Source organism: Oncorhynchus nerka, linkage group LG4, assembly GCF_034236695.1.
Source record: "Oncorhynchus nerka isolate Pitt River linkage group LG4, Oner_Uvic_2.0, whole genome shotgun sequence".
In the NCBI taxonomy this organism is placed as follows: domain Eukaryota; kingdom Metazoa; phylum Chordata; class Actinopteri; order Salmoniformes; family Salmonidae; genus Oncorhynchus; species Oncorhynchus nerka.
In genome coordinates this window covers 45,636,144-45,708,232 of record NC_088399.1, presented here as the reverse complement: position 1 = coordinate 45,708,232, position 72,089 = coordinate 45,636,144, and the positions used below count along the sequence as shown (strand labels likewise).

The 72,089-nt window shown below is 42.5% G+C and overlaps 1 protein-coding gene and 1 long non-coding RNA gene across 2 annotated transcripts; both read left to right on the top strand.

Annotated features, from left to right (window-relative positions):
* Positions 1-7,681: 7,681 nt before the first annotated feature.
* LOC135571415 (uncharacterized) lies at positions 7,682-9,109 on the top strand. Its single transcript, XR_010463780.1, has 2 exons — positions 7,682-8,241; positions 8,536-9,109. It is a non-coding gene; the product is annotated as an uncharacterized LOC135571415 (long non-coding RNA).
* Positions 9,110-31,249: 22,140 nt separating this feature from the next.
* On the top strand, positions 31,250-61,185 carry LOC135571516 (potassium/sodium hyperpolarization-activated cyclic nucleotide-gated channel 1-like). Its single transcript, XM_065018114.1, has 4 exons — positions 31,250-31,720; positions 54,303-54,726; positions 55,930-56,430; positions 61,171-61,185. The coding sequence occupies exons 1-4, from the start codon at positions 31,356-31,358 to the stop codon at positions 61,183-61,185; spliced, it is 1,305 nt and encodes a 434-aa protein (XP_064874186.1). The 5' UTR covers positions 31,250-31,355.
* The last annotated feature ends 10,904 nt before the right edge of the window (positions 61,186-72,089 follow it).

Genomic DNA, 72,089 nt, shown 5'->3' with positions numbered 1-72,089 from the left:
TTGCAAGTTCAAACCCCCGAGCTGTTGTTCTGCCCCTGAACAGGCATTTAACCCACTGTTCCTAGGCCATCATTGAAAATAAGAATTTGTTCTTAACTGACTTGCCTAGTTAAATAAAGGTTAAATAAAAAAATACAAATTTAAAACATTCAGGCCCCTTGACTTTTTCCATATTGTGTAATGTTACAGCCTTATTCTAAAATGTATTCAATAAATGTTTTTCATCATCATTCTACACACAAAGCAAATTTATAAAAAATGTAAAACAGATATACCTTATTTATATAAGCATTCAGACCCTTTGCTATGAAACTCGAAATTGAGCTCAGGTACATCCTGTTCCATTGATAATCCTTGAGATGTTCCTACAACCTGATTGGAGTCCACCTGTGGTAAATTCAATTGATTGGACATGATATGGAAAGGTACACTCTTGTCTATATAGGCACCCACAGTTGACAATGCATGTCAGAGCAAAAACCAAGCCACGAGGTTGAAGGAAATGTCTGTAGACTCCTGAGACAGGATTGCATTGAGGCACAGAACTGGGGAAGGGTAGCAAACACTTTCTGCAGCATTGAAGGTCACAGTGGCATCCATCATTCTTAAAACTTCTTAGAGATAGGGCGCAGCATTTCTACTTTTTGATAAATAGTGTGCACAATTTCAACTTCCTGCTACTCATGCCAGGAATATATTATATGCATATGATTAGTAGGTGTGGATAGAAAACACTATGAAGTTTCTAAAACTGGTTCAATCATGTCTGTGACTATAACAGAACTTATGTAGCAGGCAAAACCCCAAGGAAAAACTGTTCAGAATAAAAAAACGTTCTCCCTCTGACAGTTCCCTCAGTTGTCTTTGCCAAGGGAAATTAGATAGAGGCCATTTTACAGTTCCTACGACTTCCAAAGGATGTCACCAGTCTTTGGAATTGGGTTGAAGTTAATCATTGGTGAAACGAAGAAGAGGCACTTCCTGGAACAACGTTACACTTTTGATAGTTACGCAAGAGGGAAAAAGGAGCATGTTTTGTTTACTTTCTCTATTTTTTTATTTTTTTTATTTCACCTTTATTTAACCAGGTAGGCCAGTTGAGAACAAGTTCTCATTTACAATTGCGACCTGGCCAAGATAAAGCAAAGCAGTTCGACACATACAACGCACAGAGTTACACATGGAGTAAAACAAACATACAGTCAATAATACAGTATAACCAAGTCTATATACGATGTGAGCAAATGAGGTGAGATAAGGGAGGTAAAGGCAAAAAAAGGCCATGGTGGCAAAGTAAATACAATATAGCAAGTAAAACACTGGAATGGTAGATTTGCAATGGAAGAATGTGCAAAGTAGAAATAGAAATAATGGGGTGCAAAGGAGCAAAATGAATAAATCTATCGAATACAGTTTGCCCCGTCTACAATTTGATCGATTATCAACGTTTAAAAATACCTAAAGTTGTATTACAAAAGTAGTTTGAAATATCTTGGCAAAGTTTATAGGCAAATTTTGAAATGTTTTGGAGTGACGTTGTGTTTTGGAAAGCAGTTTTTTTCCGGATCAAACCTGCTTTATAAATGGACATTTTGGGTATACATGGACGGAATTAATCGAAAAAAAAGGACCAATTGTGATGTTTATGGGACATATTGGAGTGCCAACAAAGAGGCTCGTCAAAGGTAATGCATATTTTATATTTTATTTCAGCGTTTTGTGTAGCGCCGGCTACGCTAATTCTTTTGTTTACAACTCGTTCAGGTGGTTCAGGGGGGGTGCATGCTATCAGATAATAGCTTCTCATGCTTTCGCCGAAAAGCATTTTAAAAATCTGACATGTTGGCTGGATTCACAACGAGTGTAGCTTTAATTGAATACCCTGCATGTGTGATTTAATGAAAGTTCGAGTTTTATCGCATTTTATTTGAATTTGGCGCTATGCATTTCCCAAGGCTATTGGCCACTTGAGACGCTAGCGTCTCATTATCCTTATGGCTGCGATCCCCGTACAGGGACCAACATCAGGGGAAATTTCAGTGACAAATAAAAATACAATTTCGTAACATTAAGAACACATTCTTATTTACAATGACGGCCTACCCGGGCCAAACCCGGATGACGCTGGGCCAATTGTGCACTGCCCGATGGGACTCCCAATCACGGCCGGATGTGATACAGCCTGGAATCAAACTTGTGACATCTCTTGCACTGCAATGCAGTGCCTTAGACTGCTGCACCAGTCGGGAGCTAATGGCAGAGAATTAATGAGTTACTATGCTGGTATAAAGACATTACTGAGGTAATTTTATTCGCACTGCAATCTGTCCAACCTTGTTCCAAACAGTGGGTGCAGAGAGATAGAGGTGAAGCCATGGAGGAAAAGGGGTTTCTCTGCTTAGCCACTAATTAACGCATTTAAGATATTTTGTGGCCAGCAGTGAGCTCTAAATTAAATGCCTCAAAAAACCTGCTGCATTGGACGAAAAAAAAAAAGACATTGCCGCCCCACATAATTACAGGACAGTGCATATTTAGTTTCTAATGAGGTGAAAACCACCCCCTTTAAACGTAAAATTAGTCTACCAGAAACATGTGAAAGCTAGCTCTTGGGGCTTGTTGGGGCCTAAGTTTAAGGAAGCATTGAGGTAGGGGACAATAAGGGATTGTCTGGGTCCTCCTGAGTGCTTTATGTGCTGTAAACAAGTAAGTGGTGAATAGCTCCCCTTCTGAGACTCCTGGTGGTCCCATCTTCCCAGCACAACAAAACCTGGCCCTGAGATAGAGGTCCAAAGGGGTCCGGTAAGGAGTAGGAGGGTTGGTGAATGGACCCGCAGCAGCGAGCTGCTCTGAATATGCCTTATGGTTTTTAAGTGATTACACTGGGCTGTGCCTCCCCTCAAGTTATCTTTACACAGGCTTTGTCTCCTCTGATTGGACCTGATGAGAGACTAATTGGTATCTTTTTTACACAACTGCGTACTTAAGCCAATGGCAAGCTGTGGAACGTGGTACTTAAACCAATGGCAAGCTGGGGAAGACAGCATGAGCAGAGTTAATGAGAGGCTTTGCACAAATAAAGGCTTCAAAATGGGTCTGTTTTCACACAAGGGAGAAAAGGGAAAGTTGAGGATATTCTTTGTTTTCTCTCCACATATTTCATTACATTATGTGTAGGCATCTGAAAAGAAGAGGGGGGACGGAGGGACACACGGTGGTCATAGAAGTTTGAGGTACTTGTCTTCATAAAGGAATCTATTCTATATTGTTTGGGGGCCCTTGGTTTAGTGTGTCTATAAATAATGAGAGAGGACTGCTCCTCATAATGAATGTGCTTTAGTCTACACAGACAATGACAGGCAGCTCTTCACTGAGGCACACTGGACTGTGTTGAACCACTTTGTGGTAAATGTTTTAGTCCCACTGGCCTAGAGAATAATAACATAAATCATGTCGGCCTTATGGGCCCACACACTACCTGGTTAAGTGGAAGGGCATACAGTATGTTCAGGCTAACAGACCTTGTCCAACAAATGTATTACAAATGTATGAGGATAGCATGGGACAAGTGGAGCCAAAGATTGACTAATTTAAAAAGTTTCGATACATAGTCAAAATACACTATCTGTTATATACTTACTTGCTAAACATTAAGCACATAATTAAATAACCATGAGCTAAAACAAATGGTTATTCCAGATATTCCCTTTTGGGGATATGAGGCAATTTTCAGCAAAAAGAAGCCAGTTTGAGTTTATATAGCCAGTTGTTCTAACCAGTAACTTGTTCTAGCTGCTGTTTAGTTGGTAAATAATTTGGCAACCTCATTGAGCAAAGCCTTGGACTCACTAAGACGTTAAAGCCTCTCTCTCTTTTTGTCTCTCTCTATATCCCCATGTGGTTTAGGTATCTGCTCCACAACACGCCGACAAACTCGGAGACCTAAAACTCTGACTCTGCACAGACTCAATCGCCATCTAACTTATTAGTATAGATACTACTTATGCACTAGTGATCAATCTAGCTTTCTCTGATATACTGAGAATACTGATAAACTGAGAGTATACTGGTTTTTAGATCTACTTATATCCAGCAATGAGTTATGCTCAAAGTACCCTTTTCCAATTCCTGATCCCTTGGTGTAATCCTTGGTGTAATTGGCAGACCAAATATTTGTGAGGACTAATTAGTAATGGTATTCAGAGTCTAAATGATCCAATAGCTTCATACATGTCTCTATTGTTTAACATCTAAAGGAGCTATTTGCATCTCTATTGTCATGAAAATGCTGCATTTCCTCCATAGAGAGAAAAGTAACTTTCTAATGAAATGAACCCGGATAAAGGAAGGACCTCAATTACCAACTCAATTTTCACCCCCATGAGGGTCCAGCCAATGACATCGATAAACTAAGACCATCTGGTCATTCAGGAAAATATAATCATGAAGAGATACAAGAAGAGTCCTAGTTAATTACAGGTTAGGTTGAATTAGGCAGCAGTGTGTTAACGTGTTAAGGTACTCAAGCTCTGTAGATATCTTATCAAATCAAATTTTATTTGTCACATACACATGGTTAGCAGATGTTAATGCGAGTGTAGCGAAATGCTTGTGCTTCTAGTTCCGGCAATGCAGTAATAACCAACAAGTAATCTAACTAACAATTCCAAAACTACTGTCTTATACACACAAGTGTAGGGGGATAAAGAATATGTACATAAAGATATATGAATGAGTGATGGTACAGAGCGGCATAGGCAAGATGATTTTACAGTAGATGGTATTGAGTACAGTATATACATATGAGATGAGTATGTAAACAAAGTGGCATAGCTAAAGTGGCTAGTGATACATGTATTACATAAAGATGCAGTAGATGATATAGAGTACAGTATATACGTATACATATGAGATGAATAATGTAGGGTATGTAAACATTATATTAGGTAGCATTGTTTAAAGTGGCTAGTGATATATTTTACATCATTTCCCATCAATTCCCATTATTAAAGTGGCTGGAGTTGAGTCAGTGTGTTGGCAGCAGCCACTCAATGTTAGTGGTGGCTGTTTAACAGTCTGATGGCCTTGTGATAGAAGCTGTTTTTCAGTCTCTCGGTCCCAGCTTTGATGCACCTGTACTGACCTCACCTTCTGGATGATAGCGGGGTGAACAGGCAGTGGCTCGGGTGGTTGTTGTCCTTGATGATCTTTATGGCCTTCCTGTAACATCGGGTGGTGTAGGTGTCCTGGAGGGCAGGTAGTTTGCCCCCGGTGATGCGTTGTGCAGACCTCACTACCCTCTGGAGAGTCTTACGGTTGTGGGCGGAGCAGTTGCCGTACCAGGCGGTGATACAGCCCGCCAGGATGCTCTCGATTGTGCATCTGTAGAAGTTTGTGAGTGCTTTTGGTGACAAGACAAATTTCTTCAGCCTCCTGAGGTTGAAGAGGCGCTGCTGCGCCTTCTTCACGATGCTGTCTGTGTGGGTGGACCAATTCAGTTTGTCTGTGATGTGTATGCAGAGGAACTTAAAACTTACTACCCTCTCCACTACTGTTCCATCGGATAGGGGGGTGGATAAGGGGGGTGTTCCCTCTGCTGTTTCCTGAAGTCCACAATCATCTCCTTAGTTTTGTTGACGTTGAGTGTGAGGTTATTTTCCTGACACCACACTCCGAGGGCCCTCACCTCCTCCCTGTAGGCCGTCTCGTCGTTGTTGGTAATCAAGCCTACCACTGTTGTGTCGTCCGCAAACATGATGATTGAGTTGGAGGCATGCGTGGCCACGCAGTCGTGGGTGAACAGGGAGTACAGGAGAGGGCTCAGAACGCCCCCTTGTGGGGCCCCAGTGTTGAGGATCAGCGGGGTGGAGATGTTGTTGCCTACCCTCACCACCTGGGGGCGGCCCGTCAGGAAGTCCAGTACCCAGTTGCACAGGGCGGGGTCGAGACCCAGGGTCTCGAGCTTGGAGGGTACTATGGTGTTAAATACCGAGCTGTAGTCGATGAACAGCATTCTCACATAGGTATTCCTCTTGTCCAGATGGGTTAGGGCAGTGTGGTTGAGATTGCATCGTCTGTGGACCTATTTGGGCGGTAAGCAAATTGGATTGGGTCTAGGGTGTCAGGGAGGGTGGAGGTGATATGGTCCTTGACTAGTCTCTTATGTGATTATTTCAACAGTATGGTCATAATATTGTTGTATATCACAGTCTCAGAGAAAAAGAACATGGGGGGAGTTATGTCAAGAAACCCAATGATGAAGCAAATTATTGTGTGCAATAGTAGAAAAGTATCTAGAATCATTTTGAGAGAATGTGTTCATAGAAATGTACTGTTTAGCAGCAAGTCATTTGTAAAAAGAGTCAATTGTTCCCAAAGTCCTAATAGCTTATAGCTAGAACACACAGCCCACTGGGAGAATTCTCAAAATGTTGCTAATAACCTATTGCTAGAGCACACAGCATTCCCTAAAATTCCTAATTACCTATTGCTGGAATACACAGCATTCCCAAAACTGTTCTATTATCTAGCCTACAGACTTAAGAGTTAGGAACACACAGCATTCCCAGATTAATGACACATTGACCTGCTCTCGCTAGAGGGGGCTGTGCAGCAGAGCATCCCTCAATATCCAGACCTCCAAGAGCATGGAAAGTGAATGGCAGGGGGATTGTGTCACCCACTTACCTCCCTAGCCTAATTTATAGTGGGGCATATGTTTAAAATGGTGAGCGAGCGCTGCACCTTTTCAAATGGAGAATGTATGCACGCATGACAAAGTTGCTTTGGATAAAAGTATCTGCTTACTGGTATATATTATATATATACAGTATATACTTGGTGCAGCGGTGTAAGGCACTGCATCTCAGTGCAAGAGGCATCACTACAGTCCCTGGTTTGAATCCAGGCTGTATCACATCCGGCCGTGGTTGAGGGTTCTATAGGGCGGCACACAACTGGCCCAGCGTCTTCCAGGTTTGGCCATCATTATAAATAAGAATTTGTTCTTAACTGACTTGCCTAGTTAAATAAAGGATAAATAGAAAAATGTAAAAAATGTAAATACTGTTTATTGTGTCATGTAGATAATAATTATCAGATCACATGCAGCTAATCACCTGTAAATGTAGATATTAACTTTGCTACTGATATTATTATATTGAGCCTTCTGGAACTTACCTGTAACTTTTTGGATCGCTTTACAGAAGAAACAGCATCAGTAGGAGCCCGAGTATGGATCATCACTTCCATCTAGTGGATTTAATCAGAAACACTCTCCAGCCAAGACCGGGATCAAGCATGACATCTACTGGTCTTTAAACATTCTTGAAAATGCAAGTGTCTTACACCACCCTTCAAAAGACTAGAATCTTGGTAATCAAACTAAGTTTTCCAATTTAAAATAGCTATTACAGAGAACAAATCCCATGTTTTTGTTTGAGAAGAGCAATCAAGAAAATCAGAAGAGCAATCAGAAACATTTTCCGCCATGACAGTTTTTAGACATTCACATCTGATATCTTGCTCTTATTTCTCTTCCTGAGTATCCCATTGATCAAATGAAGTGCCGTTTTCTTTGATAAAATCCATTTTTATAGCCTAAATCTAAACATTTTGTAAACTATTTGTGCCGTGAATTCCTTCTCTATCAATTTTTTTACGGAGCATTCGGCGTGATTCGCCCCTGTACACAATCGTTGATATAGTCATGGTGGGTTTCAGTGCATTCCTCTGGATGTTTGCAACACAGTCAAATATCATTGTTTTTTTTGCGGGGAGAATTGACCGAAGTGAGCTGATTTGAAGACAACGATAAATGACTACCTTACGCACCAATAATTTTAGCGAAGCTTCATTGATTGACTATATTTCTGCTCAATGACCACTGATCTTCTTGAAATCTAGCTGGGTAGATAGCCAATGAGCTGAGGTAAACGCCAGTATGTAATGGTTTGGGGTTGGACCACAATTCCTTGGTTGTAATCGCACGCGCAAGGAACTCCATGTTCGCCTTGACGATCAGAGGGGTTGCTGTAAAGGCTTTTTACACGCAGCTGTATTTCGGAAAGTTGTAGTTTCAACGATTTCATTGAAGATATCCTGGCGAATACATAATGTAAAGTGAAGTCAAACTCTACAGTGAAAGTGAGACAGATTTTTTTGTTTGAGGAATCTTGGAGTGTTATGATTCAAACGAACTGAGGAGCTGTTTCTGCAAGGACAGGACGTACTTCTGGACGGGTAAGTGCTAATGCCGTTTTATGAAATATAAAAACATATATATATTATATATATTTAAAAATATATAAAACATTTTTTGCAATGAATTGTGTAGTTTGTTTTTGTGTGTGTGTGTGTGTGTTGGTTTGTTTGGGTGTGTGTGTGTATATATATATACAACAATGGCCGGAGTTGAATGGAACACCTTAGTGACTGTTCCCTCTGCTCTATACAATCAATACATATCTGTTTATTTTATGTGATGATAAAAGGCTCATACAATACAAATATTTGTTTAAATGTTTTCTTTCACAGTGATAGCGACTCCGACTGGGAGGCCCCGGTGCCAAGCTGCCCGCTCTACCTGTGCCCCCAATGGTGTTCATATGCCACAGTTCATTACTGCAGGCATGACTGTGCCTCAGGGCCAAAAGGGCACAGCATGGAGGCGTCGTTGTGTTCTGTGTCGCATGAAATGCACCACTTGTTCAGTTTGCCTCTGCTTTACATCAGAAAGAGACTGCTATGGGACAGGGCACAGGCAGCAAAATACTGTGACGAGGATTTCCAAGGGGTGTACTGATTTTTTTTTTCTATATTTATTTTCTAATATTTTTTAAAACATTTTTTGTGTGTGTGTTAGAATTGCTTTTTGATGTGTTGTATACAGTTATTTGCACTGCTGTATATAGTTATAGGTCATTTCACCAATTCGGCCACTTGGGTACATTTGGGCAACTTGTGTGGGACACAGTTATCAGTCTGAAACTTTGCACACCTACAGTTGCCCTCTTGTGCTGTCCATCAAAATCTCCAGCATCCTATCTGACTGTGTGGCTATTCTAGTACATGTGAAAGATGATACTACAATAAAAAAACAGAAAACGTATGCTCTTTCTTTCTCTTTTCTTCCACCAGATCTACTGTGTTATGTTCTCCTACATTCAATTAACATTTCCACAAACTTCAGAATGTTTCCATTCAAATGATACCAAGAATATGCATATCCTTGCCTCTGGGGCTGAGCTACAGGCAGTTAGATTATGGTATGTCTTCAGGTGGAAATTGAGAACAAAGGGATGCAGCCATAAGAGGTTATTAAGTGATACAACAGCAGAAAGATGTGGTATCTGGCTTATTCTATACATTAGTAGCATCATATGAGGAGTCTATGCTCTGCCTAGAAGTCTGTGGTCTGGTCTGTGCATATAACATACATCAGACACACAATCTCCATCTCCACAAATTAAGTGTACTTAGGTAAATAGGTGAAGACAGGGAACTTCTATGTGCAGCATTACCAAATATGTTTTATTTGGTATTTTATTAAGATCCCCATTAGCTGTTGCAAAAGCAGCAGCTACTCTTCCGGGGTTCCACACAAAACATGAAACATGACATAATACAGAACATTAATAGACAAGAACAGCTCAAGGACAGAACTACATACATTTTGGGGGGGGTGACAGCAATGCTCTCAAAACAACAAGTATTATATTTTAGAGCTGTCAAACTAACCAAATGTTCATTACATTCAAAAGGAACAACATAGGCTCCATAATATGGTGTCTTGACAAAAAAGGTGTAGATTTACCCTCTTGACATAGCCCTGAAAATATAGCACATATTTCATACCACAGCGGAATTGATGAAATAACATACATTTACACCCAATTTTGTCAGAACAAGATATTCTGTTTGAGATAATATGTATGTGGAGTTTTTTTCAGAATGTTTAGGGTTAACGGCTAGTTATTGTTGGCAGCTCTAGAGGGGTTCGCTCTCTGAACGAATCATTCATGTTTAATCCCTCAAGACTAACTATAATCTCAGTGTAAAATAAAAAAATGCAGAAAAAGGCAAAAAAAAAAAAAAAAAAAGCTAGTTTGTGTAAGATTATAGCTACAATTTAGGATTACATATCCCTAGCCAATCCCTCAAATGGCAGGGCTTATGTTTTGTTATATTTTGAATCCCAGAATGTGGCTTTAACCCTTGTCCTAGCTAACCCATATGTTAGAAGAATTCTGATTATTTTTTAACCTCTGTCTACTCAGGCTGAAGAATTGTGAGCGGGGTTACGGTAGTTAGAGTTGATTTATGATGATCTTCAGATCATTAAACGGCCTTCTTCTACTAATGGACACACACACACACCTCCTACTTACTTTGTATCTGTTCCACCAGTGATGTATGTAATATTACATGCCTAGATCCTATGTAGGATCTTAGAAGTGCTGGGGAGACTCACCTAATGTGACAGAGTTTAGAATAAATAGTGTTACATTTACATATATTCCAGGGTTTACTGGAAAAGATAACTATTTGTAATGTATTGCATATATGGGATCCTTATAATTCACTGTGGAATGGTATGGTATAACAAGTCTGAATCTTCATCCCAAAGTGCACTATGTAGGGAATGGGCAATGATTTGGGACACAAACTGAGTCGGCTGGCCTCTACCTGGTAGGCCTAATCATATCAACGCACTGTCCAGCTTTCTGAAATTAAAATGTAATAAAAATAGACAAATGAATCTACCGGCTTTGAACTTGTCTTTCATTTACTTTCCTCTTTCTTTTCCGGTTCCTGTCCTCTTCCTTCCTGCATGGTTTGTAGTCCCCTCTGTTGCCCTTGACAACATTCCATGGCTTGTAGTCCTTTAGTTTGTAGACCTCTCTAGAGCCCATGTCCACCAGTACGTCCTGGTTATCCCTCCAGCTCTCAGGTGATTGGTTGTCTCTCCAGCTCTCTAGCCCAACCATGGGGACCTCCCTCCCAGGCGACTGGTTGTCCCTCCACATATCTGGGACCCCCACAGGAGGCTGCTCTCCCCCAGGAGATGTGTCTCCCAAACACCTTGCTTTATAGCTCAGCAATGTTGTTACGTAAGAAGAAGATGGCGCCGACGGAGATGGCAGCATCACTCTTAGAAAACTTTTTTGCAATATTGTTTTTTATGTACTATTTTTATTACATTATTAGCTCAGGCAATGTTTTGTGTCCTTACATACAACCGGGAAGAACTATTGGAAATTAGAGCGGCGGTAACTCACCAGAACTACCAGCATTACGACCAGGAATACGTCTTCCCTGGAGCAGATCCTTTGTTCACTCTCCCCAGAGCAATTGAACTTATTCCAGAGGTCGACCTAAAATATCGTTGGCGGAGGAGAGGCACTTGAGGTGGCTTGCTTGTTCGGCTTAAGAGGCGCGCACACCACCCACCACTTCCGAGTATATTATTCGCTAATGTTCAGTCTTTGGATTACAAAGTTGATGAGCTTAGAGCAAGGATTTTTTTCCAGAGAGACATCGGGGCCTGTAACATACTTCGTTTCACGGAAACATGGCTCTCTTGGGATACTCTGTCGGAGTCAGTAAAGCCAGTAGGATCCTCAGTACATTGCGCAGACAGGAATACATCTCTCTCCGGGAAGCAGAAGGACGGATGGGGGCTTTTCATGATTATCGACTCATGATGTAATTCTAGGAACATACAGGAACTCAAGTCATTTTGTTCACCCGACCTAGAATACCTCACAATTAAATGCCGACCATATTATGGGGTGGCAGGTAGCCTAGTGCAAACTGGAAACCACAGATCCTGAGGGTGCATTTATTGTAGCTGGGGATTTTAACAAAGCAAATCTGAGGACTTCAACATATTGACTGTCCTACTAGCTGGAGTCAGAGCCTTCTTAGGTCTCTCCTCCGCCCTCTCCTCTACCCTTTACGGGGTCTGAGCTGCTGAATCCTCCCACCATTTGCTCTGACAAATTGAAAAAAGTAGTTACTGGTGACTTGTTTACATGCTGCTGTGCAGTTTGTTGCTAACCTTACTTTGCTAGCTGCCAACTTGACGGTTTGTACTTTTTAATTACCATTTCATATTTTATTTTTTTCCCTCTCTCAACTTTTTCACCCCGGATGCTTTATCTGGACGTGGTTCATCAGTATCTAATTGCAGTCGCTGTACTGATAATATACAGGAGAATGATTGCCTTATGGCGAGGATAGCTGTGCTGCAAGCCCAGCTTCAGATGCAATCTTTGGGCAAGGGTAATTTAAGTATAGGAAAGGATGAAACAGCGTCTGTGCCACCAATAAATACAGATAGTAGTATAAATCCCCTCGCACAGTCCCCGCATCCGGACAATTTTCTCATTCCTTCTGGAAGGAAATGCTGTAGGAATGCTCAACCGGTGTCACTCATTCAGCCGACAAACTTTCAACCGGTTCTCCCTATTAAGCAACGGGTCGGAGTCAGAGGCAGAGCCTTCTCTTGTCTCTCCTCCTCCCATTACTGGGTCTGAGATGCTGAAGCCTCCCACCATTAGCTCTGACAAATTGAATACCCTAGTCATTGGCCCAGTATTACACTTAAAACGAATCATCCAGCAGTCATACACTGTTTACCAGGGGGTAGGGCTACCGACGTTAAGGCTAATCTGAAGATGGTGCTGACTAAAGCTAAAACTGGTGTAGGGAGTATAGGGATATTGTTATCCACGTCAGCACCAACGATGTTGGGATGACACAGTCAGAGGTCACCAAGCACAACATAGCTTCAGTGTATAAATCAGCTAGAAAGATGTGTCGGCATCGAGTAATTGTCTCTGCGGATGATTATTTTCAAAATTCTTTAAGTTCAGATGTTGTAGGTCATTGCTAGACAACCATTTTCAGGTCTTGCTATAGATTTTCAAGTAGATTTAAGTCAAAACTTTAATTTGACCACTCAGAGATATTCACTGTCTTCTTGGTAAGCAACTCCAGTGTAGATGTGGCCTTCTGTTTTAGGTCATTGTCCTACTAAAAGGTGAATTCATCTCCCAGTGTGTAACGGTTTTCTTCCGTTGAAGGAGAGGAGGACCAAAATGCAGCGTGGTTAGTGTTCAACATATTTAATATTGATGATAAACGAGAACACTACAAAATACAAAACAACAAAATGTGAAAACCGAAACAGTCCTATCTGGTGCAATGACACAAAGACAGAAGACAACCACCCACAAAGTACCCACAGAATATGGCTGCCTAAATATGGTTCCCAATCAGAGACAACGATAGACAGCTGCCTCTAATTGAGAACCAATCTAGGCAACCATAGATATACACAACTACCTAGAAAGGACACAGCTCCATTAACAACATAACCCCTAGACCAGACAAAACACATAAATCCCCCATGTCACACCCTGACCTAACCAAAATAATAAAGAAAACCAAGATAACTAAGGCCAGGGCGTGACACAGTGTCTTATGGAAAGCAGACAACCAGGTTTTCCTCTAGGATATTGCATGTGCTTAGCTCCATTCTGTTTTCTTTTCATCCTGAAGAATTCCCCAGTCCTTAACTTATTACAATCATACCCATAACATGATGCAGCCACCACTATGCTTGAAAATATGGAGAGTGGTACTCAGTAATTTGTTGTATTGGATTTGCCCCAAACAAAATGCTTTGTATTCAGGACTAAAATTAATTGCTTTACCACATTTTTCTGCAGTGTTACTTTAGTGCCTTTTCGCAAACTGGATGCATGTTTTGGAATACTTTTATTCTGTACAAGCTTCCTTCTTTTGACTGTCAATTAGGCTAGCATTGTTGAGTAACTGCAATGTTGTTGATCAGCCTCAGTTCTCCTATCAGAGCCATTACACTCTGTAACTGTTTTAAAGTCACCATTGGCCTCATGGTTAAATCTCAGCAGTTTCCTTCCTCTCCGTGTAGCTGAGTTAGGAAGGACGCCTGTATCTCTGCAATGACTGGGTGTATTGATACACCATCCAAAGTGTAATTAATAACATCATCATGGCCAAAAGGGATATTCCATGTCTGCTTCTTTTACCCATTTGCAAGGCATTGGAAAACCTCCATGGTCTTTGTGGTGGAATCTGTGTTTGAAATTCATTACTTGATTGAGGGACCTTACAGATAATTGTATGTGACTTATGAAAACTTCCTTCACTTATTTAGGTTTGCCCTAACAAAGACATTTCAGCTTTCATTCATATTAATTTGTACAAATTTGGAAAAATATCCTTTCACTTAGACATTATGGCATAAAATGTATATTTAATCTATTGTAAACTCAGTCTGTAACAACATTTTGAAAAAGTCAAGAGATGTGAATACATTCTGAAGGCACTGTAAGCTAAATTGTTAGCTTGGCTTTTATGATGTTTAAGGCTTATGCAGACAGAATCCCTGTTTATACCTGGCGCTAACATGCATCCTGTGTCTTGTCCACATTTTGATTGTGTCCCAATTTTCAGAAATGCATCTACACATGGTATTACGCAATGTATTAAGGCTACGTTGTCAGAAGGTGGGTGTAGCTGGTGCATGAAGTCAGGCGCAGGAAAGCAGAGTGAGTGAGAAACGTACTTTACTCAAAATAAAGGCACAAGGTAACAATACACTTGACCAACAATAAACGGTAAACAATTACACATGGGTGAAAACAGCACCCGTCGAAAACCAGCCATAATGTACCGAATGAACATAGAAACAATCATGCACAAAACATGGGGGAAACAGAGGGTTAAATACATGAACATGTGGGGAATGAAACCCGGTGTTTAGAAAGCAAAGACAAAACAAATGGAAAATGAAAAGTGGATCCGCGATGGCTACCGGTGACGTCGACCGCCGAACGTCGCCTGAATAAGGAGAGGGAACGACTTCGGCCGAAGTCATGACACATAACAGGCAGCCCAATTCTGATATTTCTTTCAGTAATTGGTGTTTTGATCAATCCAGACCAATTAGTCGAGAAAAAAAACTTGCCCATGTAAACACAGCCTTACACATCCATTGTGTACAAATTGTGAACAGACATCAAATCCAAGAAGGCAGCATGTCAAGTCGTTCGTCTGTGACTAGTAGTTTACCTATTCATTTATGAAATGCTTACTTACAGGCTCTAACCAATGGTGCCAAAAAAAAGGTATGTGTGTGTGTAGGTAAGTAAAGAAATAAAACAACAGTAGAAAGAAATTTGAAAAAAGAGTAGCAAGGCTCTATACAGACACCTGTTAGTCAGGCTTATTGAGGTAGTATGTACATGTAGGTATCGTTAAAGTGACTGTGCATATATGATGAACAGAGAGTAGCAGAAGCGTAAAAAGAGGGGTTGGCGGGTGGTGGGACACAATGCAGATAGCCCGGTTAGCCAATGTGCGGGAGCACTGGTTGGTCGGGCCATTTGAGGTAGTATGTACATGAATGTATAGTTAAAGTGACTATGCACATAAGATAAACAGAGAGTAGCAGCAGCGTAAAAGAGGGGTTGGGGGGGCACACAATGCAAATAGTTCGGGTAACCATTGGTTACCTGTTCAGGAGTCTTATAGCTTGGGGGTAAAAACTGTTGAGAAGCCTTTTTCTTCTAGACTTGGCACTCCGGTACCGCTTGCCATGCGGTAGTAGAGAGAACAGTCTATGACTGGGGTGGCTGGGATCTTTGACCATTTTTAGGGCCTTCCTCTGACATCGCCTGGTGTAGAGGTCCTGGATGGCAGGCAGCAAGAAGGTTACAACTGTTCAGAATGAGACTGATATGAGGTAACGATTAATAAGTGACAGTTATCAATCTATAACTTATATATCTTCTAGAGATAAATTCAGGAGATGGTAACTCGTTAAACAACTTATTCTGTGGTGCCCCAAATTCCTATTGAGTTAATTGTCACATGATTAATTTAATCAGGTAACAATAAACATATTTAGTGGATTAAATAAATAACAGTCATCAGATTAATGAAATTCAAGTCACAAGACACCAGTACCAAAAGTCTGTCTCACTGTGTTTGTTACTAATAAAAATAAACATGGCCTTTTTTAACCAGTCTTAATAGGGGTTTATTGAACTTTAACTACTAAAGACTGTTGACACCTTGAGGAAGCCACAGGAAAAGAAAACTGGTTGATATCCCTTTAAATGGAGTGAAGACAGGCTATGGAACATGGAGCTTTCAAAATAGAAGCCACTTCCTGGTTTGATTTTCCTCAGGTTTTCGCATGCAATATCAGTTCTGTTATACTCACAGACAATATATTTACAGTTTTGGAAAGTTTAGAGTGTTTTCTATCTTAAGCTGTCAATTATATGCATATTCTAGCATCTGGTCCTGAGAAATAGGCGGTTTACTTTGGGAACGTTATTTTTCCAAAAATAAAAATAGTGCCCTCTAGTTTCAAGAGGTTAAACAACGTCTTACGTGGTGCCCCAAATTCCTATTGAGTAAATTGTAACATGATTAATTTAATTGGGTAACAATTAAACATAGTTAGTGGATGAAATAAATAACAGTGATCAGATTAATTAAAGTTAAGTCACAACATTTGTTAGAGATGTTCACATGGCATGTAGCATCCCACATGCTAAAAATGATTATACAAAAAAGAGGATATGAATTAGTAATGACTATTTACTCAGATTTGAGCTCAAGTCCATTCTAACCAGACAGAACAAAGCTCATCGCTGAGTGTAGGCTTAGGATTTATTTACTGTATATCTGATGATCAGTCTGCAACACAATAAGCACGCAAGCACACAACACACACAAGCGAGACAGACTGTAACGCTTGTCTTTGTCCTCCTGTGACGGGGAGTAAGAAATGTCAAACCAATGCGCAGCGTGGTAGGTGTCCATATTGTATTTAATATGAATACTGAACACTTGAACAAAAACAAAAAAAAAGACAAAAACGAACAGTCCTGAACAGTGAAGCAAAACACAGAACAGAAAATAATCACCCACAACTCAAGGGTGTTGTAAGTATGGTTCTCAATCAGGGACAACGATTGACAGCTGCCTCTGATTGAGAACCATACCAGGCCAAACACAGAAATCCCAAATCATAGAAAAAAGAACATAGACTACATAGACTGTTATTAGCAGATGTTATTGCAGGTGTAGCAAAATGCTTGTGTTTCTCGCTCCGACAGTGCAGCAATATCTAACAAGTAATATTTAACCATTTCACAACATATACCCAATACACACAAATCTAAGTAAAGGAATGGAATTAAGAATGTATAAATATATGGACAAGTAATATCAGAGCGGCATAGACTAAGATACATTAGAATTGAATAGAATACATTATATACATATGAGATGAGTAATGCAAAATATGTCAACATTATTAGTTATTTAAGTGAGTTATTTTATTTATTAAAGTGTCCAGTCATGATGAGCTTGTGTTTCATTTTTTTATATAATTGAAAAACTATTATTTTCCTTCCCACGGAAGTAAAAACAATCCAGCAACAGTAATTGCTGGAATATGAACATACAATAAATCCTGTGCCTTCGTTTCAGACCAGACCACCTGTGCTTGGCTTGTGATGACAAAACACCTTAATTACAACAAGATTGGGGATGAAGGAAGTAGGGAGGTTGGTAATATTGTAACTGGATTGGTGACTTTAGTCGCTAGCCTAGATACCTTCTACCCCAGGGCCAGCGTGGAACTGAGACAATGGCAGGCATGGAACCAACCAGGGATTGTTCAATCACTGGTCTGGAACCAGGGATAGCTCTAGAATGTTGTATAGAATCTAGAATCACAGCCATCAATCATCGGTCTGGAACCAGGCAACGTTATGGAATCTGGATTCTCAGCCATAATCACTGGTCTCCACACTTGAGACCTCCTATGTTGTGGGATATGGAACAGATTGGCTCCTCTACCTGAATACCTGAATAGCAACTAGCCGTATGTTGAATGACTTGCAGAATGAGAAAACGGGGGCCATTTTGTAGCTAAGGTCTATTTGTGGCATGGACGATAGCTGGCATTGTGAGTAATGTAATGTTTCATGTCTAGATTAAGTATTGACTGTAAAACATAGCACTCTGAATGTAACTGAAGAGATACTGTAATCCCTATGGACTGGTGAGAAGCCCAGGGGAGAGAACAAGGAAGACATTCTTACCTCACAGGAAGATGGATATTTGGGGAACCATTCTGTCGGCCTATATTCAATACTGTATCAATTCATATTCCTATCATAATTCTTTATTTAATTATTTTCACTGAGCACAACCAAGCCAGGGCACTACCCCCAAAATGTTCTTGTTAACATTCTCGGTTATGCTTAAACATTTGAAAACATCTAATGGGCTGTTCACTGTTTGTTACAAACAGTAACTCCGCACTGCTAAAGCTAACTCTCTCTCCTCTGCTCTCATCCTTCTAGACCTATCGGCTGCCTTCGATACTGTGAACCATCAGATCCTCCTCTCCACCCTCTCCGAGTTGGGCATCTCCGGCGCGGCCCACGCTTGGATTGCGTCCTACCTGACAGGTCGCTCCTACCAGGTGGCGTGGCGAGAATCTGTCTCCTCACCACGCGCTCTCACCACTGGCGTCCCCCAGGGCTCTGTTCTAGGCCCTCTCCTATTCTCGCTATACCCCCCCCTTAAAAGATTTAGATGCACTATTGTAAAGTGGCTGTTCCACTGGATGTCTTAAGGTGAACGCACCAATTTGTAAGTCGCTCTGGATAAGAGCGTCTGCTAAATGACTTAAATGTAAATGATGTAATGTTACAGAACAGATCAGTCTCCATTGAAGATTATACTGCCTTTATATATCCTCATTATTTAATTAGCCCACAATCACTTGCAAGCAGCCAGACACTGGCAGGCAGCAGCAGACAATTTACATAGCTTGGCACGAATGTGCCTTCTTAAAACCTGAAATGACATTTGACTTCAAAGCTTCAGATACCCGCTTGCTGCAGTCCTATCTAAATGGTAAAGCAGGGATGGACTGGTCATAGGGTAATTCTGGCAAATGCCAGATGGGCTGGGCCGGGCCATCTTTAGGCCAGTAGGCCTATCTAAAATGTGATAGTTTTTCTGTGCGAACGGATCATTATTTGGCTAATAATGGGGTCTTTGTGTAAAAAAAAAGAAGGTCTGTGTGGCTTCTTAACCTGTGCCTGGGCCTTGTGTGTGTGTGTGTCTGGGCTTGAGGAAACAAACCTGCCAGTGTGATAGAAGTGCTTGGGCTGATTTATGGTCCCAGTCTGGACCTTGGGTCAATTTAAAAGCCCTGTCAGTCTGTCACATGTGTTTACCAGCTACACATTTCTTTGTGTTGATAGCCTTACCCAGACACCTTTATTTTATTTATTTCACCTTTATTTAACCAGGTAGGCAAGTTGAGAACAAGTTCTCATTTACAATTGCGACCTGGCAAGACTGGGGTTTGCCCTTTGGTCAATTTCAGTATTACTTTCAGCTATACGCAACACTCCTCTCTCTCCTCATTAGCTGAAAAGCATCCCCTATTGAGGAAACAATTGCTGTGTGTTTCTGTGTGCATGCGTGCATACTTGAGTGTGTGTTGGCATGCAAACTAATCCACCAAACAACCCCAGCTGACAGGAATGAAAATAAAAACTGAAAAAAAAATCAAAAGATGTTTAAATTATGATAACACTGGGAAGCGTGCATAATAATTCCCCATCACACCCAGATAGCTACTATCTGAGCTAATTCCCTTCCTGGTGACACATCAGACAGTTGTTTGGGATATGTTTATATATGGTATATTTTTGCTGTACAGTGTACAATACATTTTGCTGTATATATGGTGGATATATGGTACATGGGGGAATCATTACCCTTTGAAAAAATGCTCTCTGGCTCCAAAAATACCAATATTCTATCCAAAGAATGTTATGGACTCCATCTTTTGGGCCAGCAGCATACCACTGCATACCATCATGCATCCCACTGCTGGCTTGCCTCTGAAGCTTAGCAGGGTTGGTCCTCGTTGGTCCCTGGATGGGAGACCAGAAGCTGCTAGAGGTGGTGTTGGAAGGCCAATAGGATGCATTCTTTCCTCTGATCTAAACAAAATATCCCAATGTCTCAGGGCAGTGATTGAGGACATTGCCCTATGTAGGGTGTTGTCTTCCGGAGGGACGTTAAACGAGTGTCCTGACTCTCTCTGGTCATTAAAGCTCCCATGGTGCTTATTGTAAGAGTAGGGGTGTTAACCCTGGTGTCCTAAATAAATTCCCATACCATTATGGCCACCTAATCCAACTTCCAATTGGTTCATTCTTTCCCCTGTAACTATTCCCCAGGTCGGTGCAGTAAATGATAATGTGTACTCAGTCAATTTACCTGGTTAAATAAATAATGTATTCAGAAAGTATTCACTCCCCTTGACTTTTTCCACATTTTGTTTAAAATTAAAATGAATGTAATTATCATTTTTTGTCAACGAAATACTCTGTAATATCAAAGTGGAAAAAAATATTTAAAAATTAATGGAAAATAAATCACTATGTCTTGATTAGATAAGTAATCGACCCTCTTAGTCAATACATGTTAGAATCCCATTTGGCAGCAATTACAGCTGTGAGTCTGTCTGGGTAAGTCTATACAAGCTTTGCAGACCTGGATTATACAATAAATTGGTTGTTAATCATTGCTAGTCATCCATTTTCATGTCTTGCCAAATATTTTCAAGTCAATTTAAGTCAAAACTGGAACTAGGCCACTCAAGAACATTCAATGTCATATTGGTAAGCAACTTCAGTGGATATTTGGTCTTGTGTTTTGGGTAATCATCCTGTTGAAAGGAGAATTTGTCTTCCACTGTCTGTTGGTAAGCAGATTGAAACCAAGTTTTCCTCTAGGAGTTTGACTGTGCTTAGCACTATTCTGTTTATTTTTATCCCAAAAAACATCCTAGTCCTTGGCGATGACAAGCATACCCATAACAAGATGCAGCCACCCCCATGCTTGAAAATATGAGGAGTAGTACTCAGTGGTGACTTGTTTTGGATTTACCCCAAACATACCGCTTTGTATTCAGTACAAAAATTGTATTTCTTTGCTATTTTTTTTGCAGTGTTACTTTACTGCCTTATTGCAGAATGCATGTTTTGCAATATTTGTTCTTCTTTTCACTCTGTAATTTGTTAGTACTGTGGAGTAACTACAATATTGTTGATCCATCGTCAGTTATTTCCTATCACAGCCACTAAAGTCTGTAACTGTTTTAAAATCTACATTGGGAATGAGACCCTGGTCTCAATTGGGCTACCCTGAATACAGAAAAATTGGTCTCATGGTGAAATCATTGAGCGGTTTCCTTCCTTCCCAGAAACTGAATTAGGAAGGGCACCTGTATCTTTGTATTGACTGGATGTATTAATACACTATCCTAAGTGTAATTAATAACTGCACTATGCACAAAGGGATATCATTACACAGGTGCACCTTGTGCTGGAAACAATATAATGCTGTCTAAAATGTGCAGTTGTGGCACACAACACAATTCCACAGATGTCTCAAGTTTTGAGGGAGTGTACAATTGGCATGCTTATTGCAGGAATGTCCACCAGAGCTGTCCACCAGACAATTAAATGTTAATGTCTCTACCATAAGCAGCCTCCAACGTCATTTTTGATAATTTGGCAGTACGTCCAACTGGCCTCACAACCGCAGAACATTTGCAACCGCGCCAGCCCATGACCTCCACATCCGGCTTCTTCACCTGTGGTATTGTCTGAGACCAGCCACCCGGACAGCTGATGAAACTGTAGGTTTGCACAACCAAAACATTTCTGCACAAACTCTCAGAAACCGTCTCAGTGAAGCTCATCTGCGTACACGTTGTCCTGACCAGGGTCTTCACTTGACTGCAGTTTGGCATCGTAATCGACTTCAATAGGCAAATGCTCAGCTTCGATGGCCACTGGCACGCTGGAGAAGTGTGCTCTTCACGGATTAATCTCTGATCAACTGTACCGGGCAGATGGCATCGTGTGGGCGAGCGGTTTGCTGATGTCAATGTTGTAAACAGAGTTCCCCAATTTGGCAGTGTGGTTATGGTTTGGACAGGCATAAGCTATGGACAACAAACACAATTGTATTCTATCGATGGAAATTTGAATGCACAGCGATACCGTGATGAGATACTGAGGCGCATTGTCATGTCATTCTTCCACCTCATGTTTCAGCATGATAAAAGGATCTGTACACAATTCCTAGAAGCTGAAAATGTATGTTTTTCTATGGCCTGCATACTCAACAGACATGTCACCCATTGAGGAATGTTTGAGATGCTCTGGATCGACGTTAACGACAGCTTGTTCCAGTTCCCGCCAATATCCAGCAAAATCACACAGCCATTGAAGAGGGGTGGAACAACATTCCACAGGCCACAATCAACAGCCTGATCAACTCTATGCGAAGGAGATGCGTTGCGCTGCAGGAGGCAAATGGTGATCACACCAGATACTGACTGGTTTTCTGATCTATGACCCTACCATTTTTTAAGGTACTGTGACCAACAGATGGATATCTGTATTCCAAGTTGTGAAATTCATAGATTGGGACCTAAATAAATTGATTTAAATTGACAGATTTCCTTATATGAACTGTAACTCAGTAAAATATTTGAAATTGTAGCATGTTGCATTTATATTTTTAGTTCAGTGTAATTCCAATGTTTATCCAGTTTATGGATTGGTCATGAGCAGTCTTTTTCTCTTTTGGGGTCTAGTTGATTCAGATCCAGCAACAGAAAATGATGCTTGTTGGCTTCATCTGTATGCTCTTTTTGTTTTTCTTGTGTCTGTAATACTAGGTTGCAAGTGACTTTCACTTTCTCTCCAGCTCCAGGGCAGCAGGGTCATTTGAGTAGGCGGGATTCTTGCAAAGACACACATGTCCCAGAAGGCCAGCCCAAGGAGTCTCAGGGCTAAACCCCTTTGTTTTTGTTCAAAGTGAAAACACTACACAAGAAATGGGGAGGCATATGGTCGCCAACTCCATGCGGAATCCAGCTTTAATAGAAATCCCATCCAGCCATGTTTACAGGTTTGAACACTGGAATGTGAGATGTAATCTACACCTCGATTAGGCTGATAGAAATCCTCATTATTTTGTTCAATGATTTTCAATTTGAGCTTCTGTGAGGACAGACGCTGGTGAGGAGAAGCAAGTACAGGGAGTGAACATTTAATGAAACATGGACATGAAACAGAATACAGTCAGCGTCTGAAAAGGGGAAACGTAAACGACAATAATGCTGCCATGGGGAACCAACGGGGGAACAGACAGATATAGATGGGGCAATCAACAAGGTGAAGGAGTCCAGGTGAGTTCAATGAGTGCTGATGGGCCTAATGATGATGACAGGTGTGCGTAATGAAGGGCAGCCTGGCGCCCTCGAGCGCCAGAGAGGGAGAGCAGGTGTGACAGTAACCCTCCTCTAGGGGCGCCACCCGGCGTCCCACCTGGGCGTAACTGACGGACCGGCCGAGGCATGGGCGCTGTATAAGCCAGCAGAGGTGTGAAAGCCTGACGATTCCGCTGAGGCGTGGGAGCTTGACGAGCCGGCTGAGGCGTGGGAGCCTGATCAGTCGGCTGAGGCATGACGTGGGATGGGTGCCTGCCGAGCCAACCGAGGCAAGAAAACCTCTCGAGCCAACTAAGGCGTGGAAGCCCAACGAGCCAGCTGAGGCAATCCCCGGTTCCATCGCCGACGGCACCCGGACCTGACTTCACGCTGGAGGCGAGAAGCAAGTACGTGGAGTGAACATTTAATGAAACACGAACATGAAACAGAACACGGACAGCACCTGGACAAGGGGAAACGTAAACGACAATAATGCTGACACGGGTAACACACGGAGGAACAGACAGATATAGAAGGGGCAATCAACAAGGTGAAGCGGTCCAGGTGAGTCCACTGAGCGCTGATGCGCATAAAGATGGTGATAGGTGTGCGTAATGAAGGGCAGCCTGGCACCCTCGAGCGCCAGAGAGAGGGAGCGGTAGCAGGCGTGACAGCTTCATTATTTCTATATAGACTACACTTTCTCGTTCTGAAACAATGTAGTTACACCTCCGAAATTAGCATAGCATCAGCTAAGCGGGTGTCGGCATAGCTAATGCTTGATCTGATTGAATCTATGCCTTAACCTCTGTGCATGTTGTGCTGGGGACAGCAGAGGAGAAGGCAGGTGTCATCCCAAACACCACTCGGATGGGAGAGTCGGACGGGGTGAAGGGTGTAGCTGAGTGCATCCTAAATGGCGGGGCCCATATGGGTTCTGGTCAAAAGTAGTACACTACATAGGGACTAGGGTGCCACTGGGGACGCAAATCAGAGAGTGGGGGGTACCACTGTCACTGACAAGGTGGACTCTCTGTGTCCCAATTGGCAATCTATTCTCTATATACTGCACTACTTTTGACAAGGGGCCTCAGGACAAAAGTAATGCACTGTAGGAAATAGGGCACCATTCGGGATGCCAACTCTGACTCCCTGCACATGAAGCAGTGTACACTAATGACAGAGATGTTATCCTATTATTAACACTTTATTATTATCGACGCATCCCTGACACACACTGTTTGTATTGATGAGTTGTGGAAATTATAAATATGTCTACATGATAAACAACAACAACCATCTAGAGGCGAAAGAAACGCATTCCTATTTAGGCGAGGTGCTGGCCAGCGGAGTGGAACACTTAAAAAAATAAAGGAGAGCCGAACACTTTAGGAGCCCAGATGCAAAAGTAATTATGTCCAAGACAAGCTGTCTCCATCAGGGTAAACAACAGCAACCAACCATTATGGACCATTCTGTTTTGATCTAAATATGAGCATAGCCCTTGTGATCATTATATGAGAAGGAGACAGTTAGGCCTGGTGTACAGTACAAAGAGTTTGGACTGACCTACTCATTCAGGGGTTTTTCTTTATATTAACCATTGTCTACATTGTAGAATAATAGTGAATACATCAAAACTATGAAAAATACACATATGGAATCATGTAGTAACCAAAAAAGGGTTGAACAAATCAAAATAGATTTTAGATTTTAGATTCTTCAAAGTAGTCACCCTTTGCCTTGTTGGCAGCTTTGCAGACTCTTGGCATTTTCTCAACCAGCTTCATGTAGTCACATGGAATGCTTTTCAATGAACAAGTGTGCCTTGTTAAAAGTTAATTTGTTGAATTTCTTTCATCTTAATGTGTTTGAGCCAATCAGTTGTGTTGTGGCAAGGTAGAGGTAGTATAGAGAAGATAGCCAGCCCTATTTGGTAAAAGACCAATACCATATTTTTAGAAGAACAGCTAAAAAAAGCACGGAGAAATGACAGTCCATCATTACTTTAAGACATTAAGATCAGTCAATCTGGAAAATTTCAAGAACTTTAAAGTTTCTTCAAGTGCAGTCGCAAAAACCATCCAGCGTTATGATGAAACTGGCTCTCATGAGGACCGCCATAGGAAAGGAAGACCCAGAGTTACCTCTGCTGCAGAGTATTTTTTTTTTAATGTTTTCATTTCACCTTTATATAACCAGGTTGGCCAGTTGAGAACAAGTTTTCATTTACAACTGCGACCTGGCCAAGATAAAGCAAAGCAGTGCGACACAAACAACAACACAGAGTTACACATGGAATATACAAACATACAGTCAATAACAAAATAGAAAAGTATATATACTCTACAGTATGTGCAAATGAGGTAATATAAGGGAGGTAAGGCAATAAATAGGCCATAGTGGCAAATTAATGACAATTTAGCAATTAAACACTGCAGTGATAGATGTGCAGAAGATGAATGTGCAAGAAGAGATACTGGGGTGCAAAGGAGCAAATAAATAAATAACAGAATGGAGATGAGGTAGATTGGATGGGCTATTTACAGATGGGCTATGTACAGGTGCAGTGATCTGAGACCTGCTCTGACAGCTGGTGTATAAAGTTAGAGAGGGAGATATGAGTCTCCAGCTGCAGTGATTCTTGCAATTCGTTCCAGTCATTGGCAGCAGAGAACTATAAGGAAAGGAGGCCAAAGGAGGAATTGACTTTGGGGGTGACCAGTGAAATATACCTGCTGGAGCACGTGCTACGAGTGGGTGCTGCTATGGTGACCAGTGAGCTGAGATAAGGCAGGGTTTTACCTAGCAAAGACTTAAAGATGACCTGGAGCCAGTGGGTTTGGTGATGAATTTGAAGCGAGGGCCAGCCAACCAGAGCATACAGGTCGCAGTGGTGGGTAGTATATGGGGCTTTGGTGACAAAACGGATGGCACTGTGATAGACTGCATCCAATTTGCTGAGTAGAGTGTTAGAGGCTATTTTGTAAATGACATCGGCAAAGTCAAGGATCGGTAGGATAGTCGGTTTTACGAGGGTAAGTTTGGCAGCATGAGTGAAGGATGCATTGTTGCGATATAGGAAGCCAGAAGGTGGTCTATAGAATGCAGCAATGGTGAGAGACTTGTTTCTGGAAAGGTGGATTTTTTAAAGTAGAAGCTCAAATATGTGGGGTACAGACCTGGATAGTATGACAGAACTCTGCAGGCTATCTCTGCAGTAGATTGCAACTCCAGTTCTATCTTGTCGGAAATTGTTATAGTTAGGGATGGAAATTTCAGGGGTTTTGGTGGCCAGGATTCAAACACGGCTAGGAGATCCGGGATTGCAGAGTGTGCTAAAGCAGTGAATAAAACAAACTTAGGGAGGAGGCTTCTAATGTTAACATGCATGAAACCAAGGCTTTACGGTTACAGAAGTCAATGAATGAGAGCGTCTGGGGAATGGGAGTGGAGCTAGGCACTGCAGGGCCTGGATTAACCTCTACATCACCAGAGGAACAGAGGAGAAGTAGGATAAGGGTATGGCTAAAGGCTATAAGAACTGGTTTTCTAGTACGTTCGGAACAGAGTGTAAAAGGAGAAGGTTTCTGGGCACGGAAGAATGGATTCAAGGCTTAACTTCTTGCGTCGAGCCATCCCGGATCCGGGATCGTGAATACAGCCTCAAGCTCATTACCATAACGCAACGTTAACTATTCATGGAAATCGCAAATGAAATGAATGAAATTAATCTATTTGCTCTCAAGCTTAGCCTTTTGTTAACAACACTGTCATCTCAGATTTTCAAAATATGCTTTTGAACCATAGCTAAACAAGCATTTGTGTAACAGTATTGATAGCCTAGCATAGGATTATGCCTCTCTTTCACCATGCAGCATTTTCCACAAAAAAACAGAAAAGAATTCAAATAAAATCATTTACCTTTGAAGAACTTCAGATGTTTTCAATGAGGAGACTCTGTTAGATAGCAAATGTTCCGTTTTTACAAAAAATATTATTTGTGTCGACTAATCGCTCCATTTTGTTCATCACGTTTGGGTAAGGAAAAAAAATATATATATATATATATATATATAAAGTCATTAATGTCATGTATTGTCATATTATGTCTTGTTCCTGTTCTTTCTCTTCACTCCGTCTCCCTCTGCTGGTCGTATTAGGTTACCTTCTCTTCCTCTCCTTCCCCCAGCTGTTCCTCATCCTCTCTAACTACCTCGTTCACCCTTTTCCCACCTGTTCCCTTTTTCCCTCTGATTAGGTCTCTATTTCTCTCTCTGTTCCTGCTTCTGTCTTTGTCAGATTCTCGTTTGAGTTTCTCATGCCAGAACCAAACTATCGTCTCGTTTGCTTCACCCTTGTCCCGTCCTGTCGGAATCTGCCTGTTCATCTGATGCTACGTGTGATCAGGTACCTCTGTCCTCTACAACCCGCGCCTACCCAGAGAGACCAGCAGTCTGTCGCCGCTAACCCTGCTATTCTCCTCTGCTGCTAAGAAGGGGACTCTTCTGTAAATATCAGAGGACTTTATGATTTAGTTGTCGCCCTCTCTGCGGGTTGTCTATTTTGTCAATCTATACATCTGAAGAGGATCTATGTCTTCCCTGTGTTTTGACATTAAAGGACTCTGTTTTTGTTAAACCGCTTTTGGGTCCTCACTCACCTGCATAACAATTAAAACGCGAACTTTTTTCCAAATTAACTCCATAATATTGACAGAAACATGGCAAACCGATGTTTAGAATCAATCCTCAAGGTGTTTTTCACATATCTATTGACGATAAAATCCATCGTGGCAGTTTACTTTCTCTTCTGAAGAAATGGAACGTGCATGGACCTACAGATTACGCAATAATTTTGACACGGGACACCTGGCGGGACACCAGGTAAATGTAGTCTCTTATGGTCAATCTTCCAATGATATGCCTACAAACACGTCACAATGCTGCAGACACCTCGGGGAAACGACAGAAAGCGCAGGCTCATTCCTGGCGCATTCACAGCCATATAAGGAGACATTGGAACACAGCACCTTCAGAATCTGGGGCATTTCCTGCATGAAACTTCATCTTGGTTTCGCCTGTAGCATTAGTTCTGGGGCACTCACAGATAATATCTTTGCAGTTTTGGAAACGTCAGAGTTTTGTCTTTCCAAGGCTCTCAATTCCATGCATAGTCGAGCATCTTTTCGTGACAAAATATTGCGCTTAAAACGGGCACGTCTTTTTATCCAATAATGACATAGCGCCCCCGTAGGTTGAAGAGGTTAATGTACAGACAAGGGTATGGTGGGATGTGATTACAGTGGAAGTAAACCTAGGCATTGAGTGACGATGAGAGAGATATTGTCTCTAGAGACACCATTCAAACCAGGTGAGGTCACCGCATGTGTGGGAGGTGGAACAAAAGGGATAGCTAAGGCGTGTTGAGCAGGGCTGGAGGCTCTACAGTGAAATAAGACAATAATCACTAACCAAAACAGCAATGGAAAAGGCATATTGACATTAGGGAGAGGCATGCATAGCTGAGTGATCATGGGGTCTAGTGAGTAGCTAGGCCAACTGGAGACACAGCAATTCAGACAGCTAGCAGGGCCGGGAATTTTAATTTTACCTTTATTTAACCAGGCAAGTCAGTTAAGAACAAATTCTTATTTTCAATGACTGCCTAGGAACAGTGGGTTAACTGCCTGTTCAGGGGCAGAACGACAGATTTGTACCTTGTCAGCTCGGGGGTTTGAACTTGCAACCTTCCGGTTACTAGTCCAACGCTCTAACCACTAGGGTACCCTGCCGCAGACTAGCAGATGGGCATTCAGGGGACGTCATGACGGAAGAGTCCGTCGTAGCCCCCTCAGGCGGTTACGTCGGCAGACCAGTCGTGAAGGATCGATGGGGCTCCGTATTGGCAGTAAAAGGGGTCCAGGCCAATTGGCAAAATAGGTATTGTAGCCCAAGGAGTGGCTGATGGCCCTCTTCAGCTAGCTGGGAGATGGGCCTAGCATAGGCTAGCTTCAGGCTAAATGGTGCTTGCTTCGGTACAGAGACGTTAGCCAGGAGTAGCCACTCGGATAGCAGCTAGCTAGCTGCGATAATCCAGGTGAAAAGGTTCAGAGTTTACGGTGGAGAAAAAATAGTTCAGTATGTTCTAGGTTGAATCTCGCTGTGCAGATTGGCAGTAGTTGTCTGGGCTAAAGGTTAGCTGATGACCGCTTGCATTGACTAGCTGAACACTATCTTGTTCCGGTTCTAAATGAAAGAAAATAGCAGATCTATACCACATTGGGTGACGTGGGTTGCAGGAGAGAATGCTGGAGTTGAGAATTAAAAAATATTTTAAGTATATATATATATACGAAATATATGCGAAGAAAATGCAAAGAAAAAAGATACGGGACACGACAAGACAAAGATGCCTGACTGTTACACCATCTTGGATATGGATAAGGATAAGATCATTACCAGGCTCAGAAATGGCTCAGAAATGGGTAATTAACTGCACCTCAGATTGCACCTCACAGAGTTCAAGTAGCAAACACATCTTAACATCAACTGTTCAGAGACTGTGTGAACCAGGCCTTCATTGTCGAATTGCTGCAAAGAAACCTCTACTAAAGGACACAAATAATAAGAGAGACTTGCTTGGGCCAAGAAACATGAGCAATGGACATTAGACCAGCGGAAATCCAAATTTGAGATTTTTGGTTCCAACCGCTGTGTCTTTGAGAGACGCAGAGTAGGTAAATGGATGATCTCTGCATGTGTGGTTCCAAACATGAAGTATGGAGTAGGGGCTGTGATGGTGTGGTGGTTCTTTACTGGTCACACTGTCTGTGATTTATTTAGAATTCAAGGCACACTTCCCCAGCATGGCTACCACAGCATTCTGCAGCGATACGCCATCCCATCTGGTTTGCGCTTAGTGGGACTACCATTTGTTTGTCAACAGGACAATGACCTAAAACACACCTCCAGGCTGTGTAAGGGATATTTGACCAAGAAAGACAGTGATGGAGTGCTGCATCAGATGACTTGGCCTCCACAATCACCCAACCTCAACCCAATTGAGAGGATTTGGAATGAGATGGACCAAAGAGTGAAGGAAAAGCAGCCAACAAGTGCTCAGCATATGTGGGAACTCCTTCATGATGGTTTGAAAAGCATTCCAGCTGACCACCTCATGAAGCTTGTTGAGAAAATGCAAACGGTGGCTACATTGAAGAATCTCAAATATAAAATATATTTGTATTTGTTTAACACTTTTTTGGTTACTACATGATTCCATATATCTCATATATGCGCATTATTGCGCATTACATAGATTTGATGTCTTCTCTATTATTCTACATTGTAGAACTTACTAAAAATAAAGAAAACCCCTTGAAAGAGAAGGTGTGTCCAAACCTTTGACTGGTACTGTATGTGTTCCAGAGTAGAGACCCATGCTAGCAACTGTAATTGGGTACTGGCGGTGTCTGCTGTGGCAGGTGGGAAGGTGCAAGTTAACTGAAAAAAATCGAATCTCTCAATGTTCATATCAAAGTGCACCAAATTCATGCATTTAGCTGCTGAAATTCCTTCCGAAGGAAAATGCCCCCAGGACCCCCCTACTGTCTTTGGGTTAAGCCCTGAATGTCTTCAAATCCTAGAAATGCCCATGATCAGTCACATTATGGAAATGAAGTGGTCAAGCGCCAACAATGTCCCCGTTAAACCGCAATGCTACGCGAGCAAGAGAGAGTTGAACTCTAAATCGGTTCAGTCAGTAGATGGCGGTAATCCAGGAAACCTGATCTGTCAGGTTCAACAGAAGTCTGGCTCAGTTTGCATCATTCCCAAAGGAGGCAGTGGAGCCGAGCAGTTGAATGACATCAAATGAAACACGGGAGTTTACAGCGAGTCCTTTTGAGTTTTGCGCGTAGCTTGTCTTCCGATCCAGGAGACAGTACGTTTTATTGAAAATCATGGAAGAAAAATCGAATTCGTTTTCCAGCAACAAAGAAGTGGAAAAAGCAGATGGGAATAATATATTTCAGAGGCAAGACTCGATACAGAAGAAGAATATGGGGAGCCAGAACATGAAATCAGGGGACCACCCGAACTCGGTGGGCTTCAAGGGTGACCAGGAGGAAGCCTTGGTCGGGTTCGACGATCTAGACGGGTCCGGGAACCGACACGGCTTTATGCAGAGGCAATTTGGAGCGATGATGCAGCCTGGCGTCAATAAGTTCTCCCTGCGAATGTTCGGCAGTCAGAAAGCCGTTGAGAAAGAGCAAGAAAGGGTCAAAACTGCGGGATACTGGATCATTCACCCCTATAGCGATTTTAGGTAAGGAGTGGAAAGTCACCTTCTGATCTTTTTTTTATTACCATGCGATCCATTCATCCACACAGCCGGGTCCACAAGACACCACATCACTATGTCATCAGTGCGCGTAGGTTACGCCTCGTCAAATGTGTTGTCTAATCTTGCTTCGTTCTTGAGTCAATTATTAGAGGCGTTTATTGTTTTACCTATCAAATTGTGATTGTATTCATATTTTCCATTGCGGCAATTGTCATTATTCTAATATCGAAGACAGAAATACATGAGTTCATGATATGTCCTTGGAAAGAGGATGGTGAATGTCACGAGTTGAATACACAAATACGAATTGTATTCCACATAACAGTAGTTTTTATTGCTGCATATGCGGATCTATAATGAGCCATGAAAGTAAGGTGAGAACATCAGTATTGTAAACATAGCCCATCCTGCAATGATGAAACGACGACGAGGATCCGTCGGGATAAGTGAGGATGGCCTCGGGATGGAAAATAGACATATGCGGTAAATTCTAGGGAGAAACGACAACAGAGAATAGGGAGAGAGAATAGATAAATAATTAAACATTGGTCGTCCGCATAAAATAAAAGAGAATACACGGGAAGGGATGAATTCAAACACCAGGCATTTAAACAGTTAAAGGGATCTCGCCTGCAAAACCGTGAATAATGGACATATATTTAAAATGCACAAAGCTTTGGCGTGCCATACCCATCCATCAAACGTAAATCCACGTTGAACTGCGCAGAAATAATGCGATGGAATATGTATATTTGTTTTTAGGGATATATTAACCTATTACAACAAGTTCATCTTATGAGACACTTAATTGCTTGCTTTGTTTTTTAAAATTCAATTGGATATAGTTTGAGATAAGTGGTTAATGGGCTTGTAGGCATTGCGCAATACATATTTGTATTATTTAAAGTGTCATCCTCACGCCCAGTGTCTCTCTGACATTTAGTTGACTGCATAGAAACGACCTAATATTGCGCATTGACAGAAATTACAGCATGAGATTATTATTTGGGTGACTGTCAGTCAGTGGAATATTTGTTTGGGAGAATTAAATAACCATCACATCTCCTGACAAATTAAAACGATACACAGTATTCTCAAACATAATCTCGTCAAATGGAAGCATTCATAACCTGCCTCATCTGTTCAGTAACACCCCAGCTTTGTATTGTGTGTTGTATAAACATTGCAGTGGCATGTGAATATGGATGAATCTACACTCTGTCTAGACTACAGCATTTTTTTTTGGTTCACCTTTATTTAACCAGGTAGGCCAGTTGAGAACAAGTTTTCATTTACAACTGCGACCCGGCCAAGATACAGCAAAGCAGTGTGACAAAAACAACAACACAGAGTTACACATACACAAACATACAGTCAATAATACAAAATAAAATAAAAATAGAAAAATCTATGTACAGTGTGTGCAAATGTAGAAGAGTAGGGAGGTAGGCAATACATAGGCCCTAGAGGATAAAAATAATTACAATTTAGCATTAATACTGGAGTGATAGATGTGCAGATGATGATGCACAAGTAGAGATACTTGGGTGAAAAAGAGCAAGAGGGTAAGTAATAATATGGGTATGAGGTAGTTGGGTGTGCTATTTACAGATTGGCTGTGTACAGGTACAGTGATCGGTAAGCTGCTCAGATAGCTGATGCTTAAAGTTAAAGAGGGAGATATAAGACTCAAGCTTCAGAGATTTTTGCAGTTTGTTCCAGTCATTCGCAGCAGAGAACTGGAAGGGAAAGCAGCCAAAGGAAGTGTTGGCTTTGGTGATGACCAGTGCAATATACCCGGAGGAGCGCGTGCTACAGGTGGGTGTTGCTATGGTGAGCAGTGAACTGAGATAAGACGGGGCTTTACCTAGCAAAGACTTATAGATGACCTGGAGCTAGTGGGGTTGGCGATGAATATGTAGTGAGGGCCAGCCAATGAGAGCATACAGGTCGCAGTGGTAGGTAGTATATGGGGCTTTGGTGATAAAACGGATGGTGCTGAGTAGAGTGTTGGGGCAATTTTGTAAATGACATCGCCAATGTCAAGGATCGGTAGGATAGTCAGTTTTACGAGGTTAAGTTTGGCGGCATGACTGAAGGAGGCTTTGTTGCAAATTGGAAAGCCGATTCTAGATTTAATTTTGGATTGGAGATGCTTAATGTGAGTCTGGAAGGAGAGTTTACAGTCTAACCAGACACCTAGGTATTTGTAGTTGTCCACATATTCTAAGTCAGAACAGTCCAGAGTAATGCTGCTAGTCGGGTGGGAGGATGCGGGCAGCAATCGGTTGAAGAGCATGCACTTAGTTTTATTAGCATTTAAAAGCATTTGGAGGCCACTGAAGGAGTGTTGTATGGCGAAGCTAGTTTGGAGGTTTGTTAGCACAGTGTCCAAAGAAGGGCCAGATGTATACAGAATGGTGTCGTCTGCGTAGAGGTGGATCAGAGAATCACCAACAGCAAGAGCGACATCATTGATATATACAGAGAAAATAGTCTGCCCGAGAATTGAACCCTGTGGCACCACCATAGAGACTGCCAGAGGTCCGGACAACAGGCCCTCAGATTTGACATACTGAACTCAGTCTGAGAAGTAGTTGGTGAATCAGGCGAGGCAGTCATTTGAGATGCCAAGGCTATTGAGTCTGCCAATAAGAATACGGTGATTGACAGAGTCGAAAGCCTTGGCCAGGTCGATGAAGACACCTGCACAGTACTGTATTTTATCGATGGTGATTATGATATCGTTTAGGACCTTGAGCATGGCTGAGGTGCATCCATAACTAGCCCGGAAACCAGATTGCATAGCTGAGAAGGTACGGTGGGATTCGAAATGGTGGGTGATCTGTTTATTATCTTGGCTTTCGAAAGATTTTAGAAAGACAGGGCAGGATGGATTTAGGTCTATAACAGTTTGGGTGTAGAGCGTCGCCCCCTTTGAAGAGGTGGATGACCGCGGCAGTTTTCCAATCATTGGGGATCTCAAATGATACGAAAGAGAGGATGAATAGGCTAGTAATAGGTGTTGCAACAATTTTGGCGGATAATTTTAGAAAGAGTGGGTCCAGGTTGTCTAGCCCAGCTGATTTGTAGGGATCCAGATTTTGCAGTTCTTTCAGAACATCAGCTATCTGGATTTGGGTGAAGGAGAAGCAGGGGGGTTCTGCATGGGTTACTGAGATGTTGGCCAGGGTAGGGGTAGCCAGGTGGAACGCATGGCCAGCCGTGGAAAAATGCTTATTGAAATTATCGTAGATTTATTGGTGGTGACAGTGTTTCCTAGCCTCAGTGCAGTGGGCAGCTGGGAGGAGGTGCTCTTATTCTCCATGGACTTTACAGTATCCCAAAACATTTTGGAATTAGTGCTACAGGAAGCAAATTTCTGCTTGAACAATCTAGCCTTAGCTTTCCTAATTGACTGAGTACATTGGTTCCTGACTTCCCTGAAAAGTTGCATATCACGGGGCCTATTCGATGCTAATGCAGAACATCAAAGGATGTTTTTGTGCTGGTCAAGGGCAGTCACGTTTGGGGTTAACCGAGGGCTATATCTGTTCTTAGTTCTACATTTTTTAAATGGGCATGCTTATTTAAGATGGAGTGGAAAGCATTTTTGAAGAGAAACTAGGCATCCTCTACTGACGGGATGAGGTCAATATCCTTCCAGGATACCCGGGCCAGGTCGGTTCGAAAGGCATGCTCACTGATGCGTTGTAGGGAGCGTTTGACAGTGATGTTGGGTGGTTGTTTGACCGCGGACCCAGTACCCACTCAGGCAATGAGGCAGTGATCACTGAGATCCTGGTTGAAGACAGTAGTGGTGTATTTAGAGGGCAGGTTGGTCAGGATGATATCTAAGAGAGTGCCCATGGTTACGGATTTAGGGTTGTACCTGGTAGGTTCCTTGATGATTTGTGTGAGATTGAGGGCATCTTGCCTAGATTGTAGGACGGCCGGGGTGTTAATCTCAATCTCCTAACCTGCTATGTTATTTGTTCTAACCTGCAGCATAAGGCACTCTAGCCTGCTATGGAAGTCACTTCTTGTCATAGCTGTATCGAAGTGACTTGAGAGAGTGTTTCACATGTAAATACACCAGTATGACGTCTGGTCCCCAAAAAAGTGTCCATACCCAATATGCTACGTTTTAGTTCACCGGTGTCCCCCGGTAGAGTTGAATGGATGGTGAGGTGACTTTCCTTCCCTGTTATAATAATCTAAAGTATTGACTTGATTTTAGCTCGTCACTATCCATGGTGCTGAAGTGCTACTCTGCGCTGTGGAGTCTGGAGATAGTCTCTGCTAGCCTACTACTACACACATAATGCAATTATCTATTATTATTATTATTCTTAAACAAACAGTGTCCACTGGTTTAGGATACACTTTACTTCTCATAGATATTGTATGTATACAACTTTATGGATTAGTTTGGGAGATATTTGGCTGCTAAACACATTGCCTGCATTGCAAATATGGGAGTGGTGACAGTGCATCTAGAACGTCTGTCTGTCAATAGAACGAAGGTGTGCCAGTATTAGAACTACTACATGAGCTTAATTTAGGCTATAGTAGACCCCAAAACAAAACAAGTATGTGATCAACCTTTCTGTGATAATATACACAAAAGGCATATCTGGACCAATGTGATATGCATGACTGCTTATTAATGACTGTTACATAGATAATTAGATAACTGCCTCATCACTAGGATCATTTTAAATCATTTAAAAGATCCAGTCTGTAAATGTATAATTTAAAAAAAAACTTTTAGACCTTGGGGCTTGCAAAGCAATAGTCCCTGCTTTAAAGTGAAACTGACAGTGTTTTAACTACTTTGCAGATATGAAACAAACATAAAGTCATAATATCAGTCAAACATATCAAATATCCAGTTTATACCTCAAAACCAACTTTATAAGTGGTTTTACAAATAGGTGGTATTTGACTCAACATTCCTTGACGCACACTAAGGAAATGTTGGCAGAATAGATGGATGCAGTTCAGTGCATGATTAATATAATTCACCAATACATTTCTTGGTAGTCCAAAAAATATTGCTATCAGGTTGTAAATCACAGCTGGCCTGGTACATTGTTTGCTGCCTCCATTTGGGATGCAATATTTTAACAAAAACTGATGATTGTAACTAAGGCTGGGAATGTCAATACAATCAAACTAACAAGGGCACAAGTCAGTCATCACATGGCTAATAAGATAGCTTATCTATACTGAACAAAAATAAAAACGCAACATGGAAAGTGTTGGTCCCATGTTTCATGAGCTGAAAGAAAATATCCCAGGAATTTTCCATATGCACAAAAAGCGTATTTTTCTCAAATTTTGTGCACAAATTTGTTGACATCCTCGTTAGTGAATATTTCTTGACATGCTGACTGCAGGGATGTCCACCAGAGCTGTTGCCAGATAATTGAATGTCAATTTTTCCACCATAAGCCACCTCCAATGTTGTTTTAGAGAATTTGGCAGTACGTCCAACCGGCCTCACAATCGCAAACCACCTGTAACCACACCAGCTCAGGACCTCCACATCCGGCTTGGACGTACTGCTAAATTCTCCAAAACAACGTTGGAGGTGGCTTTATTTCTGTCTGAAATAAAGCCTTTTTGTGGGGAAAACTCATTCTGATTGGCTGGGCCTGGCTACCCTTTGCCCTCCCAGGCCCACCCATGGCTGTGCCCTTGCCTAGTCATGTGAAATCCATAGATTAGGGCCTAATGAATTTATTTAAAATGACTGATTTCCTTATTTGAACTGTATCTCAGTCCAATTTCAAATATTTGAAATTGTTGCCTGTTGCGTTTCTATTTTTCTTCAGTATATTTATGTAGCAAGCTAAAAACACAGATCCTAATGTTTGCTAGCTAGCCAGCTGCTAGGAGGATGTCATGTCATGTCGTTTTTCGGTGGCTATACACAGCTAGAGATGCAGGTGTAATTTATTTAGCTAGGAAAACTTGAACGGCTGTTATCCAGTTAGCATCTCTTGTGTTGGCAAATTCACTCTGGCTATCTACTCCGATTTTACAGCACTCTTGTCTGAGTGTTCCTGAGCATCAAATAACTGATACATTTAAGAACGCGCAACACCGGCTGAATATGACTGGTGTCAGTAAACGTAGGCAAAAAAGTAATAGTCACAAACACTTTAGATAACATGTAAACAGTCTAGCTAACCAGCTGTGCTAGGGTAAGTAAAATGATCAGAGTGAGGTGTTCTCTCATTTTTGTCTGGAAGTAGCTAGCTAGTAAGCTAGCTATCTTTAGCCAGTTAGCTTGGTTGCAGGCAAGCTGCAGAAGGACGAGTAGGTTACAATACCCCGTCGTATATCAGTGTAATTTTGACGGCCAACTAGCTGAAAAAAGTTTCAGAGAGTTTATATAATATTAATTTGTTAGATTTTAGCTCATCTTGCTCTGGCTAGCATTAGTTTTTGATCTTGTCGACGTGCATAACTGAGGGAGAGAGAGCCCACCTTTTTGAAGTTGTTTGATCAACAGGGCTGTAAACTTCCTAAATGTAAGAGGACTCCCATGGTATTGACAGATTTGCAGAAATCCATTTAGATGTATTTTATGGCTTTTGGCGAACACATTCAAATGATCTGAATTCGCGCTGTTGTGACTGCCTGTAAAGATACAGTCCTGTTCAAAGTGAATGATGGCAGGCTTGTGTGGAAAATGGCTGGTTTGCATAAAGGCCTACTGTAGCTCTAGTTGGCTATGGTGCAACGGTCTACGTAGACTCTGTTCCCGGACAAGACAAATTATTTTTTGATGTTTTATTTCCTGCAGTGTCTATTAATTGTCCTAACGCTCGGCAGCTTTTTCACTCTATATTGCTACAAAATATTCACAATTGCCTTAATATACGTAAGAATTTATAAACATTTGAAAATGACCATATCTAAGTGCTTGCATGTCAATTTTTTATTTTTTAAGTGTCATGTTCTTCCTGGGGGTGTACATGAACAGATTTGAATAAGAGTTCATGTTGCTAAAATGCTGTCAGTTCCACTTTAAATATTTGACATACTGCTCTTACACCGTTTAAGCTAGAAATGCTGTTCAAACGTTAAAATGTGTAGACTGGCCTGGATTAAGTTTCTTACATACAATTTTTTTATATATTTTAAACTTTTTTAAATTATTAAGCTTTTTGACCTTCTTTTTGTCCTCCATCTACTTTCATGGGATTGCTGAAACAACGTTCTAAAGAGGGTTGACATCTAGTGGAAGCCTTAGGAAGTGCAAAATGACCCATATCCCACGGTGTATTTGATAGGGGCTGAGATGAAAACCTACAAACCTCAGATTTCTTACTTTTTGTTTGGATTCTTTTTCAGTTTTTTGCCCCTCCATATGGTTTATGTTATACTCACAGACATCATTCAAACTGTTTTAGAAACTTCAGAGTATTTTCTATCCAAATCTACTAATAATATGCATATGTTAGAAACTGGGACTGAGTAGGAGGCAGTTTATTCTGGGCATGCTTTTCATCCAAAAGTGAAAATGCTGCCCCCTATCCAAAATAAGTTAGTATATCATTCGGAGAATGATAGATGACTCCGTCTTCACTGACGAGTTTCTGCAAATTATTTTTGTTGGCGTTCCTGTATTGGAGATTCAGGAAGAATTTGTTCATTTGTTTCTCCATATTCCATCCAGTTTGCTTTATTTTTGTAATAGATTACATTCGATCATTCTTGAATAAGTTCCTCAAGTTATTTTTGTTTTTCCTCTAAATTATTTTGTATCTCTGTAGTATCGTTGTTATTGCTATCTACCTGTACTATTAGTTAATGGATTTCCCTTGTTAGTCTTGTCTCTTAACCCAGAAGCAGGAAACGTTGTTTCCAGAGTTCACAATCTCATTTACAAGTCTTTGTTTAAAAAAATTACGATATTTTGGAGATTATTTTGTTTTCAAATAACCGAAAGTGAATGGTTGTAATCTGAATAAAGGGAAAAGGGCCATTCTTGAACATGGGGTGAGACAATAGGCCCTTTTAATATTGTCTGGCTTGCCATTCCAAATAAAATGTAATATTTTTTTCTCATATAATTTAAACAGGTCGCTAGGTGTAGGCAAAACCATAAGCAAATAGGTAAACTGATATAACTAAAGAGTTAATCAGGGCAATTCTTCCACAAATAGACAGGTATTTTCATCAAGGACACGTTGTTTGCAGAATCCAGAAACAGGAGGTGGAGTTCCAGAGCTCACAGGTGTGCCTGGGATGGATTGTGACTCCATCTCGTTCCTCGCCCTCTTCAACATGTCATTCACCGCCTGACTATCTGCAAATGACGTGACTCTACGCCAATAATTACATTTAGAGTATTGGAGGATTCTAAATTGATATCTATGGGGCATGTTTCATTTGTCACGTTCTGACCTTAGTTCATTTGTTATGTCTTTGTTTTAGTATGGTCAGGGAGTGAGTTGGGTGGGTTGTCTACGTTTTTTCTATAATTTGGTATTTCTGTGTTCAGCCTAGTATGGTTCTCAATCAGAGGCAGCTGTCAATCGTTGTCCCTGATTGAGAATCATACTTAGGTAGCCTGGTTTCACCTTTGAGTTGAGGGTGTTTGTCTTCCGTGTCAGTGTTTGTTACCACACGGGACTGTTTCGTTTATTCACGTTTATTGTTTTGTTCCAGTGTTCTGTTGTGTTTGATTAAACATTATGGACACTTACCACGCTGCGCATTGGTAATATTTTTTCCCTTTTAGAGACTGTAATACATGGCATCCAGGTCAGGGTAACCAATAATATACACAAAGCACTAACCCTGACTCCCGTTTTTTAAGTGTTCATAGGTCTAGGTATATATATTCCTGGCCATGTCACTTGATTACTACTGTGCCTTTTGTATCTACCTTTCCAATTACTTTTAGAGTTTGGGATGATTTACAAATGTATGCTTTTCATGTCATTTTTCGTTAGGGAAAATCTGGTCTGTCAGAATGTGTAAGAGGCTTTTATTTCATTATAATGCAAGGTTAATAATAATAATAATAAATCGTTGGATAACAGATCAGCTCTGGGAACTCATTAACAGGTGGCTTCTGGCTTTAAATGCTTTATTATCCAAATGTTTAAAGTGTGTGTGGGTGACGGGGGGAAACAAAATGGTGCAGTTTGAGGTCATGAGGCGGACATTAAAAACATTTCTTTATTAAAGACTGTCATAAATTTTTTTGATGCATGTTTATTTTGATCCAAAGCCATGAATGAGTGAGTCACTCAGCTTTATGTACAGTAGGTGCCAAGGCTATATGACTGCACCATCAACTTGATTATTTAGCAGACATCACTTGCTGCTTATATTCAGTCAACACAGTCAACACATGTATCTTATCTTGGAATATCATTTAACATTTAAATTTCTCTTAGAATAGAAAACTTAGTGTAAAAACAGTTTTAGTAAATAGTATGCTACAGTCCAGTTACAGCTTCTTATGACCAAGTAAAAATAAAAAATATGTACATTTTTTTAAGGTGTGCGTGCAGGACAGAGGAATGTTCATTCTTACAATATTGTTCTAAATTCAATCACCTTCTTCATCCTCATCATTCAGTTCATTGACATTCAATTTTGAAGTTGTGCACAATTATCAGTTTCTATTTGGTTTATATCTCCCATTCGTTTACAGCATTCATTCAGTTCGATGCACATTAGCGCCTTGGGACTCAAAAGCGTAATCAGTGCTCTAACTCCCCCTTGCGCTGGTCTGGAGCTATGAAGCAGTGATGCAGGGTAACCTACTAAACCACAAATGACCTCAGAGTCCCGCAGCATAATCTCAAAACTTTTAATTGAGGAACCAGTTTATAATAGCAATAAGGCACCTCGGGTGTTTGTGATATATGGGCAATATACCACGGATAAGGGCTGTGTCCTAGCACTCCTTGCCTAAGAACTTAGCCATGGTATATTGGCCATATTCCACACATCCTCGGGCCGTATTGCTTAATTATACCTACAGTATATCCTGTTTGGTGCAGCAGCAGCACCAGCCTTAATAGGCAGACTGGCTAATGGGAGAAACAAGTTGTCGTATGCAAAATGGCCCCCATTTGTTTGTTTGTTTATATGACTGAGTTGAGTACATAGACATAACATGATCCTGCCATGATATACAGCATGAGGCCTATCTGTGGAGGGGAGGATGCCTGTTTTCTCTGGAGTTTGTAGACCAGCTAACAGGCCATGTGGTGCAGGTTGATTCCACATGTGAAAATGCAGCACTGGCACCTGCCTTCTGTCATGTAGTATGTTGATAGCTAGGAATAAAATCATAATTTGCTTAGATGATCTGTCTGCAGTGACATAATATAGCCCCAGTTTTAGCACTTCTGGCACAGAAATGTCCATAAATGTAGTATATTGGGCTTGATACTGACAAGGGTCTTTTCCAGTCATATTTGCCAAGTGTAACGGTTTTCCTGTGGTGAAGTAGAGGCGGACCAAAATGCAGCGTGGTGGTTATTCATGTTTAATTTATAAAGACACTATACATGAAATAACTAACAAAACAATAAATGTGCGAAAACCAAAAACAGTCCTATCTGATGCAAACACAGAGACAGGAACAATCACCCACAAAACCCAACACCAAACAGGCTACCTAAATATGGTTCCCAATCAGAGACAATGACTAGCACCTGCCTCTGATTGAGAACCATATCAGGCCAGACATAGAAATAGACAAACAAGACATCCAACATAGAATGCCCACTCAGATCACACCCTGACCAAACAAAACATAGAAACAATACAAAGCAAACTATGGTCAGGGTGTGACAGTAACCCCCCCCCCCCCAAGGTGCGGACTCCGGCCGCAAAACCTGAACCTATTGGGGAGGGTCTGGGTGGGCATCTGTCCGCGGTGGCGGCTCTGGTGCTGGACGTGGCCCCCACTTCACCATAGTCTTAGTCCTCCTTATTGTCTGCTTCCGTGGCCTCCTAACCACGGCGACCCTTCGAAATGACCCCACTGGACTGAGGGACAGCTCGGGACAGAGGGGCGGAAGCTCGGGACAGAGGGGCTCCGGCGCCTCTGGGCTGAGGGGCTCCGGCGCCCCTGGGCTGAGGGGCTCCGGCTCCCCTGGGCTGAGGGGCTCCGGCTCCCCTGGGCTGACTGGCGGCACTGGCGGCCCCTGGCTGACTGGCGGCACTGGCGGCCACTGGCTGACTGGCGGCACTGGCGGCCCCTGGCTGACTGGCGGCCCCTTGCAGACTGGTGGCACTGGCGGCTCCTTGCAGACTGGTGGCACTGGCGGCGCTGGGCAGACTGGCGGCGCTGGGCAGACTGGCGGTACTGGCGGCGCTGGGCAGACGGGTGGCCCAGGCGGCGCTGGGCAGACGGGTGGCTCAAGCGGCGCTGGGAAGACGGGTGGCTCAGGCGGCGCTGGGCAGACGGGAGGCTCCGGCAACGCTGGAGAGGAAGGCTCTGGCAGCGCTGGACTAAGGAGCTCTGGCGCCTCTGGAATGAGGGGCTCTTGCGCCTCTGGACTGAGGGGCGGGAGCTCTGGTAGCGCCGAACAGGCAGGAGACTCCGGCAGCGCTGGACAGGCGGGAGCACCTGTACGGGTGAGACGGAGAGACAGCCTGGTGCGGGGGGCTGCCACCAGAGGGCTGGTGCGTGGAGGTGGTACCGGATAGACCGGACCGTGAAGGCGTACTGGAGATCTTGAGTGCAGGGCTGGCACCAACCGCCCTGGCTGGATCTACACCCTAGCCCGGCAGATGTGGGAAGCTGTGATGTAGCGCACCGGGCTAAGCACGCGTACTGGGGACACAGTGCGAACCTCCGCATAACACGGTGCCTGACCAGCACCACGCCCGCCACGGTTAGCACTGCTAGGAGCACTGTAGTGCTGAGATGGCACAGGACGTGCAAGGCTAGGGAGATGCACAGGAGGCCTGGTGCGTGAGGCTGGCACAGTCTTCACCAGACCCCTAGCACGCACCTCAGAATGAGTATGGAGAGCTGACCCAGGTGCCATTAAATCCCTGACACGCTCCGTCGGGCGAATGTCGTGCCTCATGCACCAAACCAGCAACTCCCTCATATCTCTCTCCTCCAATTTCTCCATTAACTCCTTCGCAGTCTCTGCTTCGCTCACCTCCAACACCAGCTCTGGTTCTGAGCTCCTCCTTGGCTCCTCACAATAAACGGGGGGAGTTGGCTCAGGTCTGATTCCTGACTCTGCCACACTCCCCCTGTGCCTCCCCCCAAGACATTTTTGGGGCTGACTCTCGGGCTTCCGTCCGCGCCGCCGTGCTTGCTTCGCCAACCTCATTCTCCTGTAACCTTCCGCGCACTGCTCCATCGAATCCCAGGCGGGCTCCGGCACTCTCCCTGGGTTGACCGCCCACCTGTCTATTTCCTCCCAAATAGTATAGTCCATATTCTTGCCGTCCAAACTGTCCTCCCATGTCCATTCCTCTTTTCGCCGCTGTTGCCCGTTACCACGCCGCTTGGTCCTGTTGTGGTGGGTGATTCTGTAAGGGTTTTTACATTTTGAAATGCCCCAGACAGGTTCCTACTGTACGTTAGTTATTTGGTGCTTTAGACAAGCTCAATGTGAGAACATTCCACCCTTACTATGGAATGAGATTAGAGACGCGAGATGACCGTTTAGCTGAAGTGCAGACACAGATATTTATAAGGGAAGGACCCAACCACTGGCTTCTGCATCATTTATTTAAACAGATCCATTACAGCCTGCAGAGTGCATCTCCAACCAGGAAGGCATCCCAAATGGCACCCTAACCTATATGGTCCACTAGAGCTGGGACGATAAACCAGAAATTACTGACACCGACATTGCCATCCTCTTGCCGAAGGATTTTGCTTACGTTAGTAATTTTTTGAAAATTTTCTACACAATGTTTTGTTTCACTGTCGGCTGCTGACTCTCACTCCTTCTCTCAAATGTGCACACAGAGGAGGGAGAGATGCATTCTGAGAAGCACAAGCTTGACAGTTGCTCAAAATGCTATTGCGGGAAAAATACAATTTTCAAAGCAACTACTGTTATTCTAGTTACAGAGAGGAGAGTCACAGCCTTCTGTGAGTAAACAATGTATTTCTCTCACCTCATAATATTTAGTTCATGGCACCACTTTACAACCGGAGTAGGCCTAGTTAATATGGTTTTGATACACTCGCAGAGCCGAGCGCACCATTTGCAGTGAATAAATCAAGCAGCCAGGCCTAGCGCTGGAATGTTTTTGCAGGACATTAGCCTACATTTACTGATAGATTAATCAATTAGCCTACATGGCTATATAGCAACAACATAATATTTAGAGTTAGCGATCTAGATAAGTGTTTTGAGTTCCCACTTCCTCAGGTGGTGAATAGTATAACCTATAGGCCAATGTGCACAAAAATACATTTCATAATTCTGAATCCCATTTTGACAGTTTGCACATCAAAATATCAATCATGCATTTCCTGGATATGTTAGATGAAATAGCTTACTTTCTAATCATAGGCTACCATCTCAGCTGTCTTACTTCAAACCTCTTCCACTAATGTAAAGTAACTGTCCATTAAAGCTGCAATATGTCACTTTTGGGCAACCCGACCAAATTCACATAGAAATGTGAGATAGATCTGTTATTCTCATTGAAAGCAAGTCTAAGAAGTGGTAGATCTGTTTTAAATGTTCTTAACTTTAGTTTTTGTGTCTTTTACTTTCGGTTTTGTACACCAGCTTCAAACAGCTGAAAATCACATCGGTTTAGATGGCACAATGATTCTCTAAACCATGCATTGCTTGTTTTGTCACAAACTGAAATCAAGCAAACTATTCAAATTTTTGCAAACAGGAAATGGCGGATTCATTTCTGCATATGGCACCTTTTCGTTACATTTGTTGTTATCTAGCAAAATAATTACATTAATCGAGATAAAATGTCATGTCCATATCGCTCAGCTCTAGCACCTCCCCAAAATGATTGATCGTAATTTATCGCAGTTATCATTATCGCTAACATTTTCTAATTTGATTGTGATATGTATAGGTTGCCATTTGGGACGCAACCCCAGACTAGCCTAGCATTGACATTGACGAGCTTCACCGGATAGGACAGTGTCACCGGACAGTTTTTAGCATGGCATTCTTGAAAGCATCTATTTTAGTACCATGTAATAGCATTATCAGTAGGCCTATGCCAGCAGAACATTTTGTGACTGCTTGAAGAACAGACTCCCCCAGCCCGGCCGGCTGCCCATGGATCACTTTTACTTCTCTGACAAGACATGGGAGAGTCACATTTATACAGACACAACCAGGACCAGGTTTGTGTATAGTAGAAGCCAAAACATTTTCAAACAGAAAATGAAAATGGAGATTTTCTTATTGGACAAAGTTAGAACAGTACCTTCCATGCATCACTCTGTTTGAAAATGTTTCTCCCCGGACACAACCCAGGGAAGAGTTTCTGCCTCTCAGGACATACCCAGCCTCACAAAGACCTATAGGCACAACAGAATCAGCTAGTCACCTACAGGCCATTTAAGCTTTTTTTCAAGATCTGGGTTGTCTGCCATAACAGATCAATGTGAGTAACCGATTTGAAGTGTCAGTAGATAGAGAAATATCTCATAGACCTCTCAGAGAACTCGCAAAGACAGCCTGTAATATTAGTAGTGTCAGATTGTCCTTAACCCAGCCTCCCAGCCATAGGGTACTGGTCTCCCAGTGGTACTACTAGAATCTAGTCTTCCCCTTCACTGTAAATTACATACAGGGGAATATATAGTCGAGTTTCTTATTAAATCCCCTCTGAAACAATATGAACAGGAAAAAGTGGGGATGGAAGAAAAATAAAATAAAAACAGATTTGTTTGATAGAAGCACTCGTTTAAGCTCCAAATTGATACTGATACCTCATAATCTCCCTTCATATGTTCCTTGACACGTGTGCATTCATTTTTCTTAACTTTGCCTGACAGAATATTGGTAAGGTTTTTGCTGAGTATTGATTTCCATATCCATTCGATTACATTTTAACTCATGCCATAAAGGCTCTGTCTAGGGATGATGTGTGGGTTTATACATACAGGCATATCATATTCACACACCCACACCTGGGTCCTTTGGTGCAAACTGATGCAATCCTCTTTGTGTAAATAATACAGCCATATTATCCAGGGATTTTTTTGTGTCTCTGTGACTCAGTTGATAAGAGCATTGAACATGGTGCTTGTAATGCCAAGCATTACAAGCACCATGTTGTATTCCTGCTGGGATCATATACAGTATACTAATAATATAAGTATTTACTGCACTGTAAATCACTCTGGATAGAAGTGTCTGCTAAATGGCATGCATTAAGATGGCACCAAAGAGGATGGCTGACTTTTTACATGCTCCTAACCAGCTGTGCAATTTTTAAAATGTTTTTTAGGCATTGTTTGTAACTTATGTTTTAACTTATTTTATACATCATGTTTCTGCTACCGAAAATAACTTCTGGCGATCAGAGCAGCGATTATTCACCACAAACTGGATGCTTTTTCCTTTAACAAGTCCGATGAGAAGGATATACTGCTTTCCCGGAAACAGGCCAAAATCCCCATCATTTGCGTGAAGAAAAGACAGAGGAAAAGACAGCGCAGATTGGACTGCCTTCAGAGAATCCGTAGGTGAGCGAGTAAACTCCCACTGCCATCCGTTATACTTGCTAACATGCAATCATTGGAATTAAAATTGATGACCTACGATTACGATTATTCTACCAACGGGACATTAAAATCTGTAATATCTTATGTTTCACCGATAATATAGAGCTGGTTGATTTTCCATGCACCTGCAGAACAGAGGAGCTACGTCTGGTAAGACGAGGGGTGAGGGTGTGTCTCTTTTTGTCAATAACAGCTGGTGCGCAATGTCTAATATTAAAGAAGTATCGAGGTATTGCTCGCCTGAAGTAGAGTACCTTATGATAAGCTGTAGACCACACTATCTACCAAGACGGTTCTCATATATATTCTCATATATATTATTTGTAGTGTCTATTTACCACCACAGACAGATGCTGGCACTAAGACTGCACTCAACCAACTCTATAAGGTCAAAAGAAAACAAGAAAATTCTCATCCAGAAGTGGCACTCCTAGTGGCCAGGGACTTTAACGCAGGCAAACTTAAATCAGTTTGACCAACTTTTTACCAGCTTGTCACATGTGTAACCAGAGGAAAAAAATCTCTAGACCACCTTTACTCCACACACAGAGGCGCATACAAAGCTCTCCCCCGCCCTGCATTTGGCAAATCTGACCATAATTCTATCCTCCTGATTCCTCCTTAAAAGCAAAAACTGAAGCAGAAAGTAGCAGTGACTCACTCAATACAGAAGTGGTCATATGACTTGGATGCTACGCTACAAGTCTGTTTCACTAGCACAGACTGGAATATGTTCCGGTATTCATCCAATGGCATTGAGGAGTACACCACCTCAGTCATCGGCTTCATCAATAAGTCCATCGACGACGTCGTCTCCACAGTGACCGTACGTACATATCCCAACAAGAAGTCATGGATTACAGGCAACATCCACATCGAGCTAAAGGCTAGAGCTGCTGCTTTCAAGAAGCGGGACTCTAATCCGGACGCTTATAAAATATCCCGCTATGCCCTCAGACGAACCATCAAACAAGCAAAGCGTTAATACAGGATTAAAATTGGCTCTGATGCTCGTTAAATGGGGCAGGGCTTGAAAACTATTACGGACTACAATGGGATACTCAGATGCGAGCTGCCCAGTGACGCAAGCCTACCAGACGAGCTAAATGCCTTTTATGCTCGCTTCGAGGCAAGCAACACTGAAGCATGCACGAGAGCACCCGAATCTCTGGATGACTGTGTGATAACGCTCTCGGTAGCCAATGTGAGCAAGACCTTTAAACAGGTAAACATTCACAAAGCCGCGGGTCCAGACAGATTACCAGGACGTGTACTCCAAGCATGCACGGACCAACTGGCAAGTGTCTTCACTGACATTTTCAACCTCTACCTGACCGAGTCTGTAATACCTACATGTTTCAAGCAGACCACCGTAGTCCTTGTGCACAAGGAAGAGAAGGTAACCTGCCTAAACGAGTGCTTTGAAAGGCTGGTCATGGCTCACATCAACAGCATCCATTCCCAAGTTCTCTCACGTCACCCCGCTCCTCCGCTCTCTCCACTGGCTTCCAGTTGAAGCTCGCATCCGCTACAAGACCATGGTGCTTGCCTACGGAGCTGTGAGGGGAACGGCACCTCAGTACCTCCAGGCTCTGATCAGGCCCTACACCCAAACAAGGGCACTGCGTTCATCCACCTCTGGCCTGCTCGCCTCCCTACCACTGAGGAAGTACAGTTCCCGCGCAGCCCAGTCAAAACTGTTCGCTGCTCTGGCCCCCCAATGGTGGAACAAACTCCCTCACGACGCCAGGACAGCGGAGTCAATCACCACCTTCCGGAGACACCTGAAACCCCACCTCTTTCAGGAATACCTAGGATAGGATAAAGTAATCCTTCTCACCCCCCCTTGAAAGATTTAGATGCACTATTGTAAAGTGGCTGTTCCACTGGATGTCTTAAGGTGAACGCACCAATTTGTAAGTCGCTCTGGATAAGAGCGTCTGCTAAATGACTTAAATGTAAATGTAATCCTACCGGATACCCTAGACCCACTCCATTTCGCATACCATCCCAACAGATCCACAGATGATGCAATCTCAATCGCACTCCACACTGCCCTTTCCCATTTGGACAAAAAGAACATCTACAGTTGAAGTCGGAAGTTTACATACACCTTAGCGAAATAAATTTTAACTCAGTTTTCTACAATTCCTGACATTTAATCAGACTGCCTTAGGTCAGTTAGGATCAATACTTTGTTTTAAGAATGTGAAATGTCAGAATAATAGTAGAGAGAATAATTCATTTCAGCTTTTATTTCTTTCATCACATTCCCAGTGGGTCAGAAGTTTACATACACTCAATTAGTATTTGGTAGCATTGCCTTTAAATTGTTTAACTTGGGTCAAACGTTTCGGGTAGCCTTCCACAAGCTTCCCGCAATAAGTTTGGTGAATATTGGCCCATTCTTCCTGACAGAGATGGTATAACTGAGTCAGGTTTGTAGGCCACCTTGCTCACACACGTTTTTTCAGTTCTGCCCACAGATTTTCTATAGGATTGGGGTCAGGGCTTTGTGATGGACAGCCAATACCTTGACTTTGTTGTCCTTAAGCCATTTTCCACAACTTTGGAAGTGTGCTTGTGGTCAATGTCCATTTGGAAGACCCATTTGAGACCAAGCTTTAACTTCCTGACTGATGTCTTGAGAAGTTGCTTCAATATATCCACATAATTTCCCTGCCTCATGAAGCCATCTATTTTGTGAAGTACACCAGTCCCTCCTGCAGCAAAGCCCCCCCTCCCACAACATGATGCTTCCACCCCCGTGCTTCACGGTTGGGATGGTGTTCTTCGGCTTGCAAGCCACACCATTTTTCTTCCAAACATAACGATGGTCATTATGGCCAAACAGTTATATTTTTGTTTCATCAGACCAGAGGACATTTCTCCAAAAAGTCGTATCTTTGTCCCCATGTGCAGTTGCAAACCATAGTCTGGCGGTTTTTGTGGCGGTTTTGTAGCAGTGGCTTCTTCCTTGCTGAGCGGCCTTTCAGGTTATGTCGATATAGGACTCGTTTTACTGTGGATATACACTGCTCAAAAAAATAAAGGGAACACTAAAATAACACATCCTAGATCTGAATGAATGAAATATTCTTATTAAATACTTTTTTTTACATAGTTGAATGTGCTGACAACAAAATCACACAAAAATTATCAATGGAAATCAAATTTATCAACTCATGGAGGTCTGGATTAGAAAGTCACACTCAAAATTAAAGTGGAAAAGCACACTACAGGCTGATCCAAGTTTGATGTAATGTCCTTAAAACAAGTCAAAATAAGGCTCAGTAGTGTGTGTGGCCTCCACGTGCCTGTATGACCTCCCTACAATGCCTGGGCATCCTGGGGGATCTCCTCCCAGACCTGGACTAAAGCATCCGCCAACTCCTGGACAGTCTGTGGTGCAACATGGCGTTGGTGGATGGAGCGAGACATAATGTCCCAGATGTGCTCAATTGGATTCAGGTCTGGGGAACGGGCGGGCCAGTCCATAGCATCAATGCTTTCCTCTTGCAGGAACTGCTGACACACTCCAGCCACATGAAGTCTAGAATTGTCTTGCATTAGGAGGAACCCAGGGCCAACCGCACCAGCATATGGTCTCACAAGGGGTCTGAGGATCTCATCTCCGTACCTAATGGCAGCCAGGCTACCTCTGGCGAGGACATGGAGGGCTCTGCGGCCCCCCAATGCCACCCCACACCATGACTGACCCACCGCCAAACCGGTCATGCTGGAGGATGTTGCAGGGAGCAGAACGTTCTCCACGGCGTCTCCAGACTGTCACGTCTGTAACATGTGCTCAGTGTGAACCTGCTTACATCTGTGAAGAGCACAGGGCGCCAGTGGCGGATTTGCCAATCTTGGTGTTCTCTGGCAAATGCCAAACATCCGACCCCCACCTGTGGAAGTCGGGCCCTCATACCACCCTCATGGAGTCTGTTTCTGACCGTTTGCACATGTGTGGCCTGCTGGAGGTCATTTTGCAGGGCTCTGGCAGTGCTCCTCCTGCTCCTCCTTGCACAAAGGTGGAGGTAGCGGTCCTGCTGCTGGGTTGTTGCCCTCCTACGGCCTCCTCCACGTCTCCTGATGTACTGGCCTGTCTCCTAGTAGCGCCTCCATGCTCTGGACACTACGCTGACACACACAGCAAACCTTCTTGCCACAGCTCGCATTGATGTTCCAGCCTGGATGAGCTGCACTACCTGAGCCACTTGTGTGGGTTGTAGACTCCACTCTTTCTCATGCTACCACTAGAGTGAAAGCACCGCCAGCATTCAAAAGTGACCAAAACATCAGCCAGGAAGCATAGGAACTGAGAAGTTGTCATGTATTGTCATGTTATGTCTTGTTCCTGTTCTTTCTCTTCACTTCGTTTCCCCATGCTGGTCGTATTAGGTTACCTTCTCTTCCTTTCCTTCCCCCAGCTGTTCCTGATCTTCTCTAACTACCTCGTTCACCCTTTTCCCACCTGTTCCCTTTTTTCCCTCTGATTAGTTCTCTATTTCTCTCTCTGTTCCTGCTTCTGTCTTTGTCAGATTCTCGTTTTGAGTTTCTCATGCCAGAACCAAACTATCGTCACGTTTGCTTCACCCTTGTCTCGTCCTGTCGGAATCTGCCTGTTCATCTGATGCTACGTGCGATCAGGTACCTCTGTCATCTACAACCCGCGCCTACCCAGAGAGACCAGCAGTCTGTCGCCGCTAACCCTGCTATTCTCCTCTACTGCTAAGAAGGGGACTTTTCTGACTCTGTTTTTGTTAAACCGCTTTTGGGTCCTCACTCACCTGCATAACAGAAGTGGTCTGGTCACCACCTGCAGAACCACTCCTTTATTGGGGGTGTCTTGCTAATTGCCTATAATTTCCACCTGTTGTCTATTCCATTTGCACAACAGCATGTGACATTTATTGTCAATCAGTGTTGCTTCCTAAGTGGACAGTTTGATTTCACAGAAGTGTGATTGACTTGGAGTTACATTGTGTTGTTTAAGTGTTCCCTTTATTTTTTTGAGAAGTGTAGATACTTTTGTACCTATTTCCTCCAGCATCTTCACAAGGTCCTTTGCTCTTTTCACCCCAAAGTATGTTAATCTCTAGGCGACAGAAAGCGTCTCCTTCCTGAGTGGTACGATGGCTGCGTGGTCCTATGGTGTTTATACTTGCGTACTATGGTTTGTGCAGATGAACGTGGTACCATCAGGCATTTGGAAATTGCTCCCAAGGATGAATCAGACTTGTGGAGGTCTACAATTTTTTTTCTAAGGTCAATGATTTCTTTCGATTTTCCCATTATGTCAAGCAAAGAGGCACTGAGTTTGAAGGTAGGCCTTGAAATACATCCACAGGTACACCCTATAAGAAGCTTCTAAAGCCATTACATAATTTTCTGGAATTTTCCAAGCTGTTTAAAGGCACAGTCAACTTAGCGTATGTAAACTTCTGACCCACTGGAATTGTGATACAGTGAATTATAAGTGAAATAATCTCTCTGTAAACAATTGTTGGAAAAATCACTTGTGTCATGCACAAAGTAGATGTCCGAACCGACTTGCCAAAAATACAGTTTGTTAAACAAGAAAATTGTGGAGTGGTTGAAAAGTGAGTTTTAATGACTCCAATCTTAGTGTATATAAATGTTATGTGTCTATTCCCAGTACATCACTGTGGCCAAGCTTCCTGCCATCTGTGACCTATATTTACATTTACATTTAAGTCATTTAGCAGACGCTCTTATCCAGAGCGACTTACAAATTGGTGCGTTCACCTTAAGACATCCAGTGGAACAGCCACTTTACAATAGTGCATCTAAATCTTTTAAGGGGGGTGAGAAGGATTACTTTATCCTATCCTAGGTATTCCTGAAAGAGGTGGGGTTTCAGGTGTCTCCGGAAGGTGGTGATTGACTCCGCTGTCCTGGCGTCGTGAGGGAGTTTGTTCCACCATTGGGGGGCCAGAGCAGCGAACAGTTTTGACTGGGCTGCGCGGGAACTGTACTTCCTCAGTGGTGGGGAGGCGAGCAGGCCAGAGGTGGATGAACGCAGTGCCCTTGTTTGGGTGTAGGGCCTGATCAGAGCCTGGAGGTACTGAGGTGCCGTTCCCCTCACAGCTCACACCTATATCATAGGAGGGGTCAAAGGAAAGCCCATAAAATTGTTAGAGACTTTAGTCACCCAAGTCATAAACAGTTTTGTTCTGCTACCGTACGGCAAGCGGTACCGGGGCGCCAAGTCTTAGACCAAAAGGCTCCTTAACAGCTTCTTCCCCCAAGCCATAAGACTGCTGAACAATTAATTAAATGGCCACCAGACTATTTACATTGACCCCCCCCTCCCTTCATTTGTTTTGTACACTGCTGCTACTCACTGTTTATTGTCTATGCATAGTCACTTCACCCTTACCTACATGTACAAATTACCTCAACTTACCTCTACCCCCGCACAAAACTTTTTACTTCAGTTTATTTGGTAAATATTTTCTTAACTCTTCAAGAACTGCACTGGTTAAGGGTTGGTTAAGGGCTTGTAAGTCAGCATTTCACGGTAAGGTCTACATGCATGGCGCATGTGACAAATAAAGTTTTGATTTGATTTGGTTAATGTTCTGACATGCTGTCTGTTTGTTCTAGGTTTAATTCTTTGTATGTGTACCGTTCATATGTAAAGCCGTATTTTGACACGTTATGTGTCTTTTCTAGATTCTGAAACCATCGTTTTTTTTTTTACACATTCTCTGTTTGTTGTAGGTTCTATTGATACAATCCCCTCTATGTGTACTGTACTTAAAGCCATATTATTTGATGACCCATGTCTGTCTGTTTTAGGTTCTACTGGGACTTGGTAATGCTGGTCATGATGATGGGGAACCTGATCATCATTCCTGTAGGAATAACCTTCTTCTCGGAGCAGACCACCACCACCTGGCTAATATTCAACGTAGCATCAGACACAATCTTCCTCGTGGATCTGGTCATGAACTTTCGCACTGGAATCGTCAACGAGGAGGGCTCCGAGATCATCCTGGACCCCAAGGTCATCAAAATGAACTACCTGAAGAGCTGGTTTGTGGTCGACTTCCTCTCGTCCATACCAGTGGATTATATATTTCTAATAGTGGAAAAGGGGTTTGACTCAGAAGTGTACAAGACGGCGAGGGCGCTGAGGATCGTTAGGTTTACTAAGATTCTGTCTCTTCTGAGGCTGCTGAGACTTTCCAGACTCATCAGATACATACATCAGTGGGAAGAGGTAAGATATATGTGGTGATAGAGTGTGTGTGTGTGTGTGTGTGTGTGTGTGTGTGTGTGTGTGTGTGTGTGTGTGTGTGTGTGTGTGTGTGTGTGTGTGTGTGTGTGTGTGTGTGTGTGTGTGTGTGTGTGTGTGTGTGTATGAGGCTGAATGCCACAGCTCTGACTTCTGACATTTAGGTGAATGTGAGGATGAATGCAAGTCATTCTTGGACATCGGAGTTTAGATATGGGGTAATGAAGTTTAAACAGAGGGAAGTAAAGAGAGAGAAAGAGAAGAGAGATAGAGGGGTACAGAGAGAGAGAGGGAGAGGAAAAGAAAGAGAGATAACCCTCCTATGGTGTCATTTCACTCCTCTGTGAGTCACTCATTCCATTTACCCAGCTAGCATTGCTCTCCCTTTTATACCTTTATTTCACTGATTGATCGATTGATCAACATGAATGTGCAAAATGTTCAAAATATGTTAACTTGCCGGATATCAGATCTGATTTGATGCTCCAATAGTGAAGTTTGAAAAAGCCGGAGATTCTATGGGAATAGGCTTTGTTATGCTTCATGTACAGACATTATTGCATTTCCAACCTCTCTTGCCCCATAGGCAAGTATCAATGATTCCTGTGCTTACTACACAAATAGCCCAACTAGTGTCATTACATTGGATTACAAATGTAGCCTAATGTTGCGTTTAATTACATTTGCCGTTGCATTGGATCCTATATTTAATGTTGTATTAGATGGAGATAAGATTTAATCAGACTACATGATTGAATATTTTGTCTGTCAAGCCAAAGCTGAGCTTGACAGAACAATCTAATATTACTTGATTCTGCATGCTGCATTGATGATTTCATGTATAGAGTCTAATGCTCCTGTAGCTCCTGCTGCTCTGCATTTCCCTATGTGTCACTCAGTTTTCCTCTGCAGTCGACATTTGCATTTTGGTAAATTAATAGATGCTCTTATCAGGAGCAGCTTAAAGAATTGAGTGCATACATTTTCATATTTCTTTCATACAGGTCCCCCGTGGGAATCTATCCTACAACCCTGGTGTTGCAAGGGCCATGCTCTACCAACTGAGCCACACGGGACCCCTCTTCCTGTTTTCCTTGAAGCTGTTTACTCCACAATGACAGAACTATTTCCCTTCCCTTCACAATGAAGAGTTGAAAACTCATAACACGATCATTTTGTTACAATAAGGTACAGCTGTTCTCATGCCCCCACTGCTCTCATGTCCCCACTGCTCTCATGCCCCCACTGCTCTCATGCCCCCACTGCTCTCATGTCCCCACTGCTCTCATGCCCCCACTGCTCTCATGCCCCCACTGCTCTCATGTCCCCACTGCTCTCATGCCCCCACTGCTCTCATGCCCCCACTGCTCTCATGCCCCCACTGCTCTCATGTCCCCACTGCTCTCATGCCCCCACTGCTCTCATGTCCCCACTGCTCTCATGCCCCCACTGCTCTCATGCCCCCACTGCTCTCATGTCCCCACTGCTCTCATGCCCCCACTGCTCTCATGCCCCCACTGCTCTCATGCCCCCACTGCTCTCATGCCCCCACTGCTCTCATGCCCCCACTGCTCTCATGTCCCCACTGCTCTCATGCCCCCACTGCTCTCATGTCCCCACTGCTCTCATGCCCCCACTGCTCTCATGCCCCCACTGCTCTCATGCCCCCACTGCTCTCATGCCCCCACTGTACAACTTTCCCCTGTAACCAGTTCCCAGCATAACGCTGTAATATTGCTGTACAGCAGAGATACTGTAATATATTGTTAAATTACTATTTTCCTTACTGTAAAACATATTACAGCATCTCCACTGTAAATTTACAGGGATTAAGTCATGTTTTACAGTAAGCAAAATAGTACTGTGAAATACACTATATATAATCAAAAGTATGCTATTTCAACCCCACCCGTTGCTGACAGGTGTATAAAATCGAGCACACAGCCATGCAATCTACATCCGAAAACATTGACAGTAGAATGGCCCGTACTTAAGAGCTAAGTGACTTTCAATATGGCACCGTCAAATGATGCCACCTTTCCAACAAGTCACTTTTCTGCCCTGCTAGATCTGCCCTGGTCAACTGTAAGTGCTTTTATTGTGAAGTGGAGCAACAGCGGCTCAGCCGCGAAGTGGTAGGCCACACATGATCACAGAACATGACCGCGTAGCGTGTAAAAACTGTCTGCCCTTGGTTGCAACACTCACTCCGAGTTCCAAACTGCCTCTGGAAGCAACGTCAGCACAAGAACTGTTCGTCGGGTGCTTCATGAAATGGTTTTCCATGGCCAAGGTGAAACACTCAAGTCTAAAATCACCATGCACAATGCCAAGCGTCGGCTGGAGTGGTGCAAAGCTTGCCGCCATTGGACTCTGGAGCAGCGGTAACACGTTCGTTCTCTGGAGTGATAAATTACGCTTCAGCATCTGGATTTGGCGGATCCCATGAAAATGCTACCTGCCCGAATGCACTGTGCCAACTGTAAGGTTTGGTGGAGGAGGATTAATGGTCTGGGGCTGTTTTTTATGGTTTGGGCTAGACCTCTTAGTTCCAGTGAAGGGAAATGTTAACGCTAAAGCATACAATGAAATTCTAGACGATTTTGTGTTTCCAACTTTTTGACAACAGTTTGGGGAAGGGCCTTTCCTGTTTTAACATGATAATGTCCCCGTGCACAAAGCAAGGTCCATACAGAAATGGTTTGACGAAAACGATGTGTAAGAACTTGACTGGCGTGCACAGAGCTCTGACCTCAACCCCATCAAACACCTTTGGGATGAATTGGAACACTGACTGCAAGCCAGGACTAATTGCCCAACATCAGTGCCAAACCTCACTAATGCTCTTGTGGATGATTGGAAGCAAGTCCCCACAGCAATGTTCCAACATCTAGTGGAAATCCTTCCCCGAATAGTGGAGGCTGTTACAGCAGCAAATGGGGAACTAACTCGATAGTAATGCCTGTGATCTTAGAATGAGATGTTCAATGAGCAGGTGTCCACATACTTTTTGTCATGTAGTGTATATTAAAGCATCTCTGTAATGCAACATTATAGTATTATAGTATTAAGACGGCAACTCTGGTGCCAGGATAATGCTGTATATGTACAGTGAAGTTCTCCATGAAATATAAATGTAATAAAAACAATACTTTTGTACATAAAATAAACATTGCAATGTTGGTAACAACATTAACAACAGAATTGACAATAGAAGTAACAACAGTTAACACATACTGTATGTAACCACATAAGAGCATCATTACAACATTTACTGAAACCACATCATTTGACCATGGCAAAATGACTGGCAATAATGGCAGAATATAAACAGTGTAGTTATTCACTCCGCAAGACAATAAAACAAGCTACACATCAGTATAGAGATAAAGTGGTTTGCAGACGACACAACAGTAGTAGGCTTGATTACCAACGATAACGAGACAGCCTACAGGGAGGAGGTGAGGGCTCTGGGATTGTGGTGCCTGGAAAACAACCTCTCACTCAACGTCAACAAAACAAAGGAGATGATCGTGGACTTCAGGAAACAGCAGAGGGAGCATGCCCCCATCCACATCGACGGGACCGAAGTGGAGAAGGTGGAAAGCTTCAAGTTCCATGGTGTATACATCACTGACAAACTGAAATGGACCACCCACACAGACAGTGTGGTTAAGAAGGCGCAACAAAGCCTCTTCAACCTCAGGAGGCTAAAGAAATTTGGCTTGTACATTTACATTTACATTTAAGTCATTTAGCAGACGCTCTTATCCAGAGCGACTTACAAATTGGTGCGTTCACCTTAAGACATCCAGTGGAACAGCCACTTTACAATAGTGCATCTAAATATTTTAAGGGGAGGGGGGGGGGGTGAGAAGGATTACTTTATCCTATCCTAGGTATTCCTGAAAGAGGTGGGGTTTCAGGTGTCTCCGGAAGGTGGTGATTGACTCCGCTGTCCTGGCGTCGTGAGGGAGTTTGTTCCACCATTGGGGGGCCAGAGCAGCGAACAGTTTTGACTGGGCTGCGCGGGAACTGTACTTCCTCAGTGGTAGGGAGGCGAGCAGGCCAGAGGTGGATGAACGCAGTGCCCTTGTTTGGGTGTAGGGCCTGGATCAGAGCCTGGAGGTACTGAGGTGCCGTTCCCCTCACAGCTCCGTAGGCAAGCACCATGGTCTTGTAGCGGATGCGAGCTTCAACTGGAAGCCAGTGGAGAGAGCGGAGGAGCGGGGTGACGTGGAGAGAACTTGGGAAGGTTGAACACCAGACGGGCTGCGGCGTTCTGGATGAGTTGTAGGGGTTTAATGGCACAGGCAGGGAGCCCAGCCAACAGCGAGTTGCAGTAATCCAGACGGGAGATGACAAGTGCCTGGATTAGGACCTGCGCTGCTTCCTGTGTGAGGCAGGGTCGTACTCTGCGGATGTTGTAGAGCATGAACCTACAAGAACGGGCCACCGCCTTGATGTTAGTTGAGAACGACAGGGTGTTGTCCAGGATCACGCCAAGGTTCTTAGCGCTCTGGGAGGAGGACACAATGGAGTTGTCAACCGTGATGGCGAGATCATGGAACGGGCAGTCCTTCCCCGGGAGGAAGAGCAGCTCCGTCTTGCCGAGGTACAGCTTGAGGTGGTGATCCGTCATCCACACTGATATGTCTGCCAGACATGCAGAGATGCGATTCGCCACCTGGTCATCAGAAGGGGGAAAGGAGAAGATTAATTGTGTGTCGTCTGCATAGCAATGATAGGAGAGACCATGTGAGGTTATGACAGAGCCAAGTGACTTGGTGTATAGCGAGAATAGGAGAGGGCCTAGAACAGAGCCCTGGGGGACGCCAGTGGTGAGAGCGCGTGGTGAGGAGACAGATTCTCGCCACGCCACCTGGTAGGAGCTGGCAGCAGTGAACACTCACAGATTTTTACAGATGCACAATTGAAAGCATCCTCTCTGGCTGTATCACCACCTGGTACGGCAACTGCACCGGCCGCAACCGCAAGGCTCTCTAGAGGGTGGTGTGGTTTGCCCAACGCATTACCGGGGGCAAACTAACTGCCCCCCAGGACACCTACAGCACACGATGTCACAGGAAGGCCAAAAAGATCATCAAGGACATCAACCACCTGAGCCACTGCGTGTTCACACCACTATCATTCAGAAGGCGAGGTCAGTACAGGTGCATCAAAACTGGGACCGAGAGACTAAAAAACAGCTTCTATCGCAAGGCAAACAGACTGTTAAACAGCCATCACTGGCACATTAGAGGCTGCTGCCCATAGTCATAGACGAGGAATAACTGGCCACTTTAAGGAATAGAACACTAGTCACAAATAATGTTTACATATCTGGCATTACTCATCTCATATGTACTGTACAGTATATAATGTTTTCTATACTATTCTAAGGTATCTTAGTCACTTAATGTTAACATATCTGGCATTACTCATCTCATGTGTATATACTGTTTTCTATACTATTCTACTGTATCTTAGTCCATTCCGCTCTGACATTGCTCATCCATATGTATATAACCTTAATTCATTCCTACTTAGATTTGTGTGTATTGGGTATGCATTGTGTAATTTGTCAGATATTACTTGTTAGATATTACTGCACTGTTGGAGCTAGAATCACCAGCATTTCGCTACACCCGCAATAACATCTGCTAATAATGTGTATTTGATGACATTTTATTTAAAAATGATATTGTGTGCCTGTGTGTGTGGGGTGTGGGGGAGAGAGACACAAAGAGATAGAGGGAGTTAAAATTGGGATTGGGTACAATACTAGATCTATGATCAGGGGCAACTCTATTTGGGGTAACTCTATTAAGAGGCAGTGAAACACACAACAGCACAGTTTGGGCAGGAGAGAGAAGTCAGCGCAGCATCAGGTTTCCTCCGTAACAATCTTCCTCAGTTCTGATTTGTCAGCTCTTCAGACCCATAGGACAAGCATGGAAAAATAAAGAATAGAATGAGAGAGAGTGCACCAGGGCTTACTCGGTTGCTAAAAAATCGAGCTGGTGTGTGTGTGCGTGTGTGTATGTGTATGTGTGTGTGTGTGTGCGTGTGAATGTGTGTATGTGTGTGTGTGTGTGTGTGTGTGTGTGCTCATTTACCACACTTGACGTCTTAATTCAAACTCAGTGGGCTCTTGGAAGAATGTGGCAATGTAGAGGGCCACCTTGTCATTCACATTGTCCAATCTACAGGGCTCATAATATTGCTATAGCCTCCACAATAACACAGATTATTTTACCAGGCTCACAACATTTTATTTTCTTTCTGTGCCACCAAACGTTTGCATACTACTAGTAAAGTAAACACGTTTAGTTAATACTGTAATGTTTTGGAACAATGTTTATATTAAACAAATGGTTAGTGGGGAGAGTCTATGTGGACACTCTTGGTCTGATGTATGTCTCTCAGCTGAGAGCCGTGTGAACCAAATAGTGATGGGAAGCTCGGCTCTTTTTACTGACTCTGATCTTTTCATCTTGTTCAGTCAAAAGAACACATCTTTCGACTCATTTCATTCATTCGAGTCAGTAATGCCCAGAGCATGTACCTGCAAACGATGAACTGAAAACTGGAACGAGTCATTATTCAACAATCCTCTCGTTTACATGTTGTTAACAATAGGGGCCTTATTGGAGCTAAGACTTGTAAATTTATACTTTAAACAATGTACATTTGTTGATTGCTAGGCATACAAATACAATTATTTCTTGATACATTTGAAACGAGATATAGTTGTGGCCGGACTAGATTGTGAATGACTCTTTGTGAATGAATGCATTGCTATTTTTGAACAACTCTTTTTACTGACTTGAGAGTCATGATTTGTTTTTCTGAGTGACTTGTTCATCCTTAATTTGACCTGCTAGTGCTGGCCGCAATGAGTCCTACAGTAGGATTAATACAGCTCAGCAGCTCCAGAGACGTTCTCTGACCACCAATTCTACAGTGTTTTACTGTTGAGAGAACAGAAAAGTTTTAACAGTGCCCCTCTCTCTGAGGCAGACCTTTGAACGTTTGGTTTATTCTGCCTGGACTGCCAGATGGGTGGGATTTACATTTCCAGGACTCTTCTATTGGTCCATTAAGCCAGGCAAGCTCAATAAAGCAGTCCAGCTACTGCAGACCTGCAGGCACAAACTGTAGCACCTGTGCCGTTGCCAAAGTCTAATCTCTGGTTCATCTCTGGCACAGGCCGATATGTAAATATCTCTCCCATCGCTGTCTGCATGCTTTTGGGCATACTAAATATTTTCTTGGGAGCCAACACACATGTTAGTCCACACATCCAGTTTGCACAGCTGTGCCTGGCATAGGAACAACGTGTCATGGTAAAGAAAGTTAGAGACAGGAAATCATATTCCAGTTTTGCACAGCTGTGACAGGAAATCTGTATGATCTTTTGGAACAACTGTCATAGTTATTTTGAGTAAAGTGACAGTATCCAAACCCTATGAGAGTCAGTGAGAGGGAAAAGTTCAGTTATCACATGTTGCATTACAGTAATGTACATTTGAGGGAGTCCTCTGTTGTAATAATGTAAGTGTCCATCATTAAATTAGACCTTTCTGTTGAATTAAGGGAGATCTGCTGCGGCTGCAGCTGGGTCCCACTGCTGCCAGGATTGCTACTGCTCCAGCATTCCTGACAGCAGCCTGGTTGTGCATTTAAATCAGTGCCTCCCCCTTCCTTCAGTCCCCTCCTTCCCTATTGTTAGGTTCTTAATTTTCAGAGTAAATAACTCACGGACACTGCAAGTTCTGCCCAAAGGTTCTGAGATCTTGTCCCAGGAACAGTGAAGTAATAAAGAGGGTAACAGGATACTTATTTATCTGTCCTCACCTTTAACCCTCTCAATGCCATTCCAGAGCAGACCTTTAACGTTTGGTTTATTCTGCCTGGGAGCTCTTCCCTCCAGCTACCAGGAGTCCCCTCCCCCTCTTCTAAATGACTCCCCATCTTGGGGACTTCTCTTCCATCAGCCCCCTCCCTCCCTATGCTGAATCTCTCTCAGCTATCAGACAACACACAGAAAGCTCAATCCTTACATGTTATGGCTCTACAGGAAGCTAATAAAGAGGGTAACAGGATACCAAACATTTATTTATCTCTTTAGAGACTCTGTCCTCACCTCCTGACCTCAACCCCTCTTTCATCAATACACAGATGTCCATATGTCTTTCCTGTATCAATACGTCACTCTCCTCTCCTCCATCAAACACATTCCAGAGCCTTCTGTCTTTCTACAGAGAACCTTTAACTTTCTCCTTTGATTCTATGCTTCTTCTCTATCATTTATTTAATATCACAATGTTCAAAATGGCGAACCCAACACTATGCTATCACAGACCGAGACAGTAACAGCTCTTCCATCAGTCCCCTTCCTCCCTCTGAAGTCAGAGATAGTGACATCCCTTCCATCAGTCCCCTCCCTCCACTGTCATAGACGGAGACAGTGGCATCTCTTCCACCAGTCCTCTCCCTCCCTCTGCGGTCGGAGACAAAGTGGCAGCTCTTCCATCAGCCCCCTCCCTCCCTCTGCTGTCAGAGACGGAGATGGTGGCATCTCTTCCATCAGTCCCCTCCCTCCCTCTGCGGTCAGAGACAAAGTGGCATCTCTTCCATCAGCATTTCAAGGATCCACTGTAAAAAAAAGTTTGCTCAACAAAAATGTTGCCTTTCATTTAACATGTTTTTCTCAAAAACATGATTTGTTTTTGGGATGTTATCATCCAAACTAGAAATGAATGGGAATGTTAGCTAATGCCCTGGGAATGTTCCCGTTTTTGTTTGGTAGCCACCACAGCATCAAAATGTTTCTGGATGTCTGAAAATATTTGTCTTATAGCTTTGTTACTAGAATAAAGCTTTTGCAGTGTGTTATTTTTCTCTCGTGTTGCTAGTCCAATATTGTTAGGCCGTTATTTCACTTAAAGACTCATAACTGCTTATCTCTAACTACTTTGGTTTACATGAATAACAATGTACATTTGAGATGAATGTATAATTGAGATAATAGAATGGAGTATTGCACTCCCTCAGATTGCTACTGTATGCAAAAGCAGTGTTGTGACGAAGCCGTGTAGTCTGCAGACTGCAGCCAAGCCATTCAGAGCCTGAGTTAGTGACTATAGCTCCAGAGAATCCCCATATCACAGAGGGGCCAAATCTGCTGTCTCACTATAACAGTGGAGCTCAGGGAGAACCACCAGCTACCAGGACTGTCTCTGCTAAATGATAGCCCCATCTTGGGGACTCAGGTTGGGCTTCTCTCTGTATATATAGCATAGACTAGTGAGGAAACATTAGTTAATCACTACAAAGAATAAAGATAAAGATGGTAGCTACATGTCTTCAATGTAAACGGGTTGATAGACAGGACCACTTAATGGGGAGCTCAACTTAAACCTTGTACTTTCAATTTCAGCTTATATTCTTCAAGTGACTAGCTATCAACATATCACTTAGGATCCCCAACAGGATTGCCTGGCTACCCAAACTCCTTACTCCAGCTAAGCACTATGCCAAGCCCACCGACGTTAATTTCTTCTCAGCACGATTTCTAGAACGCAAAAACATTCTAACCGTCCTCAGAAACCAATGTTTTTCATTTCACCTTTATTTAATTAGGCAAGTCAGTTAAAACCTCTTCCTGTCAGAGTCTGTAATACCAACATGTTTTAAGCAGACCACCTGTACCGAAGAACACTAAGGTAACCTGCCTAAATGACTACCGACCCGTAGCACACACATCTGTAGCCATGAAGTGCTTTGAAAGACTGGTCATGGCTCACATCAACACCATTATCCCATAAACCCTAGACCCACTCCTATTTGCATACCGCCCCAAAATATCTACAGATAATGCAATCTCTATTGCACTCCACACTGCCCTTTTCCACTTGGACAAAAGGAACACCTATGTGAGAATGCTATTCTTTGACTCAGCTCAGCGTTCAACACAATAGTGCCCACAAAGCTCATCAATAAGCTCAGAACCCTGGGACTAAACACCTCCCTCTGCAACTGGAACCTGGACTTCCTGACGGGTCGCCCCCAGGTGGTAAGGATAGGTAGCAACACATCCGCCAAGCTGATCATCAACACAGAGGCCCCTTAGGGGTGCGTGCTCAGCCCCCTCCTATGCATAGTCACTTTAATAGCTCTACCTACATGTGCATAATACCTCAACTAACCGGTGCCCCCTCACATTGACTCTGCACCCCCCTGTATATATTGTTATTTTTTACTGTTGCTCTTTAATTACGTGTTACTTTTATCTCTTATTCTTACCATATTGTTTTGAAACTGCACTGTTGGTTAGTGGCTCATAAGTAAGCATTTCACTGTAAGGTCTACACCTGTTGTATTCGGTGCATGTGACTAATACAATTGAATTTGATTTGATCTGCTTCTGTTCTGTGGGTGGCACTGTGTGCTCTTTTCGAAGGATGGGTCCCAGTCTCTCTGTGGCCATGGGATCATTAAATAGTACCCGCAAAACAACAGTCTCAACGTCAACAGTGTAGAGGACTCCGGGATGCTGGCATTCTAAGCAGAGTTCCTCTATCCGGTGTATGTGTTTTTTTGCCCATCTTAATCTTTTATTGGCCAGTCTGAGATAGGTTTTTTTCTTAGCAACTGCCTAGGAGGCCAGCATCCCAGAGTCACCTATTCACTGTTGACTTTGAGACTGACGTTTTGCGGGTACTATTTATTTCAGCTTCCTATTTCGCAACAAAGCCTCCTTCACTCAAGCTGCCAAACATACCCTCGTAAAACTAACTATCCTACCGATCCTTGACTTCGGCGATGTCATTTACAAAATAGCCTCAAACACTCCGCTCAGCAAATTGGATGTAGTCTAACACTGCGACCTGTACGCTCTCGTTGGCTGGCCCTGACTACATTTTCGTCTCGATACCCACTGGCTTCAGGTCATCTATGAGTCTTTGCTAGGTAAAGCATTATCTCAGCTTACTGGTCACCTGTAGCACGCGCTCCAGCAGGTATATTGCACTGGCCATCCTCACTTCCTTTGTCCGCCTTACCTTCCAGTTCTCTGCTGCCAATGACTGGAACGAATTGCAAAAATCACTGAAGCTGGAGTCTTTTATCTCCCTCTCTAACTTTATGCATCAGTGGTCAGAGCAACTTACCGATCACTGTACCTGTACACAGCCAATCTGTAAATAGGACACCCAACTACCTCATCCCCATATTGGTATTTATCCTTTTTCTCTTTTGCACCCCCGTATCTCTAATTGCACATCATCATCTGCACATCTTTCGCTCAAGTGTTAATTCTAAATTGTAATTATTTTGCCTCTATGGCCTATTTATTGCCCTACCTCCCTACTCTTCCACATTTGAACACACTGTACATAGATTTTTCTGTTGCGTTATTGATTTTACGTTTGTTTATGTGTAACTCTGTGTTGTTGTTTTTGTTGCACTGCTTTGCTTTATCTTGGCCAGGTCGCAGTTTTAATTTTGAACTTGTTCTCAACTGGCCTACCTGGTTATATAAAGGTGAAATAAATAAAAATAAAAATGTGTTCTAATTGACTGTGTTTTGTATCTTAATGTGTTTTTAATGTGTATATTGTCTATATTTATGTTCATCTTGTTATGACTGCAATCACGCTAACGGGATCGATATGACAACTACCAGTGAAAATAGAGGGCGCCAAATTAAAACCACAGAAATCTCATAATTACAATTCCTAAAACATACATGTGTCTTATATCATTTTAAAGGTAATATTGTTGTTAATCCCACAAACGATTTCAAATATCAGCAAAAATACAAACTTATATAATCGGACGGAGCTCAGAACAGTAGCCAAATTAGCCGCCATGTTGGAGTCAACAGAAACCAGAAAATACATGATAAATGTTTCCTTACCTTTGATAAACAGTCGTAGGAATCCCAGGTCCACAATAAATGCTTGATTTGTTCGAAAATGTCCGTTATTTATGTCCAATTAGCTACTTTGGTAAACAATTCCAAAGTCACAAAGCGCGTCCACTATAACGTGACGAAATGTCCAAAAGTTCCGTAACAGTCAGTAGAAACATGTCAAACGATGTACTGAATCAATCTTTAGAATGTTGTTTAGATATACAGTATCTTGAATAACATTCCACCCGGAGAATTAGAATGACTTCAGATGACCGGTGGAACGCAGGTCCTTCCCCTGTGCACGAGCATGGTGAAAGCATGGTGTACTCGTGGCAGTGGTGACTATTTCCTGTCTCATTCGACCCCCCTTCATATCCGAGTCATCAGACAAAGATCTATTGACTGTTGACATCTAGTGGAAGGTGTAGGAAGTGAAAACTCATCCATATCTCGCTGTAATTTCAATGAGAGCTTGGTTGAAAATCTGCCACCCCCAGAAAAAATCCAAACAGGAAGTGGAATTTCTCAGGTTTCTCAGACCTGCAATATGAGTTCTGTTATACTCACAGACATAATTCAAACAGTTTTAGAAACCTCCGAGTGTTTTCTATCCAATACTAATACTAATATGGATATATTAGCAACTGAGACGGAGGAGCTGGCCATTTACAATGGACACCTTTTCATCCAAGCTACTCAATACTGCCCCTGCAGCGATAAAAAATTATCTATACTTTACTTTTGTACATGCTTGTTTTGTATTGTGCATGACTCATTTGTAAAATAGACTTTAGTCTCAATCAGTGATGTAAAGTATTAAGTAAAAATACTTTAAACTACTCCTTAAGTAGTTTTGGGGGGTATCTGCACTTTACTATTTGTATTTTTGATTACTTTTACTTTTACTTAAGTACATTCCTAAAGAAAATAATGTACTTTTTACTCCTTACATTTTCCCTGACACCCAAAAGTAGTCGTTACATTTTGAATGCTTGGCAGGACATGAAAATGCTCCAATTCATGCACTTATCAAGATAACATCCCTACTCATCCCTCTGCCTCTGATTTGGCGGACTCACTAAACACAAATGGTTAATTTGTCAATTATGTAAGCGTTGGAGTGTGCCCCTGACTATCTGTATGTTTAAAAATAAAAATGGTGTTGTCTGGTTTGCCTAATGTAAGGAATTGTAAACGATTTATACATTTACTTTTGAAATGACATTTACTTTTGATACTTAATTATATTTAAAGTCAAATACTTTTAGATTTTTACTTAAATAGTATTTTACTGCGTGACTTTCACTTTTACTTTAGTCATTATTTGTTAAGGTATCTTTACTTTTACTTAAGTTTGACAATTTGGTACATTTTCCACCATTGGTCTCAATTTGACCTCCCTGTTGAAATAAATATAAATGACCAACTGTCAAAAATAAGTTGAAAAAAAATATTAAAAATCCATGGTCCTAACGGACACATTCTCAAACTCAAACACTTTTTGATAGACTTCAACCACTGCAAATGATTGAGATATCAAAGTGTCAACAGCAAAAACATGAAACAATAGGTGTGCTATGTAGCAAATATTATGACATTTCTTTTTCAAATGAAAATAACACTTTTCAGTAGTGCTCCAAGCATTTTTTTCAACCATATTTTGAAAACATTTGCCCAATCAGTCCTGAATGAGAACAAAAACGTAAACAACAGAGTAGGTTAATTTGACTATTGTACATTTCCATATTTCCAAATCCTATTCTAAAAGACGTATTTTACCCCATTTTCATGATATCGGGAGGACCAAGCCTGGAAATCTTACAGAATTTGTTTTTTATGTAAATATACTGAACAAAAATATAAACACAACTGTGACAACCCTCCCACTCTGTCTGCCGTATTCTCTTTGTTCTTGTTTCCTTATTAGGATGCCGGTGGGCGGAGTTGGGAGGGTCGTCAGCTACATGGGAAACACCTGGGCCGGGTGTGTCCCAGGATAAATAGACATCTTCCACATTCATGGAGGAGACTCTCTCCATGCAGACACCTTTCTAGATTTTGTTGTGTTTCTTGGTGTTTTTTTTATTGTTTGCTTTGGCATCTTTCAACACCCTGCATTATCACATTCATGCAAAACACTCACCTACACTACTGATTACTGATTACACACACCATTGTATATTGTACTTAGTTACTTATTTAATAAATACATGTTTTGTTACTCCTTATCTCCAAGTTGTCTCCCTTTTGTTACGGGCTTTGAGCCGGTTCGTGACACAACATGTAAAGTATTAGTCCCTTGTTTCATTAGCTGATCCCAGAATTTTTCCGTATGCACAAAAGGCTTATTTCTCTCAAATGTTGTGCACAAATTTGTTTACGCTCCTGTTAGTGAGCATTAGTCCCTTTACCAAGAGAATCCATCCTTCAGACAGGTGTGGCATATCAAGAAGCTGATTAAACAGCACGGTCATTACACAGGTGGACTTTGTGCTGGGGACAATCAAAGGACACTCTAAAATGTGCAGTTTTGTCACACAACACAATGCCACAGATGTCTCAAGTTTTGAGAGAGCGTGCAATTGGCATGCTGACTGCAGGAATTTCTACCAGAGCGGTTGCCAGAGATTTGAAAGTTAATTTCTCTACCATAAGCCACCTCCAATGTCGTTTTAGAGAATTTGGCAATACGTCCAACCGGCCTTTCAACCGCAGACCACATGTAACCATGCCATCCCAGGACCTCCACATCCGGCTTCTTCACCTTTGGGATCGTCTAAGGAGGAGGGGGGGGGGGGGGATTCTGATGAGTATTTATGTCTGTGATAAGGCCCCTTTGTGGGGAAAACTAATTCTGATTGGCTGGGTATTGCTCCCCAGTGGGTGGATCTGACTCCCAAGTGGATAGGCTTATGCCCTCCCAGGCCCATCCATGGCTGCACCCCCGCCTAGTCATGTGAAATCAATAGATTAGGGCGTAATGAATTTCTTTCAATTTACTGATTTCTTTCTATGAACTATAACTCAGTAAAATCTTTGAAATTGTGGCTTGTTGCATTTATATTTTTGTTTAGTATATACAGTATAGCCTAATCATATTATTATCTGTATTGAAGTAACTTATCCAGTTACCCACAAGAGGGAGAGAGAGAGACACACACAGAAAGACACACAGAGAGAGATTGAGAATACATTATTTGTTGTGTGTTGAGTGAAGTCTAATTACAAGCATGGGAGATGTACCTACGGTAATGGCGGCATAATGCACCAAGTGATTCATTAGAATCTATTGGTGCGTTTGAGTCTCCGAGTTCATGTTCTGCTGCATCTATTTGCAAAGAGAAAATGTTCCACAAAAAAGAATTTGGCTGGACTTAGTTATGCTTTTTATTAGTCCAGATCCACTGCCGTTAAATGTGTTGTACTACAGTATCATTGTGAATCAAAATGATTTCTCCTCATGTTCATTTACTGTATCCTCTCAGGCATTAGGTCTAGTATATGCATATAGGTCAACATTTTTAACCACTCAAAGTCTTAACATATTGAGAATACACAATATATCAAATTAAATTCACCGACAAAGCAACTAGTGATGTGGCTGGGAATGGAAGGGTGTTTGTATAATTATACTGCAGCCTGCCGTATATGTATTTAACCAGTAAAGATTGAGGTTAAATCCTATTTTGCCAGAGCGACCTTCGGGGTCTCCTTTAAAGCTGAGATGTGTGAAAGGTGAAACAGTGCCACTGGTCACCCCCAGGCGCATTTGTCATTGTTTTTGTTTTGTTTTTGAAAAGAAGATAAGCTTCCAGCAACGTAATGAAATAAAAATCGTAGCACATCTCTGCTGTTCTATCATGCGTGCAATCATGTCCGAGGGAGTAAAGTAACATCTTTGTTATTGTAATATCACAAACGGACATGGCACTTTCACCGCAATGGATTCCAACTTTAGAAAAGCAGCTGATTACACCCAGGGAAGGAAGAAGGCTGTATTGGTTGTTTACTACTTGAAACCATTGGGTCATCTGGTGCAATCCAGCCAAATCCCTCTTTCCGTCTTCCCTCTTATCCACATGGAGGTATAATCCTCCCAGACTGTCTCCTCAGTATACTCTGACACACAACATACACACACACAAGACTTACACACCAACACACACTCACATCTCTATCCAATATACTCTCTCTCTCTCTGCATCTCTCTCTTTTATCTTGCTCTCTCTCTCTCCTACTTTTTCTCGCCCTCCTCCTCCATCTCTGGTTGGGTGTGAGAAGAGAGGCTGTAGCACCACCAGGGCTGTGTGAAATGGTTGAATCTAATCTGAGGAAGTCGAATTACCAGCAGTACTTTCCCTTGTTAGAAACATGGCATTTCTCCTCCTGCTGTATTTTAACTGAAAACCATGAATGACTGGGGAGTTTAATGATTTGTCCTTGTTTGCTGCTTCTCGTTGTTGCTCTGTGAATGGTTTTAACAATTGCGATCCTAGAGAGTATGGCTCTGCTGGTATTTTGATAGTAGTCTACAGGTTGGTCAAATATGTCTGTCATTTTGAACGGACTTCTGAATTGTGAATGAAAATGGCGTAATATATAATTAAAATCAGTACTTGATTACTAATCAGTAATCAATAAATTACTGCTAGAGTGTACAGATCATTAGAGGTTCTTTTGGATGAGAGATGCCTCTTGTCAGGTACTATCTTTAGTGTGTGATGGGTGATAAATGCCATAAATGAACTGTTGTGTAATTTAAATGTGGTTATTGTTTTTAATTTAAGCAATCAATGTGGAGGGGCAAATAAGGGTAAGCTATTCATTTTTTACATTTCAATAATAATGCAGAATAAAGAGACACAAAAAGTAAAGCCATTACAGTGCAATTCCAAGATCTGCATTTAAAAATGGGGATCAGATTTTTTACCAAGCAGTTTAAAATGTTCTATAAAATGTGTAATGCAAGACAGACTATGATGCCGTGGACAATGACAAATACACTGACATAAATGTAAGAAAATAAATTAAACATGTCTATATATGTGAAGAATGAGAGAGTCAAACATTGTATTTATTTGTGTGTGTGTGTGTGTGTGTGTGTGAGAAGCTGCATACGTTTGAGTCCCACTAAGACAAATTCATAACATCGTCATTCACAAAAAAAACATCAAATGAACCACAGACAAGCACAAACCCGAAACAGGTGGGGTTTTAGGAGGGGTTCTCAAAGACACTCATGGGGGTGTCCACTGAAAGTTGATTAGTAAAAAATAACTGTCTTAAGAGACACTCATCATGCCCCAGAAAAGGCAAACCAAACCAAAAACCTACACCAACTTATAATATGGAGTTAAAAGTAAGTGGCTCTAACCAAATGGGAGAACACTACATAAAAGGCTGCTGTCATTAGAAATGTATAGAT

Excerpts from the sequence above, each read along its gene's own strand:
- LOC135571516 (XM_065018114.1), top strand. The coding sequence starts at position 31,356 with ATGGAAGAAAAATCGAATTCGTTTTCCAGCAACAAAGAAGTGGAAAAA. Across the intron at positions 31,721-54,302 it reads CACCCCTATAGCGATTTTAG|GTTCTACTGGGACTTGGTAA; the intron begins GTAAGGAGTGGA and ends TGTCTGTTTTAG. Across the intron at positions 54,727-55,929 it reads ACATACATCAGTGGGAAGAG|GTACAGCTGTTCTCATGCCC; the intron begins GTAAGATATATG and ends TGTTACAATAAG.